Source organism: Chiloscyllium punctatum, chromosome 15, assembly GCF_047496795.1.
Source record: "Chiloscyllium punctatum isolate Juve2018m chromosome 15, sChiPun1.3, whole genome shotgun sequence".
Taxonomy (NCBI): domain Eukaryota; kingdom Metazoa; phylum Chordata; class Chondrichthyes; order Orectolobiformes; family Hemiscylliidae; genus Chiloscyllium; species Chiloscyllium punctatum.
In genome coordinates this window covers 69,096,829-69,168,917 of record NC_092753.1, presented here as the reverse complement: position 1 = coordinate 69,168,917, position 72,089 = coordinate 69,096,829, and the positions used below count along the sequence as shown (strand labels likewise).

The following is a 72,089-nucleotide window of genomic DNA, read 5'->3' as shown; positions in this document are numbered from 1 at the left end:
TCTGAGATATCTAATTGTGAAACAGGAACATGGGAGAACCTTTAGTGTGTCACGAAGCTTGTTTTTTCCCAAAAGTTGTTCCTTTTCTCAAAGTTACTATGTCCTTGGTTTTTTTTTCAGAAGGGTAATAAGCCAGGCCAGGCTCCAATTAGTCTGGTTTGGTACAGAGATTAAAGGGTATTGAGGGGCCTTTTGTTGATATGTAAACAGATGAGACTTCAGGCCAAAGTGATCATGTTTTAGAAGTGACCTGTATCATGAAAGGGACGTGGTCAGCTCTCTAGCTGAGCGGTTTAGTTCAGTCCTGAACTGGAGAGGAGTTCAACAGTGAGCTGTGTGGAAACTCTCACTCTCTCTCTCTCTTTCTGCCCTTCTAGCGTCAACCTATAAGCATCTGTTCCATTTTTAAAGTGTGTTAAAGGGGTTTTGCTTATTGGGAATTGTGTATATTCAGAACAGCAAAATTAAGTCTCATTTGGATAGATTGAGTTCTGTAGGGGATCTCTATTCTGTTCTTTGTGTTTCATTGTGTAACCTTGTGAATAAATTTTTATTTGTTTTAAACTTGGTAGTCAACCTTGCTAACTTACTCCAGGTAATTTTCACTGTACACTTACTGAAACAAATTGCAAAGTTATGGTCTGGGTTGCCTGCTTGAGAATGTTTTGAATGGTCTGGCCTAGTCCATAACAAGTGTCTGTGATCAAATAAGAATGTATTTTTTGTTTAAGAACATGGTGAGAATATTTTATTGGATAGTGACAGGAAAAAGACACAACAGTAAATGTGAATATCCCACATTTGGTATGGTTAAATGGGATATTTCAAGAGAACTGGATTAGTGGTGCTGGAAGAGCACAGCAGTTCAGGCAGCATCCAAGGAGCAGTGAAATCGATGTTTCGGGCAAAAGCCCTTCATCATTTCAAGAGAAAGGAATGTGTAAATGAAACAAATTAATTTGCAGCTATCTTTTGGAGATATGTGTGCTCTTGATCAAGAAGGCTTTAAGAGAACTGGACTGGACAATTTGACCACCGCCTGAAACATTGGGACTGAGTGGGGGTTGTGGGGGTGGGGGTCGGGGGGGGGGGGGGTACACTTGTCTTGCCAGCTTTTGATCAAGAACAAGAAAACATACTTTTCCATAGAGGAACTAATTTTTAAAACATCAAATTATACAGGGAAAATGGGAACCATAGAATCTTTTAAATTCATTTGATTTGATAATAAAGATATTTCTGTTTAAGTGCCAATAAAAATGGAACCTTGTATCAAATTACAACATTGGGTACTGATTACCACACATAATGTGTTATAGCATTCAAGTGATCATGAGGGCAATCAATGATCAACCGATGAAAAAACAATGTAAGGTGTAAGGAAAGAAGCATGAGATTGGCACAAGGTAATGATGCTTATTTGAAGAGCTGATCCAGGCATAATGGGCCAAATGGCCTTCTTCTGTGCTGTAAGGCCTCTGTGATTCAGTAGGTTGACATTTATACAAACATTAAACATGACTTTGAGATAATACCTGATTATATGGAAGCGTGAAGCTAAAGGGGATATACGCAACATTAGGCAACAATCAGGATTTAGTACAAGTTGCGACACTACTCTTAGAGGCAGCATTAATCCAGATCACAGTCCACAGTGGCAAACCCCATTGAATTGAGTAATCACTCAGCCAATAAGGAGGCTGCAGCTGCTTGTGCAGGGTATTAGTGTCCACAAGAGCAATCGAGTGAGGAGTGAGAAAAAGAGAGTGTGTGGAAGCTGTGCAAACACAGGAGATTAGAATCAGCAATTTCGGCATGATATAGAGGAACAGGTAGAAGCAGGACAGGCTGAGAGACTCAGTGTAGGGCAATGTATGGAATTGTGGAATAAAAGCACAAATTCAACCATGGATTAGTTGGTCTCCCATGCCTTGGTTGTCAGCCAATTGTAAAAAACTTCAGAGAAACATGCCTGATTTATGGCACTGGTAGATTGCATAGAAAATGGTGATGATTCAGAAACTAGGAACAATTAGGTCAGAGACCTCAATTAAAGTACCTAATGGCACAGATGGTTTAACCCTTTGCCTTTACAAACCTAATCTGGACACCTGGTGAGTATCGATGGGTGATGGAGCATAAAGGACAAGGATGACATCACAGTATTGGCTACCTTTGGCTAAGGGGCCAAAAGTGGGTATTATTTAAGGAAATTTAGATTTTAATACTCAAAATGTTAAATGTTACTTGCTTACTCTAATTAGAAGGGAGGTTTCAACTTTGTATAGATTGAGGCTCAAACCCCTTACAGACATGTGTTAGGAGGATCCCTGTAGGTACCTGTGTAAATAAGGGACAACATTAATGAAAACATTCGAAGAAGGCCTTGGGAGGAGACAGTGCAGGACAGAAACTTGTAAGGGAAGAGACAGCAACATCTACAGTGAGATTGATTGTTCACTCCCAGGCTAGGTGAAGGACACCACAGAACATAAAACAGAAAACAATACAGCGCAGGACAGGCCCTTTAGCCCTCGATGTTGCACCGACCTATGAATTAATCTAAGCCCATCACCCTACACTATCCCATCATCATCCATATGCTTATCTAAGGACTGTTTAAATGCCTCTAATGTGGCTAAGTGAACTACATTGGCAAGCAGGGCATTCCATGCCCTTACCACTCTCTGGGCGAAGAACCTGCCTCTAACATCTGTCGTAAGTGTATCACCCCTCAATTTGCAGCTATGCCCCTCGTACAAGCAGATATCATCATCCTCAGAAAGAGACTCTCACTGTCCACCCTATCTAATCTTCTGATATCTTGTACATCTCTATTAAATCGCCTCTTAGTCTTCTTTGCTCCAATGAGAACAGACCCCGGTCTCTCAGTCTTTCCTCGTAAGACTGTTGCATCATCTGGTAACATCTTAGTAAATCTCCTCTGCACCTGTTCCACATCCTTCCTGTATTGGGATGTCCAAAAGAGCATACAATATTCCAAGTGAGGCTGCACTAGCATTTTGTATAGTTGCAGCATGCCATCATGGCTAGAGAACTCAATCCCTCTACCAATAAAACCGAAGACACAGTATGCCTTCATAACAGCACTACCAACTGGGTGACAACTTTCAGTGAATTATGTACATGGACACCAAGATCTGGAACTTTGTGGATGCCTATAAAACACTCCCAGCAATGTGACCTCTCCTCTCCTGTTTCTAACATCAGCCCATACCACCTCAGTAGATGAGTCCTCATCAAATGTTCTTTCAGCCACCATTATACCATCCTTGACTAACAAAGCCACACCTCTCCCTCTTTTACCACCTTCCATGATCTTAATGAAAGATCTAAACCCTGGAACCTGCAACATCCATTCCTGACCTTGCTCTAACCATGTCTCAGTAATGGCCAAACATCAAAGTCCCAGGTACCAACCCATGTTGCAAGCTCACCCACCTTTTTCCGGATACTCCTGGCATTGAAGTAGACACACTGCAAACCAGCTTGCTGTCTGCCAGCACACTCCTGTGATCGTGAAATCCTGTCCATGTCCTCCCTACTCTCATCCACTTGTGTACTGGAACTACAACACAGGTTCCAACCCCACTTCTGAGTTAGTTTAAACCCAACCGAATAGCACTCACAACTTTCCCATCCAGGACATTAGTACCCCTCTGGTTAAAGTGAAGACCATCCTGTTTGCAGAGGTCTCACCTTCCCCAGAATGAACCCCAATTATCCATAAACCTGAAACCCTCCCTCCTGCATCATCCCTGCAATCATGTGTTTAGTTGATATCTCTTCCTGTTCTTCACCTTACTATCATGTGGCATGGGTAACAATCCAGAGATAACAACTCTGTTTGTTCTCACTCTCAGCTTCCACCTTAGCTCCCTGAAATCCTGCCTTACATCCCTATCCCTCTTTCTACCTATGTGGTTGGTACCTATGTGGGCTAAGACTTGGGGCTGGTCACCCTCTCCCTTCAGGACCCCAAAGACATGATCTGAGACATCATGGACCCTGAAACCTGGGAGGCATTACACCAACCATGGGTCACTTTCACTCCCAACAAACCTTCTATCTGACCCTCTCACGACTGAGTCCCCAATAACTAACCCCTCCCTCCCTTCTGTGTAACAGGGACAGACTCTGTGCCAGAGACCTGCACCCCAGTGCATGCCCCGGTGAGTCATCCCCAACTGTCTCCAAAATGGTCGTTCATTTGGATGAATGACCACAGGGTATCCCTGCACTGTTAACCCTGACCATATCACATGAACCTCTGGTACAGAGGGATATTAGTTTTATTTTTACGTATGGAGAAAGCGTTGAATGTGGATAAGAGAATGCAAATAACATAAGATACTCATCTTTTCTGGAAGCTTTAGAGCTTTATGTTGGTCTAATAACTGAGGCAGACCTCTCCTTGGGTTGCTCAAGTAAAATCATCATAAAATCCTACATTCTGTCTCCAGAAGTTGATTACTTAAAAATTAAGACAACTGTCATATTTGAAGTTTTCCTCTAAATGTCTCAAGTTCATGCTGATGTTCTCTATGTGTTATTTAAAAATGTATTGCCGACAGTTGGCTTCTTTCTATTTTGCAAATAGAGATGGTTTAAGCGTGCATTTTTGAGGAGGGTGTGAGAATGGAAAATTTTAAATGGTGTGGATTTCAACTTAAGGAGGTGGGAATGCTAACAATTTAAACAAACAGCGGTTAAGAAGAGAAGTTGGATGATCAGGTGATTGGTAGAAATAAAGGTTAAGCTCACATACAAAATCTTGCTTTTTGATAATGAAGGATTTTTTTTAGAATCTAAGCAAACAGCAGGAATCAGATCCTGAATTCACATAGATTATTGTCTGTGTTAAACAGTGGCACATCTTGCCCCAGGGAAACTTAATTGTTCGAGCTTTTAATAATGTTCTTCAGCATTTCAAAGATAAATAACAATCAATATAAATAAAGAACAGAGAATTATTGTTCAACTGTAATCCAATGTCCTTGGTTTCTGTAACATAATTAGGTACTGATAACCACACTCAAACAAAGTCCCTATTTCAGTATAAGACCCAAAATGATATGGGCTCAGGTGGGAAATCTGGGAGAACTGTGTTAAATGTCCAGCGAAGGCTTTCTTGACATCAGGAGCAACTCTAGGCATTTTTCATCAGAGTTCCAGGAGTTGAACTGAGATACTTGCCAGGAAGCAGTGAGATTCCTATTAAAAGGAGATTATTGTTTGTTGTCAGCCTCATTAACTGTATATCTCATCACATTGATACACAGTCTCCTATCCTACCCCCTGCACTGAGGTTACCAGATGTTGAGAATTCTCAACATGCTGATCTGGTGGTTACCTGGCAAATCTAGATTGCTATGTGCTCCTCTGACCCATCATCTCAGGTGTCCAGCAATAAAGGCTCAGGGAGTCCTCCTGATAGCAGTTACACACAACCCATGTCCATGAACACTGGCATCCAACACATGCCAGCCTGTCCATGTCATCATGGCACCTTTCTGATACAATCACACAACGCTGCAGAACTTCAGTGGTGCACTTTGGAAGGCCAATAACTATCATTAAAATCCTACTGCAAGGATATCTTGTGATCAGGGACAGGCACCCAGCTGAGGTATTGGACACGGCTATATCTCAGGGCTGCTCAGTTTCTTTTTGAGCTCTCACTCACATAGTGTTGGACTGGATGCTCACAGTATCTGTGTCATGCCTTCGTGTGCTCCTCCCCATCAGCCTGAGCTACTAGGGTCATTGTACAACTGTATTGCATTCCTGTTTAGTGCTGACATGAATCCAGGCAGCCAGTCATCAGTGTGAACAGTCAGGAGTAGTTGTGAAGAGCTCAGGAAGATCTGCCAGAAGCAGCAACAGGCATATTGTAGAATGAGGTATCACTCCGACAAAGGTGAGCTCAGGATGAAAGGGGAGCAGATGCAACCTCTGGTAGATGGATTGGGTGGATCTTGAGGAGATTGGATGCATGTGGGGGTGATGGAATGTCAACCAGGAAGGGGACGTTGATGATCAGGGGGTCACCTACAAGATGAGGGTGGAGGCTCGAACTCACTGTCCAAGGAACAACTACTGCTGTTCCATCATCTTGTAAACCACAGAAATGGAAATAGCTGTGACTTCACTGGGAGTGGGCAGGGTGAGTGCTGCTATCTGTAAGGAGAAATCTGCAACTTCAGATGACATGGGACCTATCAAAGGACAATACCAATAAACACACACACCTGGACAGTGAAGGTGAAACAGAGACTTACAAATGTGAGCATATATTTACAATGCAGGGTCACCAATGTGCCCTCAGAGGGTCTTCTTCCTTCTCTCCTACCTCCCCATCATGTCTCGGTGCAGTGCCTGGATCAGTCAGCAGTTGGAGTGGTGGGAGCCTGCCATACAACGGAACCCATTGGCCTCGGAGCTTTGGGGTTTGTGTCTAGAAGGACCAGACATGCTGAAGGTGTCCTCGCCAGGGACAAGAGCTCCCTTCTAGGATTGACCCAACACTGTCTGACATTGGCAGGCAGGGTGGGGGTGGAAGGCCTCTGGAGTGTTGAGAGGGAGGGGATCTCTGGGGGACCTGTCTGTGGTTCCTCCTTTGGATGGGTGCCTACTGGCACTGCCCTGTCTCCTTGTAAGGAAGGGGCACCTGGAATAAGTTCAGGGTATGTCATCCTCCTGGCACCTTAATGGGGAGTCATACAGTCATAGTGGTGTTATAAAACATAGAAACAGATCCTTTGGTCCAACTCGTCCATGCCAACTAGATATCCTGAAGTCACCCAGTTCAAGTTGCCAGCATTTAGCCCCTATACCTCTAAACCCTTCCCATTCATACACATCCAGATGTCTTTTTTAATGTTGTAATTGCAATGGTCTCCACCATTTCCTTTGGCAGCTCATTCCATACATGCACCACCCTCTGCGTGAAAAAAATTGCCCCCTAGGTCCCTTTTACGTCTTTCCTCTCACCTTAAACTTATGTCATCTAGTTTTGGACTCCCCTACCCTGAGGAGAAAGACCGTGGCCATTTGCTCTATCCATGCCCCTCATGATTTTATAAGCTCCCATAATGTCATCCCTGAGCCTTTGATGGTACAGGGAAAATGGCCACAGTCAATTCAGCCTCTCCCAAAACCTCAAACTCTCCAACCTCAGCAACATCTTTGTAAATCTTTTCTGAACCCTTTCAAGTTTCACAATATCCTTCCTATAGCAGGTGGAGCAGAATTGTATGCAGTAAACCAAAACTGGCCTAACCAATGTCCTGTGCAGCAACAACACGACCTTCCAACTCCTACAATCAATGCACTGAACAATAAAGGCAAGCATATCAAATGTCGTCTTCGTTATCATATGTACCTGCAACTTCACTTTCAAGGAATATGAACCTGCACTTCAAGGTCTCTTTGTTCAGCATTACTCCCCAGGATGTTACCATTAAGTAAATAATTCCTGCCCTGATTTGCATTTCCAAAAAGCAGCCCCTCATATTTATCTAAATTAATTTCCATCCAATGACTGGGGTGATGGCGTGGAGCTCTGTCTGCATATGGAGCCTGGGATTTTTTTGGCCAAGGTGTATGGATTTAGAAATTTACTGACACCCAAGCTGGAGTAAACGTTTTACCTTTTAGAGACTGGCCTTAACCATTCAGGCAATGTGTTGTCTACTGAGACACAGTGTTTGAAAATGGGAGAATCTTAAACTGACTCTGATCACTTGGGATCTAAAAAGAACCATTTAAAACCACTGAGCCTGGAGATTTTTAGTTCTGAAATTGGGATTGATGTATAATTTGCTAAAAGTTGCTGTTTCAAGTACTCAATGGGAAAATACGTGAAGTTGCTGATGCAGCACAATAATCTCATATATGAATGATCCTCTGAGCATCTTAGGAGCTGCTAAGGAATACACAGGGCTGTATTGCATATTCACGAGCTGTTGGAAGAGCATTCGTGCACCTACCAGCCTTGCCTTTCACCCTAACAGGAACATACTGTCTCTGGACTCTTGGTGTCTCACTTTTGAAGGCTTCCTATTTTCCAGGCTTTCCCTTTGTCTGTGAACATCTGCCCCCCAATTAACTTTTGAAAGTTCTTGTGTCATATTCTTTCCTTCTGCCAATTTAGAACTTTAACTTATGGATCCAATCTATCCTTTTCCATCACTATTTTAAAACAAATAGAATTATGAGCACTGACCCCAAAGTGCTCCCCCACTGACAGCTCAGTCACCTGCCCTGCCTTATTTCCCAAGAGTAAATCAAGGTTTGCTTCATCTCTAGGAGGCACATTTGCATACTGAATCGGAAAATTTTCTTGTACACACTGAACAAATTGCTCTCCATCCAAGCCCTTAACGCTATGGCAGTCCCAGTCCATGTTTGGAAAATTAAAATCCCCTACCAATACCACTGTATTTTTCTGACAGATAAATTAGATCACCCAACAAATTTGCTTCTCAATTTCCTGCTGATAAGTGAGGAGTCTATAGATGATAATACCATTCTTATGTTCCCAACCATTCCCTGAGTTCATCTGCCCTACCTGTTCGGCATGTTGCATTGAAATAAATGCAGATTAATTTATCAGTCCTACCTCATTCTCTGCTTTGTTCTTGCCTGCCCTTACTGTCTGACTAGCTCTTTTTCCCAACTGCACAAGTCTCAGACTGGTCTCTTTTCTCACTATCTCCCTGGGTTCTTGAGTTTATTTCCAAATCAATTTGTACACAAGTCAGAGCACAGTGAAGAACAATGTAAAATACTTACTTGTCAATCCAGGAAATGTTTGTATATTGGATTTAAAATTACATCCCTGTTTGGGATCCTATTTGTAAGTATGGAACATCCTTAGTCTGATATTTGTAAGTCAGGGACCCCCCGAATAGGGTGAGTACTTGCCTTCTCAGACTGTGGTGCTGTGGACAGTTGTGATTCATTATATGGGGTAGACCTGTCCTCTCCCTATTTTTCAGCTGTTTCTGCCCCTATACTCATTGATACATGCTGCAGCCACTGACGCACGGTTTCTACTTATTTTAGCACTAACTCATCAGCACAGCTGTCAATAGAAAGTAGTGAAGATCATTTTCCCTCTTCTCTTCTTTACCTTCTTCTGACCTATCAACTGACTTTTACTCCTCTGGGGTGCACTGTGGGTTCCTCCAGCATTCTCTTAATTATAATGTCACTGTTGTTTTGTTTTAAACTTGGTGATCCTTCCGAACGCCAATCAAAGTTAACAGCCCTTTTCCTTCCTCACCTCTCCTTACTGCATCTTTAAAAAGTTGTTTCATACTCAGCACAAATATTACCAACATGGACCTTCCTCAGCTCCTGTATGGATACTTCTGTACGGATCTGGCTCAATCACAACGCCTGTGTAGATACTACCAAAGCTTCTGTGTGAATTCTACAAACACAGAGCCTTTGTTCGAAATCTCTCTCTTTTCAGCATTTCCTATCCTCAGTCCTCTTCCACATCCTCAGATAGTACCTTCCAAACCCACTACCACTGAAGGACAAGGAAAGCAGATACACTGGAATACCCCTGCGCAAGTTTCACTCACTATCTTGATTTTTGAAATCTATCATCATTATTTCACTGTTACTGAGTCAAAATCCTGGAATTCCCTCCCTTAAGGGCATTGTGGGTCTACCTACAATGTGTGAACAGCAGCAGTTCAAGAAGGTACCTCACCACCACCTCCTCAACAGCAATTAAGGACAGACAATAAATGCTGGCCAGCCAGCAATGTCCATGTGCCATGAATGAATAAAGAAAAGTTGCTTTAATACCTGACTAAACCAGCTCAGGTCAGCTTCCTGCCCTAATTATGTATAGTAAATGAAATATACTCATCCATTTTGAGAAGCTGCTTTGATAGTTTGAGAGCCCATATACTTTCATGATTTTTAAAGAGCCAGCTGCTAGAGAGTGAGAATAGGTTTGTACAACTGTTTTATTCTCTGCTGTCTTGGAGGACGCAGAGGATGTATCTGCTCCTTAACTAGGAAGGTGAGCATGGAGATGAAGTGGGATCACAGCTTCTCTCAAGAATATTTACAGGTCTCCATCCAAAAGTAGAAGTTTATATGTAAACTGTAAACTGTAAAACGTAGCTGTTTAGGAAACTGACTTTCAGACATTCACCTGTCAGAATTACTTTACTTTCCCATGTATTTCTAAGATATTTTCTGTAGGTCATCTCCATAATTAGCAAGGGTTTACTTGTGCATGAAATTCTTCTGTATCTTTAAACACCAACTTTTGCTCTCTCTTTCTCAATGAAATTCCTTTCTCAACCTTCAGATCATCGCTCACCAGGTCTTGGAGCTCTGAATATTTCCATGAAATCCATCAATACAGGTCTTTTTGTGTCAATCATATGAAAACATTGCCTGTGCCTGGCAGGATTTTTGGAAATTTTCTGTTATCCTTACTTTTGCAGTCTCCAAGCTTAATAGAGCAAGTTGGATCTTTACATGAGTTTGACTTTAAGCTTTGCTCAGGAATTCTGTACCTCTAAAAGCTCCAGAATTGGGCATTACATTGTTGACTGAAAAAGACTTAAATATTTACATGGTTTGCTGATGAGACTCCATGGTAATTTCCAGTCATCATTATGTTGATTATAAATTTCTGAAAACTAATATTGGCAAAATCCAACTTGGACTTCAACCTATCCTTTTCTCTGCATGGCATTTTTACTGGCTGTTTGCAATTATTGGACCAACACTTGACGGACTATGTCAGAGAAATTTAGATTTTTAGACTCGATAGATTAAACAATGTTTCCATTATGAAAGCAGGTTTCAACTTTGCATGGAATGATACTTATACAGTTTAGAGACTAGTGTCTGTAGAATGCCTTTAGCCATCTCTGTAAATATGCAACAGTGCTAATGGAAGCATCCTAAGAAGGCTTGGAGAGGAGAGAGTGTAGGACAACTACTGATGAAGGAAGAGACGTCCAGGGTGAGATTGATTGTTTACTCCATGGCTTGATGAAGGGAGACCTTAACACATGGACTTCTGACACTGAAGGGACTTTTGTTTTATTTGCTGGTTATGAAGAACACTTGGAATTTGGATAAGAGGATGTGAATGATATAAGATACTCAGCTCTTCTGTGTGCTTTAGATTCTGCTTTGGTCTCATAGCTGACACAGATCTCTCCTTGTTTCGCTCAAATAAAACAATCTCCAGATCAGGGAGGAGTTACACCTTCTGCATCCTCCAAGAGAACAGAGAATACCTTTAGAGGTAACTGCCTCAAGTAAATGAAACTTGCGGATGGAGGGCTTAGATCAGTGGGAACAAAGAGTTAAATTCATGGCTAAATGCTAATTGTTAACTTGGTACAGAAAAATAACTTGTGGGTGAGGTGCAGAGTTGTACAGTACACGATACCCCAAAGCTTTATACTAAGTGTAGCTACCCAGCACATGCATTGTTTCCTCTAACATAGCAACATCAAATTACCTGGAACTGGGACCATAGTGTATGGGGTTCCACTTTTACCATTCCCTATATATAGTCATAATTAAAAAACACTTTGCAAATACACTTACAAAAGTCTAGACTTATTACTACCACTATAAGATAGTAGAAAATCTATATATGTATATAAATTAAATCTTTTAACTTGGAATCCACTGGAACATTCATAAATACATTCATTTATCAGAACTCAACTATCGCACTCAACTGTGACTGGTCTGTCACATTCTCCCCACTATAGCCATGAGGTTTTCAAACGGTCTTGTGAAGCATCTTCAAGGCACAATATAAATTTAAGATTAGATTAGATACAATGTGGAAACAGGCCCTTCAGCCCAACAAGTCCACACCGACCCGCAACCCACCCATACCCATTCCCCTACATTTACCCCTTCACCTAACACTTTGGGCAATTTAGCATGGCCAATTCACCTAACCTGCACATTTTTGGACTGTGGGAGGAAACCAGAGCACCCAGAGGAAACCCACACAGACACGGGGAGAATGTGCAAATTCCACACTGAGGCAGGAAATGAACCCAGGTCTCTGGTGCTGTGAGGCAGCAGTGCTAACCACTGTGCTGTCCATATTTAAGTTTCTGTATCCAATGTCATTTATTCAGATCTAAATATATGAACATGCAGAAATACTAAATAGGAACAGAAGAAGACCATTTGGCTGCTTGTGCCTGCTTCACCATTCAATAAGATCACAGATGATCTGTTTGTGTTATTATGGACCAGACCAAACCCTCTTCAAATATATCCCCAAGAAGATAGCCAGGATCCTAACTTTTATCTTCTTTATAGTCAAGTGTAAGGTGCTGTGTTCCAGATGTAATTCGATTGGTTACACAGATGTGGAGGTGCCAGTGTTGGACTGGGGTGGCTAAATTTAAAAATCACACCAGGTTATAAACCAACAGGTTTATCTGGAAGTACAAACCTTCCGTGCACTGCTCCTTCATCAGGCAGCTAGGCTTTAAGCAGTACACACCTTATTCTTACTCTATAGTTAAAATATAAATAAAAGAAAGAAGAATTGATATAACTTTAACTCTATAGGAAAACTTAATAGAATAATAGATTATTTTACTATGAAATAACAACAGTTCCAATATAGTAACATCCCATAAACGCAAAGGCAAAGTCAGTAAAACAGATTGTCTCACATGGATTCTGTCAGCAGAGAGAGAATACAAGCTTTGCACTGAAAAGGGAGCGAGAGAGTGCTTCCATGGCCATCTTCAAATCCCTAAAAAAAACTACTGAAAGCTATACTAAAACTCTGGTTCTCTGGGAGCCTGAGTCCACCCAGCCAGGCTGCTTGTACTGTTCCTACATTTTAAAAAAATACCCAAGACCTCACAAGCTGTTTACTTTATTGGCTTTGAAGAGAAAGCTCTACGACTAGCTTTAAATTAAGGGGTGGTAGATATAGGACTGATGTTAGGGGTAGGTTCTTCACTCAGCGAGTCGTAAGTTCATGGAATGCCCTGCCAGTAGCAGTGGTGGACTCTCCCTCTTTATGGGTATTTAAGCGGGCATTGGATAGGTATATGGAGGATAGTGGGTTAGTGTAGGTTAGGTGGGCTTTGATCGGCGCAACATCGAGGGCCGAAGGGCCTGTACTGCGCTGTATTCTTCTATGTTCTATGTTCTATGACTACAGCTCAAAATCTGTCTTCAAAGAAAAACCAGGACAAAATAAACCTCTGTAAGCCATAGTAACATTACAGTGTTTCGAATTCCACATTTCAATCTAGCCTTGATAAACTTTGAGTCCTTTGTCTAATGAGAATTTAAGTACTTCTATCTTAAAAATACTCAATGACTCTGCCTCCACTGCCTTCTGGGGCAGGAAATTCCAAAAACCTAATACTCTGAGAGAAAAACATTCTCATCTCTGTCCTGAAATTTTAAGATGTGCTCCCTTGTTTTAAGAAAGATCTTTTCAACATTCATCTTTTCAAGCTCTTTCAGGATGTCATAAATCTCCATCAAATCATCCTTCACTCACCCAAATACTTTCCCAGAGGAAACAAGTCTAGTCTGTCAAAATGTGTAAAAAAGAGAAACTGCTGGAAAACCTCAGCAGTTCTGGTAGCATCCCCAGAGAGAAATCAGAGTTAATATTTCAGGTACAGTGACCCTCTGAACTGTCTCTGAACACCAGAATGCATTTACATCTTATGTAAGAGACTAAAACTGCACAAAAATCATTGAGAAGATTCCAAGACAGGCAGTATATGGTACCTAGAGGGGAAGGCAAAGTCAGAACACTGGAATAGACAGTCAGAGACATTGAATAGTGAGAACTTTTACTTCCTTCTTTCTTACTACCAGTTTAACTGGTCGAAATGTAGGTTTATGACAATAAGAGCAACTCAGCTTTAGTAGATACATCCTGTACTATGGGGAGAGTTGTGGAAATTTCATGTGGCTTTCATAATCAATTACAGGAAGTGATTTGAGCACTAAAATTTGAATTCCAGATCTTGGAACATTAAAGGTTATTGCAAAAAAATAAAAACTCATAGCATGTGGGTAGATAAAAGATTGGCTGGCCAGCTAGCAGCCAACAAAGAGTGTGCAGAAATGGGTCTTTGATGCGATGTGATGAGTGGAGTCTCACAGGGCTCTTTTTTGGAGCTTGTACTTTTTAAATCAGCCCATCAAAAGAGGCATCAAAAGTCAATGTAATCTTTATCTTTAGAAACTGGTTCTGTTTGGCAAAGGTCAATCATCTCAATCCAAGACTATCACTGCATGCGTACCTCAGGGTAGTATGTTAGGCCGAACCAATATCAATGACTTTCTCTCCATCCAAGGTCAGAAGTGGGGATGTTAGTCCTGATTGCACCATTCATAGAACATAGAACATAGAACAGTAGAGCACAGAACAGGCCCTTCAGCCCATGATGTTGTGCCGACCACTGATCCTCGTGTTAGTCATTTCTGCCCTGGGAAATAGTCTCTGGCTATCGACTGGCTATCGACTCTATCTATGCCTCTCATTATCTTGTATACCTCAATTAGGTCCCCTCTCCTCCGCCTTTTCTCCAATGAAAAAAGTCCGAGCTCAGTCAACCTCTCCTCATAAGATAAGCCCTCCAGTCCAGGCAGCATCCTGGTAAACCTCATCTGAACCCTCTCCAAAGCATTCACATCTTTCCTATAATAGGGCGACCAGAACTGGATGCAGTATTCCAAGTGCGGTCTAACCAAAGTTTTATAGAGCTGCAACATGATCTCACGACTCTTAAACTCAATCCCCCTGTTAATGAAAGCCAAAACACCATATGCTTCCTTAACAACCCTGTCCACTTGGGTGGCCATTTTAAGGGATCTATGTACCTGCACTCCAAGATCCCTCTGTTCTTCCACACTGCCAAGAATCCTATCCTTAATCCTGTACTCAGCTTTCAAATTCGACCTTCATGACTCCTCAGCCATTGAAACAGCTCGTGTAAACATTCAATGAGAACTGGGCAACATCCAGGCTTGGGCTGAAAATTAGTAAATAACATTAATGAAAAACATTTGCCAGGCAATGACCATATCCAATGTAAGTTTCTCATGATCTTCATTTGGCTGGATCCTAAGCTATCGACAAAACCCAATAATCAGCCAGAATGAACCGTCCTCACACTCTCACTGGTAAGACCCACAGTTCTCCAATGTCTCTGCACCTCATTCCCTCCTCATTCTTCCTTTTGATCTTTGCACCTGTCACATTGTCTTTTCTCTCCATTTACTTCCCTGTAATCAGTGTTTACTGGCCCCGAGAGTTTGGGTTTCTCTGTGATTATGGTTTGATTTTTGGTGAAAGCTGAAATAATAGTGACTCATCTGTAATTATCTCCCTTGTCCCTGCCTCCGTTTTGGTGCCTCATTTCACAGTCTCCAGTTCTCCAGCATGGCTTTCCTTTCTGGGGCATTTTGTGAAATTAAACTCCCTCAGGATTCTTCAATGAAAAGCAGCAAATTTAGTCATAAAGTGACATTAAATTTATTTACTTTTTTGTTGCAGACTTACAAACATGAGTGCAGTGTGGTCTTTCAATATGGATGGACAAAGTACAAGAAAATCTATTCTTCCCTTCTCCATACGTCCCTCCTACTTCGCATTGCTGGTATTGACAGCTCTACTGCTCCTGATTCTGAATTTGTATAGCATAATGGTATGTAGAATGGTATCATCAATATGTCGAGAGGAAACTGATCACATTCACCAAGGTTCAAAGTAACAGCCTTTAAAAATGGAATAGTTTGTCATTCAGGCCCAGGCATTTCAATTGCCAAAACCCATTTTAATTATTTCACATTCTGCTTCTTGAATCAAGGACTGAGGTTTCTCCATGTTTCAGTCCTATGGGGGTACATTTTCTCCCTGCATAGTGAGAATGTTCCAGACCTCTGGCCATTCTCTCATGATGGCCTGCTGGGAAATGCCTGACATTGATCTGACAGGGACATTTTATGTTTTACTCTCCACCCCTCCCATTGCTTCCCCACCTCCCGCCCATATTTCAGGTTAATGTCATTAGCTATTTCGATACTCAAGGTACTCAGAGTCACAAGCTTCTAGTTTGGATCTTCACATGACTAATCTGGCTAATTCTTGACCACAGATCTATGGTCACATGGGGCAGGATATCTAATGAGATATTGGGATCCAGAGTTCAGGATTTGCTTCTTTTTCTTTCCTTCTCTGCTACCTTTCTATCTCACTGGATGTAGGTTTACTCGCTGAGTTGCAAGGTTCGTTTTCAGATGTTTCATCACCATTCTAGGTAAAATCATTAGTAAGCCTCCGAATGAAGCCTCACTGTTATGACCTTATGACTCAAGATGCAGTTTGATGAACTTGAACAATTTGTCCAAGCTCGTTCCAGTCCATTTAAGTGATGATTCTTCATTTCAAGCAGGCTTCAGGGAGTCTTAGAACCATTTTCTATGGTTTCCCCGGAACATCGGTCATGCATGAGTTTAGAAAACAGGACTTCAGAGGGAGATCATTTTTAACCTTCCAGGCAAACAGGCCAGTCCATCATAGTGTGCAGAAGCTTAGACTGAATATTGATGGAGCTGAAATTGAGAAGTGCACGAGTACTTGTTTAATCATCACCCTGTTGAATCTGAAAGAAACAATCGAGTAATTTAGGATAGAATTTCTCTGACAGTTTTTAAGTAACCCTGATACATAGGCTGCAGCATAGGGATCTGGTATTTTGCAAGTTTCAATTAGATGCTTCCTCATCCTTCTAAACTCCATTGAGTATAGTCCCAGTGTCCACAAACATTCCTCATACATTAAGTTTTTCATTCCTAGGAACATTCTCGTGAACCTCCACTGAACCTGCTCCAGGGCCAGAAAATCCTTTCTGAGATATGGGGCCCAAAACTGCACGTAATACAGAGGAATCTCGATTATCTGAATGAGATGGGCAGGCACTATTTTGTTTGGATAATTGGTTATTGGGATAATTAAATTTTATCTTAAACAAGGGAAGCCATACTGATCTAACGCTGTGCTCTACTAGAGAATTTATTCAAATCTATAATTTTAATGAGTCTGCTTTTAAACAAACTAATCTTTGCATTCTGCAAATTACAATTTAACTGAAAAGGACGAAACCCTCATCATCATATAAATACAGTTTATGTAATCCCAATATTAAACAAGGTCCAGAACAGCTTCGACGATTGCAAGAGCATTTGTCAGTTTCCGGGAACTCAGCATCATGATAGAAAGATAAAAGCACCACCTCGCGCATCTGTTTACTTTCTGGGCCTTTTTTTTTCATGAACAACCCGGTAAAGTGACGGGAATACTGTTAAACACTTACGAATTACCCCTACCTAAAAAATATCCAGTTGCTGATGCTTGAGATGCTTGTGTTTCTTTATTTTTGCCAGTGTTTTCATATGTTCTTTAGTATAGGTAAATTGAATACATTTACCTCTTTGATGTAATGTTTTTGCCACCTTAAGGATTACGATCAGTGCATATGATTGTCTCAGATACGTTACTGGTAACATGAACATTTAAATATTGTAACACCAACACCAAGCTCAACTGTCGAATATTTCTGCTGATCAATGTTCAATTCCCTGGAGGAATACCTGATAGGTCTTTCTATCTTCTCGTCATCTTCCTGTCAGAACACAGCACTGACACCCACATCATTTGCATCAACAGCCCACCTTGAATGGTTTTGCATAATTAGGTGTGGCTAATACTGGGGCAGTGGTTAACACAAGAAGTCAAATGCCTTCTGACAGTCTGCTGTCCACTGCAACTTCTTGCCTTTCTTTAACAACTTAGTGAGTGGAGCAGCCATACTGGTAAAATTTGGCATGAATTTTAAATAAAATCCGCTCAATTGCAGGAATCAAAGTACTGCTCTTTCTGTCAATGGTGTAGAAACCTCACCCCCTCCACACACACCCCCCCCCCCCCCCCCCCCCCCCCAGCCCCATCACTTTGTTTTCACGTTCTGTGGGGCTATTTGTCAGTGTCCAATAACAAGGCCCAGGAAGGTGACTTGCGCTTTAGCAAATTCACTTTTAGCTCAGTTTATCACCAAGTCTGCCTCCTGAAGTTGATCAAACAATTCTGATAAATGTTGTAAATATTCCTTCCACCTGTGAGCAAAAATCACCAGGTCATCAATATAAAGTACACAGTTGGGTAATCCAGAAATGACCTCATTGGTTAGGTTCTGAAATGTGGCTGGTGCATTTTTCATACCAAACGGCATGACTTTAAACTGATACAGTCCTTTCGGCGTCACAAAATCCAAAATTTTCTTCACTCTTTCGGACAAAGGTACCTGCCAGTACCCTCTGAGCAAGTCCAACATAGAAATATGTTGCTTGTCCCACCTTTTCAACACAGTCTTCCAAACTTGGAAGTGGGTGTGCATTAATCTTTGTAACTGCATTAACTTTGTGATAGACCACACATAACCATTGGGTACCATCTGGTTTTGGCGCCACTACTATGGATGAGCTCTAGTCACTGTAACTCACTTTGATTATGTCATCTTGGAGCATGCATTCAATCTCCTTCTGAACCTGTGCTAAATTCAGAGGGCCATGCCTATACGGATATTGCTTAATCAGAACAGTATCTCCTATATCTAGATCATGCATAATTAGGTTAGTACTTCCCAGCTTATTTCCACATATCTCCCCATGTGATAGTAATAACTCTTTCAGGTCATTTCGATTTTTTTCTGGAAGGTAACTCAATAAATTATCACAATTTTTGACAACTTCCTCATTGTCCAATTTCATTTGAGGAATGTCCAATTCAGAATCTTCTAAACTTTTTTCTTCCCTCTGTGTTGTAACCAATAACACAGTCTCCTCTGGCTTTCCTTCCCTAGCAAAATACTTTTTGAGCATATTCACATGACACACTCTGTGAGACATCTTTCTGTCTGGAATCCTGATCAAATTGTTCACCTCACTCAATTTCCTTTCAACTTGATAAGGTCCACTAAACCTTGCTTTTAAAAGGTTACCTATCTTTGGAAGTAACAATAACATGTTATCTCCGATAGCAAAATTGTGAGTTTTTGATTTCTTGTACGCTTTCTGGTTCATTGTATCCTGTGATACCTTTAAATGCTATCTAGCTATCTCCCTGATCTATTTAATTGTTCCTGAAAATGTCATACATATTGTGTCCTTGTAGTCTTACCAAACCATCTGGGCTGCTCTATTAGTTGACAGAAGTGACTGGTGGTGACGTAACATGAGGGCCATCTGTCCCCAGGCGAGAGAAGAGGTTGAGAAGGAGAGTCCTTTGTGGTAACCTCAAATCACTGATGGGAATTGAACCCACGCTGTTGGCCTCACACTGCTCTGTAAACCAACAATCCAGCCAACTGAGCTAAACCAATACCCATAGTCCAAATATGTGGTCTCTGAGTTCTGACTTACTAATTTCTACTTGATCACCTTTAATGGTCCTCTCATTTCATGCTCAAAACTCTAATTCAAATGGACTGAATTTGGTCACTTCATTTGGTGCATCACTGATGGCAATCAGTACAAATAGAATTCCGTTATCCGAGTCACCTGGATAGGCTTGACGATAAGCCCTCAACATGGTCTTTAATGTCTGATGCCACCTGTCTAGTGCTGCCTGTGACTCTGGATGGTATGCAATTGATTTGATGTAACATTTGACCCTTGATCTGATTGTATCTATGTGTGCAGTCTGTATCTAGTGAAAAATTTGAGTAAATCCTCTATAATCCCTTTAGCTATTGCATAATGGGACATCCTCTGGAAATCTAGTGGTCACATCCATTAAGGTTACCAAATACTGATTTCCACTTTTTGTTTTTGGTTAAGAATCCGATGCAATTAATTAAGACACTTGTAAAAGGTTCCGCAAATGCTGGAATAAACATTAAAGATGCAGATTTTATCACTGCCTGTGTGTTTCCAATTACCTGACATATACGACATGTATGGCAAAATTCAAATATATCCTTGAACAGTCCAGACAAATAAAAATGTTTTCATATTTTAGTTTTAGTCTTTCTTACCCCTAAATGACCCCATACTGGTAATTCATGCACCACTTGCAACATCACTATTCTATATTTCATTATTTCATTGGCAATACGACTTATGAACATCTGCCCATTTCTATTCTGCCTGAATATGTAATGGTCTCTATTTCCGCATTAAGACATCATCTTTAAGATAGTAGCATTTAGGTATATATTTGGATTCTTTTTCCATGCATGTCTTTTGAAAGAATCATTGTAACTTTTCATCTTTCTCCTGTAACTCAGTTAATTTATCTGAGCTAAAGATTTCTGCTTTGTCATCTATCTGCTCCTGGTTTATGTCAATCATTTGATAAAATAGGGTCTCTGCTAATTCCACATCAACTTTCTTATCTGTACTCTTTGATCTCTCCTGTTTCAACTGATGACTTCGTGACCTCGTTACCACACAGTCTGGAAGAATGCCGGGGTATGCATCTTTTAATAGTTCAGTTGCCTGAGTTTCCACTGGCTTATCAAACACAGTAGGCAGCACTCCTACCTGTGAACCAGCTATATCATTAGCAAGGACAAATTGTATTCCTGGAGCTGAGAGTTTGTCCAGTTTTGCTACCATGACTTCTCCACTCTTCTCTGGACATTCTAACCTCACTCTACATAATTGAGCACTTCTTGTCTCACTGTGAATGCTGTTACTAGTACCTTTTCTGGCAACAGTCATTCAGAGGTACATATCTCCTTGTTTTTCAACATCAAAGATTGAGAGGATCCTGTAGCTCTTAATGTTGTAACCTCTTTTCCTGCTGCTCCTGACCTATGTGAATAAACTTTACCTTTGCAGATCTGGCACTCCTTAACCAAGCTCCCACCAGATTGTACATTCTGGTGCAGCTTTCCTGCCTCTACTGTGCTTTCCATTACCACTTCAATAAAATTCACTGGCTTTTTGTCTTTTCCTAACCCACCAACACTACGATTTCATATGGCCTACTTTATTGCAGTGAAAACACTGGAGCTCTTTAACTTCTCTTTCCCCTTCAAGGGTTTCCTTTTTACCCTGTTGTAAATTATCCTTATGACCTTCACCAAGATCTACCTTTCCTTTTTCATGTGAGGATTTCTCTTTTCCCCAATTTCTCTCATAGATTAAAATTGATTTTGGAAGCCAAACTTTGACTTATGGACCAACTCATAATCATCACCCATTTCAGCTGCTAATCTTGCTGTTTTAACTCTCTGCTCTTCCACATGAGTTCTCAATACTTCAGAAACTAAATTTTGAACTCCTCCAAAATAATCGTCTCTCTAAGAGTGTCATAGATTTGCTCTATTTTTAATGCCCTTATCCTTATTTTTAATGTCCTTAAATGACTTTATTTGATCCTTTCAAAGTCAATGTAGGTTTGACCAGGATCCCTCCTTAGATTTCTGAAATGTCTGTAGGCTTCTGGCACAGGCTCATATGCACTTAAGATGGCTTTCTTCACCTCCTCATATGCCCTAGATACCTCCTTTGATAGTGATATGAATATCTCACTAGCTCCATCTACAAGTTATGTTTGGATCAATAAAACCCACATGGTCACTGGCCACTGCATTTGTTTAGCCACCTTTTCAAATGAGATGCATAAGGCTTCCACATTCTTCTCATCAAATTTAGGCAATGCTTGAATCTATTGAAACAGATCCCCACCAGGCCTTTGGCTACCATGGGTTTGTTCATCCTCACTCTCTTCCTCACTAAGCTTACCTTCAGCCTTCCTCTCCATCCTTTTAAGCTGACTTTCCTGTCTAAGTGCCAATTTCTGAAGTTCAAATTCCCTCTCTTTTTCCTTTTCTCTCTCTCTCTTTCCTCTGCTTTTAATCATAATTCAAACCCTTTCATTTCTCTTTCCTGGTCTCTGTTGCCTCTAACCCAAGCTGCTTCATTTTCAGTTGAACTTTATCCATCTCTGAAGATTCTGATGGTGTTTCCAGCAAATTTAAATGCTGAGCTATTGCTGTAATTATCTGTCCTTTCCTCACGGAAGGAGACAGCTCCGACTCCAGCTTGTCTGCTAATTCCAGCAGCTTGTCCTTAATCTCCTTTTGCAAAACCTCCAAAGTCATTCTTTCATCCCCAGAAAACTCCTGGTGACTGAAAGAGCCATTGCTATCCCAAGCACTATTTAAACCAACCAAAATCAACACCCAGAACAACAGACACTAACACCTATCACTTGCAGCTTTTGAGTCCAACAACCTTAATCCCAATTTGGAACAAAGAACAAATCCCGCAAAGACTCCCCAATCTGTATGGACCAGGCCAGACCCACTCAAACATTTCAAGAAAGTAGCCTGGACCCTAACTTTGCTCGTTGCTTTAAGCAGGTGTAATGCAGATATTCCAGGAGTGGTGCAGCTGGGCCAACCACTTAGTTTTAAACAAAACAGAATTTATTTGCAAGATTACCGAATGAAACACAAATAAAAGAGAACAGAATAGAGAATAACCTATCTGAAATCCATCAGATTATTCCAATTAATGATGCTGTTCCAAATACTTGTAACAATCCGCAGGAACACCCCTTAGCAAAAAGAGGAAAAATTCAATACAGATTCTTGCAAGAGAGATGTCAGAAAGAGGGAGGATCAGCAGGGACCTGCTTCTTTGGGTCCAGCAGCTTCACCACTGACTAGCAGCCCTAAACAGACAGACTACGAAAACCAGACCAAACCAAACCAGAGCAAAGGTGAGCTTGGAGAACTGGCCACTCCCTTTTCATTGCAAAAGCTTCTTCAAATAGATCAACCCAAGACATTTTGGAACCTGTATCTTTGCAAGCTCTTGAAAAGAAACCAAGGACAAGATAACCTTGTTAAAGGAGCAGCATAATCACAGAAGTACATCCCGGTATTTATATTCAAGTCCTCTCAAAATAAATCCCATCATTAAATTTGCCTTCCTAAATACTGACTTAATGAGCAAGTTTACCTTGAGGGAATCCTGGACAGAATTCCCAAGACTCTTTGTATTTTAGACTTCTGAATTTTCTCCCCATTTAGAAAATAGTCCATGTAAGCCCTGGGCCTCCTCCACCACCAAATCCGAGCCACCCAATGACTGGAGGAAGAACACCTCATCTTCTACTTTGGGACCCTCCAACCACATGGAATCAATGTTGATATCATCATTTCCTTATCTCCCCTCTCTCTACCTTATCCCAGATCCAAACCTCCAATTTGGCACTGCCCTCTTGAACTGTCCTACCTGTCCATGCTCCTTCCCACTTATCAACTCCACCCTCCACTCCGACCTATCACCATCACCCCCCACCCTCATCTACCTAACACATTCCTACTATTGTCCCCCCAGCCCCAACCCCCTCCCATTTATCTCTCAGCCCCCTTGGGCACCCGCCCCCACATTCATGATTAGATTAGATTAGATTACTTAGAGTGTGGAAACAGGCCCTTCGACCCAACAAGTCCACACCGACTCGCCGAAGCGCAATCCACTCAGACTCATTCCCCTACATTTACCCCTTCACCTAACACTACGGGCAATTTAGCATGATCAATTCACCTAACCTACACATTTTTGGACTGTGGGAGGAAACCGGAGCACCCGGAGGAAACCCACCCAGACACGGAGAGAATGTGCAAATTCCACACAGTCAGTCGCCTGAGGTGGGAATTGAACCCGGGTCTCTGGCGCTGTGAGGCAGCAGTGCTAACCACTGTGCGTGATGAAGGGCTTATGCTCGAAACATTGATTCTCCTGCTCCTCAAACGCTGCCTGATCTACTGTGCTTTTCCAGTGCCACACTTTCTGACATCATTACAATGTGCAAATATCCGATTATTTCCCATACATTTGAACACTATTTCTATCCAAATAACCATCCAATGACCACTTGAATGCATCAATTGAATCTGCCTTCACCACATTTCCAGATAGTGCATTCTATATCCTAACTACTCACTGTGTGAGAAAGTTTTTTCTCAGATCATACTTGCTTCTTTTACACATCCCTTCCAATATATGCCCCCACATAACTAAGGACAATTAAGGACAGGCAATAAATGCTGTCCCAGCCAGCAACATGGACGTCCTACAAAAGATAAATAAAAATTTGTTCTTGCCCATCCTTTCTATGAGTTGACTGGCTAAAGATTATATTGAGCAAAACAATTATACACTTTTTATTCCTTTCCTTGAGGCAATTTGATCTGTATGAGACATTCTCTTTCTCCCACACTGTAATGCACTCCTTAAACAACACTGCTCCGTCTCCTCTTTTCCTTCCTTCTCTACCTTTCCTTTTAAACCTATCATTGAGGTTGCTTCTGTTGTTTTCTTTCATACAATGTAAACAGTGAAGCAGACATGCATCAGTATCAAAAACTGATTTTATACCAACTGACTGGAGTTCACAAGTCAACAGTTTGCTTGTCTGTCTTTTGTTCATGACATGGACAAGCTGCTATTGTTCATTGGTGGATAAGCCCTTGGTGTTTATTGAAAATGACAGACTGACACATTGTTCAGGGTGCTCATCAATTGAAAACTGGATTTATGAAAAGTCTTTTGAGATTATGACATAATGTTATGAGATACAGTTCTACAGATAGACCTAGTACCTTCACTTACAAGTCACCTGACCTGAATCAGGGTCTTAAACTGAAGCGCAGGTCTGTTCCTATGCCTCATCCTATGCTCTTCCAACAGGTGGCATTGCACAGTGTGACGTTTGGGAACACAAACTGATTGTGCATTTTTACCTCAAAAATCAGTGCGGAAATCAACTCTGCACAGACTGGGAATTAAACTGGGAACTTTCTGGGCCTGGTCACTTTCAGGAGAAGATCACTGCGCTGTCAGGGAATTAAGGGTTAGACTGTCTGATGACCTGTTTCCTCTTGAGCTGAACATGCAGCATATTAATGAATTAATGCTCACTACCTCATTGAAGTATGTAACCCTTTGATTAACATGCTGCAATTCTGAAGAATTCTCTGTTATTCATGAAAAATGGTTTTCTTCTTCATAGTACGATAAAACTGCAATTCCTGGATCTGTGTTCGAATGGAGAAGATATCCAGTTCCAAAGTTTAACCACACCATGATGCAGAAAATGGAGACAAGGAATCTCCATTGGACAGACAGGCTGATACAATGTGGATACCAGATTCACAGCTTCACCCCTGAAGAAAGGTCAGAGGGAATGTCCCTTATGAAAATGATCGAATGGCCTAAACCCCCCAACTCTGCGGTGCCCTTTCAGAAAAGCAGTGACCCAGCACACGTTCACTTTGTAATTTTAAATTCTGCAAAGACTTTCTATGTGGGGGATCAGCTACAAGTGATGCTGCAGATGAGAGATTTTGAAGGTCACCCAAAGCGATATGGGGGTGACTATTTCCAAGCTCGGATCCACACCCCAGCTTTAAAAGCTGGTTCAGCAGGAACAGTTATAGATAACCAAAATGGATTTTACTATATCAATTTTACTTTATCTTGGCCAGGGAAAGTTCAAGTCTCTATTTCATTGGTTCATTCCAGTGAAGGGATCCAAATACTCAAAAGGCTACGTGAGGAACGAATCTCAAGAGTTTATTTTCAAAGTACCTTCAAGAAGGGGAATATCTTACAGACCACTCAATGTAATCTTTATTTGCCTCAATCTAAACCACTCTGTAACTTTACTGATCCCAAGACTGGGGAGCCCTGGTTCTGTTACAAACCAAAGAATTTTTCCTGCTCTGCTCGTATCAAACGTGGCTTAGCAGGATTTGAAAAGAATCTCTTAACGGGAGAAGAGAAGCGCTATTTCCAAAGGTATGTCACTTGAAGTATTTTTGTTTTCTCATTCTTCTTTCTGACTCAGATTCTAATAAAGAAGCACAGAACCAGACTTCTCAACATTTGAAAGTAACCTTCACTTTGGGATACAGTATTTATATCCTTTTAGGTGCAAAGTTTTGGAGCTGTTATCAAATTAAGAAAGTTCACCTGCATGCTCACTGTCAACAATTGAAAGTCAAGTTATCATACACTATCCTCAGACAAATCTAAGAGTTTCCAAAGTGTAGTTTGGCAGAGTTCATTGGACTGATCCACATCTTTACTTGATATGTTCATGGTATTTGGGCATTGCTGGCAAGTCTAATATTTATTGACCATCTCTAAATACCCTTGTGAGGGTTATGTTATTGAGTCATCCCTTTGATCCCATGCTGTCCATATGGTGTTGCTGCACACAATGGTCTGGATTTGCTGAGGAATTGAGAGTGTGGTACTAGAAAAGCGCAGCAGGTCAGGCAGCATCTGAGGAGCAGGTGAATCGACGTTTCGGCATAAGCCTTTCATCAAGAATGGCAGAGGAGATGACCTGGGGGAGGGGTGCAGTGAGAGAGGGCTTACTAAGATCCTTGGGAAAGAGGAGGATAACTTCTTCGAGGGTAGGCATCCTTGGAAGAGGCTTCACAGTGACATTAAAATCAACTAGGAGAAAGTGTGGATTGTAGATGCTGGAGATCAGAGTCGAAAGTGTGGTGTTGGAAAAGCACAGCAGGTCAGGCAGCATCTGAGGCGCAAGGGTATCGATGTTTTGGGCATAAGCCCTTCATCAGGAAGGGCATCAGGAAGGTTTGCCATTCCTCATTTGCCACTCAGTTCCTAATGTTCTTTTGCATTAAGGAATAGGTCTGCATGATCTCTGCAGCTCTTGGAACTATGTAAGATATGTGTGAGGAGCAGGTGCAAGGAGAATAGGGTGTCAAGGTGGGAAGAGTGCAATGGTGCGTGGTAAGTAGGGTGCCAGATGGGTAGGATGCCGGGTTGGAAAGGAGGTAGGGTCTTTGGAGTGTGTAATGTAGGGTGGCTGATGGATATTGGGTCTGGATGAGTGGGGCATGAGTTATCAGTCCTTTGGGTGTCGGGTATGGGTTCCAGGGAGGAGGGGGATCCAGTAATAAAAGGGTGCATTTGGATCTGTTTGCAGGGTTTTCCCAGGTCCTGAGTTGAGGGAGAGGTACAAGCTTGTGGTCAAACAGAACTTGATGTCAGGGACTGGATATTGTGGTGGATTGTGTCAGATCCCACGAAAAGAGAGGGGATGCCAAGCCCCAGGGGGTGGCAATGAAGAGGGTGGGTGTTGGGTCCAACAGCATCAGTGGTAAGGGAGTGTCAGTTTTAGGGAATGTTGATATTGCATTGACCTCCACCCAATCCGACGATGTCACAATCTTTGGATTGTGGCCATTGAAATCTGCATGTGTTCCCACGGGAAATGAATGTGGTTTGAGCAGTTCTGGGTAGTCCTTAGTAAGTATGTGTATGAACTTAATGGAAATTATCTTATTGCTATCATGCAATAAACTATCTTGTTATAGAATAAAATACCCCTTCTGTTAAGTCTCACCAGTGGTTTATCCTCCATCAATAATAACTAGACAGGCCTGAGACTCAGCTTTGATAAAGGAGGATTGGTGACAATGAACAACCCAGATTAGAATACAACATGGTGAGCAGCTGCATGGATTCAAATGGAAAAAAAATGTTTGAGGAAAAGGGATTTAGCAATTTAAGAGCATTATTGTGTTAAGAAAGCTCAGGGTGTCAACAAGGAGATAAAATGCAAATACTGTCAGTGAGCAACAGTCAGGGGACCAACAGCAGGGATAAAACATCATTCGAAAAGCCATCCTTCATGATGAAGCTCGTAGAGACACAGGAGGAAACATATAGATTAGGGAAAGAAAGACAAAAGATGCAAAAAAAAACTGAGCAAGGTACTGGGGGAAATGTATATTTCTGAATGTGGTACCAATCAAGCAGTTGCTTTGTCTTGGGTGGTGCAAATGTTTTGAGTGTTGGTGGAGCTACACTCATTAGGGCACATGAAGACTATTCAATCACACTCCTGACTCATGCCTTGTAGATGGTAGACTGACTTGAGAAAGTCAGGAAGTAAGTCCTTTGTTGCAGAATTCCTAGCTTCTGGCCTGCCCCTACAGCCAAAGTACTGTTCAGTTCATATCCTGGTAAGGAGTAACCCCCAAGTTACTGAAACTAGAGCATTCAGCAATGGCAATGCGATTGAATTGTCAGATTCTCTCTTGTTGGGGATGGCCATTGTCTGGTACTTACATAGTGTGAATGCTATTTGCCATTTGTCAGGCCAAGCCTGGATATGATCCAGTCGCACTGTGCATGGGTTCAGTATCTGAGGAGTTGTGAATGAACATTGTGCAATTATCAGCGAACATTCCCTACTTTTGACCTCATGATGGAGGGAAAGACATTGTTGAAAAAGCTAAGATAGCTATGCTGAAGAAACTGCCCAGAGGAACTCCTGAAGAGATGTACTGGAACTGAGATGATTGATCTTCAATGTTATCTTTTATCCTCGGTATGACCCCAACCTGCAGAGAGGTTTCCCTCCTGAGTGTCAGTCAGTAGGTTAGTACAAAGAAAGTGCTGCTTGTTTGGACTGTTGACAACACCTTCCTTCACATTACTGATGATCAAGGGCAGACTGATGCAGCAGTAATTTTCCAGCTTGGATTTGTCCTGTTTTGTATGTACAGGAATACACTAGATGCCAACGTTGTCACTGTACTGGAGCTTTACTAGGGCTGTGACAATTACTGGAGCACAAGGCTTAAGTACTATTGCCAGAATCTTTCCAGTTTCATCATCTTTATAGTATCCAGTGCCTTCAGCTGGTTCTTGATGTCACATGGAGTGAATCAAATTGGCTGAAAACTGGTATCTGTGATGCTGGGCACTTCGAGTTGAGGCCAAGGTGCATCCACTCAGTATTTCTGGGTTAAGATTGTATTAACCTTTCAGCCTTATCTGCTACATTGATGTACTGGATTCCTCCATCATTGATGAGCTGAGATCAGATCTGTTGATTGGGGAAACACTTATCTTTGTCTATCACTTTCTGTTTATTCTGGTTGACATGCACGTACTCCTGTGTTTTTGCTTCATTGCACCTCATTTTTTGAGATGCTTTTGCTGCTCCTGGCATGTCCTTTTTGGTCTTCAATGAACTAGGATTGACCCTCCAGCCTGATGATGATGGTGAAGTGGAGGAATACATAGACATATGGGTGCAGACTGTGATTGAGTCCAATTCTGCTGCTACCTCGCATTCACAGCTGCTCATGAATAGTCAATCTTGAATTGCTAGATCTGATCAACATCTATCCATTTAGCATGTGGTAGTGCCACACAACACCATGGAGAGTATCCTAAATGTGAAGATGGGATTTCATCTCCACAAGGACTGTGTCTTGGTCTCTCCTCCGAGTACTCACATGGACAGGGGCATCAGCAGCAGGCAGATTGGTGACAGCAAGGTCAAGTATATATTTCCATTGTGTAGATTCCCTCACCATTTGCCCAAAAGCAGACTGGCAGTTATGTCCTTCAGGACTTGACCAGTGACGTCATCAGTGCTTCTGCCAAGTCACTCTTGGTGCTGGACATTGAGATCTCACTATAAACCGAATCATCACAAACTTAGGTTGATAGTGGCAAGTAACATTCATAACAATCATGTACCAGGCAATTAGCATCTCCAACAAATGACAGTTATATTATCTGACCTTGACATTCAAAGGCATTACTATTGCCTTCACTTTCAACATTTTGGACATTACCATTGACCAGCAATTGTACTGCACTAACCAAAAAAATACTGTTCCTCCAATGCTTCAGTGAGTAACTCACCTCCTGACTCCTCAAAACCAGTTCATCAACTACAAGTTATGAGTCATGAATGTGGGGCAATTCTTCACACTCTCCATCTAACTCCAGAAACACTCACAAACCTCCACCTACCACAAAGCACCATGCTTGCTTTCCACCTTATGCAGCCCCTTCAACATTCCCTCTCTCCACCACTGGCCATGGTGCACTGCAGTAAATTACTAACACTTTTTGACACCCCTTTCTAACCAAACACCCCTCCCCCGTGGTAGAACAAGGGCAACAAAAGCATGGTAACACCACCAGCTGCACATTCCTCTCCAACTTCCACATGTACAATGATGACTTGGAGCTAAAATGTTGTTCCCTTAAAGTCACTGGGTCAAATGCCTGAAACTCCCTTCATAATAGCATCATGTGTGTACCAACATCAAATGGACTTGTGCAGTGCAAGCAGACAGCTCACTACCACCCACTTGAGGGCAAGTAGAAATGAGAAATAATTGTTGTCCCATTCAGCAATGCCCAAAAATCATGAATAAACAAAATCCTGCCCAGAATTCCCACAATATTCATGCTAACGTCCTTGTGTACAAACCTTTCTGCTGTCTCACCTCTTTCTGGCTCTGTCACTTCCTCCAGTCTGTAATCCTCGATGATCTCACATTTTTCCAAATCTGAGTCATTGTTCCCTGGACCTGCTGATTTGTTGATTCACTGTATTGTTTGTGCACTTACACAGGAGTCATGGATTGGGAAGAACCCATCACACAATGATACCTGCACCAATAAATAGTATAAATTAGTGTTTATTTTCATACAGATGTGACAATATACGGTATGACTCCATGACTTTATTATGGTCTTTTACATCTCCTCCATCCATTGGGCCTGTGCCTACAGCTGTCAGACCAGAAGCTTGAGAATTCCTTCCGATCTACCTTGCTACCTTTCCCTCCTGCTTTATAATGCTGCCTAATGCCAACCTGTTCAGCTAAACTTTTCTTCACTTCCCTGAATGTCTTTTGGTGACTTGGTACCATGTTCCTTCTGGTTATAGCTTGATGAAGAGCCTTGGGACATTTTACTACACAAGGGTCAATATGGGCGATCTATTAGTTACTGATTGTGATAAAATGAGAGACATGGAATAGCCTCAGTCAATTATTTGTTATTCATGCTGATGAGTCTGATTGAACCACATTTGTTCAGTGCTTTCCCTCATCTTATTGGAGAAGCACCATCAGAAACTCAGATTGAAGATATTTCACAACCTCTGTTGGATAAATCATCAGAATTGAGAATGGCATGCTTTCACCCTGGCTCAGTACATACTAAATAAAACTGAAAGAACTGTGAATGTTGTGGATCAGAAACAAAACCAGAAATTGCTGTAAAAACTCAGCAGGTGGCATGGTGGCTCAGTGGTTAGCACTACTGCCTCACAACACCAGGTACCTGGGTTCAATTCCACCCTCGGGCAACTGTCTGTATGGAGTTTGCACGTTCTCTCTGTGACTGTTTGGGTTTCCAGCAGGTGTTCCGGTTTCCTCCCACAGTCCAAAAATGTGCAGGTTAGCTGGATTGTTCATGTTAAATTGCCCATAGTGTACAGGGATGTGTAGCTTCCTGTGTACTAGCCATGGGAAATATCAGGCTACAGGGAAAGTATAGGTCTGGTTGAGAGAATCGATATGGACTTGTTGGGCTGAATGGCCTGTTTCCACACTGTCATGATTCCATGAAATCTGGCAGCATCTGTGGAGGGAAATCAGTTATTCAAAGTTTTCCAGTCTGGGACCCTTCCTCAATACTGATGCTGCCAGACCTGTTGAGCTCTTCCAGCAATTTCTGTCTTTGTTTCATTACATTCTAAGAGGGCTGACCAGTCTGATGTATGATCTGCAAACTCTATGATCTTGGTGTTTGAAGGATTGAATAGTTGAGTTACTCAAAGGGTGCTGTGGACTCTGTCCACCGCCTTGACTTTGGCCTCAACATTCTCTGACTGAAGTCTGTCCAATCACTCATTGCTTCCCTGAAAGCCTGTTCTCCATTCTGAGTGGTAGTGAGCTAGGCTCATTGAGAATCTCTTCACATCATGCTTCGATAATATCATTGAAGCAACTCCTCTACTCTCCTGGGAATCTCTTGCCATGATGTTCAGAGAAAAGCAGTTGCTCAGGAACTTGGTGTCAGGTTTGTGAATGAAATGACACACCCAGTTAAGCTGGTTCTGGGTGATGACTGCTGTTTACACTGGGAATGTTGGTTAGGGACAAGAGGCTGGCAACTCATTTACAGAATTTAGTGGAGTCAGTGGTAACTGTAAAATTCAAACTGTTACTTATGGTTTGAAAAATAACAGAGCAAAACATGTTCTTGGGCTACCTCCTGTCTACATTCACTTGTTACATTAATATATTTACATCTACAGTCGCATCAACCTCAAGCAACCCATATTACCCAGTGGCACAGAATACATAATGGTAGAGCCTTCACCTCGACCAAGTAAGTTAATTATACATTTATAAATGTGGAATTGTAGATTTGGTATATCAGAGGAAGTATGAATTGTCATATGAGGTAGTTGAACTGAAAGGGTTAACTCTGAACCTTTGGGATAGCTCCTTCCATTGATATATAAATGATTATCTCGGGGAGCAGCAAGCCAATTGCAAATCATTAGCTCAACATGGTGCATAAACACAGTTGTATTTAAAACAAGAAACCAAAATGGGAAGCTGGTGGGTTCTGTGTATTAATTCACAGTCATCTGTGATGATGGCCCACTGCTTGGCTTTGGAGACTGTTATTCCATATGGGCCAGGAGCAGGCACATGAAAGGCTATTTTGGTTTCTTGTTTCAGAAATAACAACGTCTTTTACATTGTGTAATAGAGTTCACCAGTTAGCTGTAGTTAACCTGAAGCTAATATAACCTGTTATTGTGAGTAATAAACCACCTCTTATTACACAAATTCAGGCCTTTTTGCAAAAAACTTATTATGGTTAACCTTTCATTACTTAATGTTGATAAGTATCACAGACTAACATTAAAAGAAAGATTGGTGCCAGAAGTTTTACTCTCATCACTTCCAAAGTAGTGGCAAGCTGCACAGAGAGTGCTGCCCCTTACAACCTGGTGTTTGGGGATACAGATACCTGTCTTCAAATCTGAATAAACTATTGGGAGAAAGGATCTAAATGATCTCTAAAGAAAAAAAAGGTTCTTCACTCAAAACGTGAGTTGTCACTATAAGAGTGTGTCAGTGTTAAAAAGACAGTCAGCTTCTGTTAACAGTTGCAGCTGAAGCTGCACTCAGTCAGTCTGGACTGGAAAAGTTGCAGTAAAATGCAGCCTTTAAGCTTGAAACAGCCAAAACCACAGGATAAAATGTGTGAAAAAGTTAGTGAGGACTAGAAAGCATTGTATTGACTCAAGGTTAGTTCACAATACACCATTAAGGAAAAAAGTGAAAGAACTTCAGATGCTGGAAATCTGAAACAAAAACAGAAATTGCTGGCAAATCTCAGCAGGTCTGGTAGCAGCTGTGGAGAGAAATCCGAGTTAACGTTTCAGATCCAGTGACCCTTCTTCAGAACTTATTGTAATCCTGAGTAAATATGAACTGGTACCAGAGGCAAATTGTTAAAATTGTGAAACCTTCCATTACTGGCCTCAACAAAATTATATTGAATTCCCAAGGGTTAATGAACTTTATTTCAAGTTGTTTCCAGGGATTTAAGTTAGATCACACCAATTAGAACCTCAGAGATGTGATTCTCCTTGTATTCAAAATCTTCCTTCTAGTTTCCATAAAATCTGAGAGTCATAGAGCCACAGCATGGAAACAGACACTTCACTCCAACAAGTCCATGCAACAAGTAATTCCAAATTAAACTATTGCCACCTGCCCCTTCCTGGGCAAAAGTGAGGTCTGCAGGTATTGGAAATCAGAGTCTACATTAGAGTGGTGATGGAAAAGCACAGCAAGTCAGGCAGCATCTGAGGAGCAGGAAAATCGATGTTTCGGGCAATAGCCCTTCACCTGCCTGCTCCTGGCCCATATGGAATAACAATCTCCAAAGCCAAGCAGTGGGCCATCATCACAGATGACTGTGAATTAATACACAGAACCCACCAGCTTCCCATTTTGGTTTTTTGTTTTAAATGTAGTGGATTTATCTGTCTTTCTCCTCCAGAACTTAGCTTTCCTTTGTAACACTGTCATTTTTCAGAAGGGCCAGAGCAGTTAACACCATCTCTGGTTTGGGAAGGGGTGCTGACCACGGTCTGTTGAGGGAGAGGGTGATTAGTATTGCTGCTGGTGCTGGCATGATCACCAATGGATTTATAACAGTTAAACACCTCAGCAAGCTTTACACCAGCTGTGAAAATCTCTAAAAAGTCTGTGTGTAAAGCTAGGGTAAGTATAGGACAAACTTCCCAGGTCTGTGTCTCTGGCCAATCGCACAGCAATCTTAGTAGGATAGAACCAACAATCAGAAGATTAAACTTGTTATAAGACTGTCAGGTGTCAGCCAGAAGTAGGCCATTCTGCCCATCAAGTCTGCTCTGCCATTCAATGAAATCATGACTGATCTCATAATCCTCAACTCCACTTTCCTGCCTTACTCCAGTAACCCTTGATGCCCGAACCAAATAAAATTTTGTCTATCACAGCATTTACTATAATTAATGATGCCTTCTGTGGGAAATAATTTGACAGATTCACTCTGTTACCACCTCTGTTCGAAGTGTGCAGTCTCTAACTCTGAGAATATGTCCTCTAGTTCTAGCTTTTTTCCATAACCTCTCTACATCTACTCTGGTGAAACCTCCAAAGAATCGAAATCTCCAAAGCATGTTTCAATAACGTCATTTCTTACTCTTGTAAACTCCAATGAGTATAGGCTCAACCTCCTCACTTTCTTCCCCAGACCCTGGATTGACCTAATGAACCTTCTCTGGACTGCCTCTCGTGCTAGTATTAAAACTGTGCACACTATTCCAGGTGTGGTCTAATGAATGTCTTGAATAGATTGAGCAAGAAGTTTTTATACTTTGATTTCTGTACGTCATTCCCTTTTGGTATAAATGTCAACTTTCCATTTGTCTTCCCAATTACCAGCTGAAATTATAAGCCATCTTATTCTTATTTATGCATGAAGACCCCCCAATGCATCTGTGCTGCAGCTTTCTGCAGTCTTTCTCCGTTTAAATAATAAATGCTGGACAGACAGTAATGCTCAGTTCCCACAAATGAGTAAAAAAAAATTCAGCTTCTCTATGCTTCCTGCCAAAGTTCCAAACCACATTTTTCATATTATATTCCAGCTGCCATATTTGTGTCCACTCCCTTAACTTGTCTATATCCCTCTGCAGACTCTTTTGTGTCATCCTCATCAGATGCCTTCATATGTTTGTCATTCACAAATCTGGCCATATTCACTTCCCTCAAAATCATTAATATAGACATGAAATAACTGTGGACACAGAAATTGCTGGAGAAACTCAGCAGGTCTGGCAGAATCTGTGGACAGAAAGCAGAGTGAACACTTTGGAGTCAGTTGCCCGTCTTCAGAATGATGGTAGCTAGGTAAAGGTTGATATTATGCAGAAGATGGGTGAGGATTAAAAGATAGAACCCAACTAAGCGGCTTACACTGCAAAATAGACAGAAATTTCAGTGAAGTACTTCATTTTATTTTTGGAATCCCTTGGTGTTTTTTCCTGTGCAAAAGTGCTTTTACACAGAATTACAGAACACAGCTTTGGCTGTAAAATATGCTTGGGTTACTCAAAATTAGTGCAGAAGTGTGTGCATTACAGGGTTATGGACTGAATACATAATCAGCACAGGTATGCCAGAAAGTGTTCATATTCTCGATATTCTATAGCAAGGATAACAAGGACAGTCAAAAAGTGTTGCGCTGGAAAAGCACAGCAGGTCAGGGAGCCTCTGAGGAGCAGAAGAATCAATGTTTCGGGCATCAGGAATGTGGTGGGGGTGTGGGAAGGGGGCTGAGAGATAAATAAGAGAGTGGAGTGGGGCTGGGGTAAGGTAGCTGGGGAAGTGATAGGTAGATGGAGGTGGGGGTGATGGTGATAGGTCAGGGGGGGGTGGAATGGATAGGTGGGAAGGAAGATGGCCTGGTAGGAGAGGTGCCAAGTTGCAGAGTTGGATCTGGGAAAAGCTAGGGAGAGGGCAATGTACAGTGTGTACTTGCTATTGCCAGTGAAAAGAACGTGGACTGGGGACTAACTCAAAGAAGCCAATGGTTAGGATGTGGGAATGAGCTGTTACTTTCACATTTTATTTACTCTTTTCTTTTATGGAGAAAGTTAAATAGTCTAATAGACAGCCATACACACAGCATGCTATATTAATGGAACATGATCACATTTTCCAAATTTATCCTGTGTAGTGGCCTCACCATCACCCAGATGAGCTGAGCTCTCCCAGTGCAGACCAAGTATTAACAGTGGGACTTCCTTCTCATGACAGCTCAGTGACAACAAGTGGTGTATTTACCCACTGACACAGCCTTGTTCAGAATATTACTCAGATTCGTTTTCTCACTGTGCATGTGTACTTCCTGTAGCACCAGCTAATGGTCCTCCTGGGATTGCCACTGCCATGGAATCTATGATTAAATGAATGAAAATATATTGATAATTGAAGGTGTAGTGCATCATAATTTTTCTGTCTTTTTCCCTTTACTTTCAGCTCCTGCTCTTGGAAACTGTGTCCGAGGACAGTCCATTGTATCACCATCTGGTTTTTATTATAAGGACCGATGGATGTCAATGACCTGCGATATTTACCACTTTGACACTCCTGCAAAAATGACAGACTGTCTTCATCAAAAAAGAGTTTATCTATTTGGAGATTCCACTATGCGTCAATGGTTTGAATACTTGATACAAATGGTTCCAGGTTAGGCGATTATTGTGTCTATCTGTTAGTTTCTATCATTTTGTACTAATTTGAAAACCTGTCTGTCTGACCTTATGTGCATCCATCCACCTGTCCATCTGTTAGCCTATTTCTGTCAGTTGGCTTGTCTATCTTTCTTTATTATCATGTCTGTAGCATAGATTATAAATTAAATGCATATATGACATCTGAAATTTGTCAATTCTACTTTTTAATTTGTTAAAAGTATTCACTGTCTTCTATGACCAAGTCAATTTTGTAACCAACTTATTGACTCACAGTAGATCCCATGTGACCTAATCTTCTGGACAAGTCTACAATGAGGGACCTTGTCAAATGCTTTAGTAAAGTCCATGCAGATAACCTCCACTACCCTCATCAATCGTCTTTCTCACTTCCTCAAAAACCTCAATGAAATTTGTGAGACAAGAATTTCCCCATACGAAGCCGTCCTGACTATTCCTAATAAGTCAATTGTCTTCCAAATGCGAGTAAATTGTCTCCCTAAGAATAATGTCCAAGAATTGTCGGGCCACTGATGTAAGACTCACCAGCCTATAATTTCCTGGATTATCCCTGTTGTCCTTCTTAAACAAAGGAACAACATTGGCTATTCTCCAGCCCCTGGGACCTCACCTGTGGCTGAAGAGGACACAAACATCTCTATCAGGCCCTAGCAATCGTCTCTCTTATCTCCCTCAGTATCCTGAGATAGATCCTATCTGCCCCTGGGGACATATTACTTGAATGTTTTTTTAGCACACAAAACACCTACTCCTTTTTAACATCGAAATGCCCTGGAATATTAATATACCCCTCCCTAACCTTACCATCATCTGCTTGGTGAATACTGATGTGAAACATATATCAAGGACCACCCCCACTGCCGCTGGATCCAAACATAATTTTCCTCCTTTGTCCTTGAGTGGACCTACCCTTTCCCTGGTTACCCTCTTGACTTGATTTGAGTAATTATTTTGTTAGAAAATGCGGTGAAAAGTGTTGTTCAGGGTCACTACTCTCCGGCACCATGTTAAAACGTGGAGAAATAAACTAAAACATTGAATAGAAATGTAGAAAAATAAAGAATTTTAAAAAGTGTTCAACTTAGCAGCCCTTCTTGTGAGGGTCTCCATCATGGGCCATGGGCCTAGTGTCGAGAGTGTGGTGCTGGCTGGAAAAGCACATCAGGTCAGCAGGTCAGGCACTATCGCCAAACTCTAACCACCCGAGGAGGAAGAATGCCTCGTATTCAGCCTTGGGACCCTGCAACCACACTGAATCAACATGGATTTCAACAGTTTCCTTATTTCCCCTCCCCCGACATTGTCCAAGTCCCAAGTCTCCAACTTGGCAACGGTCACCTGACCTGTCCATCACCTATCGATCAGTTCCATCCCCCTCTCCGACCTGTCACCATTTCCCTCACCTTCATCTACCTATTGGATTCTCAGCTACCCCATCCCCTCTCCCATTTATCTGTCAGCTCCCCAGCCCACAAGCCTCATTCCTGATGAAGGGCTTATGCTGGAAACGTTGATTCTCCTGCTCCTTGGATACTGCCTGACCTGCTGTGCCTTTCCAGCACTACACTCTCGACTCTGATCTGCAGCATCCGCAGTCCTCACTTTCTCCATGGGCCTAGTGGTCAGGCACAAGTCCTCTTCGCCATGCTGCCGCTGGAACAGAGGTTGCCACTCTTTGGCACCATCGTGCCTTCACTGATGTCGTTGTCCAATGAGTCCTCACTGGGCCTTGACAATGTAGATGCTACCGATGTTGCCGGGTACCGTACTGACCCAAACCCGACTCTGCTCTTGGTGCCATGAGTCTGCTTTGGGCATACCTTGCCAATGCAGCTGCAGCCGATTCTACAGGGTCTTGGACTAGGCTCAAACTCCCTCTACCTCAGCCTGTATGAGTCTGTGCTGAATGCAGAAGCTGCTGCCAATCCAAACTCACCTCTGACACCATCGCCATGAGTCCGTGCTTGGCCCACACTTGCCCTTATATAATGGTTTGGGATTCTGCTTCATGCTACATTCCAAGAATATTTCCTGGTTTCTTTTCACACCACCCCCTCCCAATTCCTTGTTTAAGCTGTTTCCTGCTTCCTTTACATTCATCAATGGCCTTGTTAGTTTCTTAATCCTTACAGATGCATAGGCTTTTAGGATCCTAAACGGCAGTTACATAACTGAAGAAGCTTGCTGAAATGTTCTAATTCTTCCACCTTAAATTTCTGCTGCTATCACAGACCCTCTCCTGTGTGGGAAGAATAGGAAGACTCTAAGAGAAATGCTTCTTTATAATGTCAGTTAATGGAAACTGTAATGTATCTTAGGATGTAGGAAGATGATAGAAGTCTGCCAGTTAATTGCAGAGGGAGGCAATTACATTGTGATATTGTTGCTGATCTAGTAATCCATACTGCCCTTCTTCCAACCAAATTTCTGTAATGGCTACAATGGTTCTAAACCAGGCTGTAAGCACACCTCCCTAACCTTTTTCTCCTTGTACAGTATTATAATAGATACATTTCAGACTGCCAGTCCGTTTGTGTTCATTTAGCTGCCCTGCCTGTTCTTTCTATTAGATGTACCTAACTCAAGCTCTACCTTCTCCCCAGTCACTTCACATGCTGACTTACCATTCTGCCCCTACCACATGTGGATAAATCATCCCAAGTGGCACTCCCAAACCTCCCCACAAGGATAATGGTGACCCTCCAATTTAGGTGCAGCCATCCTCCCTGGAAGAGATCCCATTGATCCAAATATCTGTAGCCCTCCTCCACCAGCTCCATAGCCACAGCTATATTATCTTCATATTTCTGGCTTCACTAGCACATCGCACAGGAAATAATCCTGAGATTACAACCCTAGAGGTCCTGCTTTTCAACTTCCTGCCTATCTCCCAAATTCCCTTTACAGATCTTCATCACTCTTCCTGTTTGTGTCATTAGTCCCAAAATGGACCCTGTTCTCTGGCTGCTCACCACCCCTTTTCAGAATGCTTTGTGCCTGCTCAGCCACTCCTACCATCCTTGAGTCTTGTTCATGGCCACAGAAACACCTATCTGTGCCCCTGACTGTAGAGTCCCCATTACTAACATTTGCCTTTACTAGACCCACCCTGCGGTACAACAGAGCTGGTCGAGGTGCCATTGATCTGGCTACTACTGTTCCTTTCCCCTGCCAGGCTATTCACCCCTCAACAGTATCCAAACAATTTACATGCATGAGAGCATAGTAGTCACAGGAGACTCGTGCACTGCCTGCGTGTCTCTCCTGGTGGTCACCCGTCTATCTAGCTGAACCTTTGGTGTGACCACATCCCTGAAGCTCCTATCTATCAAACGTTTTGCCTCCTGTCAGCTCTGCAGTGAGTCCAATTGCCACCCCAATCCATGTGGTCTGAGAGGAGCTGCAGACAGACACACTTCCTGCAGACATCATTGTCAGGAATATTTGTCTTCTCCCTGATTTCCCACATCTAACAGGAGAAGCATACTACTCCAATAATTGTCTTTACGACCCTTCCAGAAACTATTGTACTTCTAGTAACACTAAACACTTGTGTTATAGAAATAGCTGCACCTCTAGCTAAACTATCCCAGTACAGCTACAATTCTGGCATCTATCCAATAACGTGGAAGTGTGTCTATGAAGGTCATGTCCCCAAAAAGCAGGATAAATCCGATCCAGCCAATTACTGCCCCATAGGTCTAGTGTCTAATCAGCAACACGTGACTGAAAATATTATCAACAGCAGTATCAAGTAGCACTTAGTAAACAACAACTTACTAACTGACACTTAGTTTGGATTCTGCCTGGAACATCACAACATTGGGTCAAACATGGGCAAGAGTGATGAATTCAAAAGGTGAGGTGGCATCATTGCCTTTGACACCAAAATAGCACTTGACTTAGTATAACATCAATGGATCTTAAAGGAATTGATATTAAACCTACTACAACAGAAGATCATTGGGGTTTTTGGAGATAATCATCTTAGCCCCAGGATATCACTTCCCAGCATAATGCCTTGGCACCCCCTATATCTTTAGTTGCTTCATCAATGATATTTGTAAGAACCCATTCTCCACAAGTTCTGGCTGTTCCTACAAATGCCAACAGTTCACAGCAACTTGAATACTGATCAACAAAATGTAATACCCCTTGACTAGATTACATTCCCTACAGCATGGAAACAGGCCATTTGGCCCAAGTCCACACCAACCCTCCGAAGAGTAATCCACCCAGATCCATTCCCCAACCCAATATTTACTTCTGACTAATGCACCTAACACTGCAGACAGTCTAGCATGATCAATTCACCTAACCTGCACATCTTTGGATTGTGTGAAACTCACACAGATGCGTGGAGAATGCGCAAACTCCACAAAAACAGTTGCCCGAGGCAGGAATCAAACCTGGGTCCTTGGCACTGTGAGATAATAATGCTAACCACTGAGCCACCATGATGCCCTGAAGCACTAAGCCACATTAAAACTCACAATGACACTGTTTGCCACAAAGTAGTATGAGCTAGGATCTGTCTCAGATCATCAATCAGATGATAACGGATCTCCAAGTACATCTTCATAGCAACAGACTATCCACCCTGCTCATTGCTGCAACAAGTCCATCAAAGACTCTCTTTACATCTTTCTTGATATGGCTGTGTGTCATATAAAGTAAGATATTCCTTTTACCCAATCAGTCAGTCCTTAAGGACATCATTTTCTTGTTCAAAGCTACTGTCAGATGTACCTTTCCAGGGCCTTATCTCAGTCACATTTCAAAAAACATAGCAGTTGTCTGGGATCATATCTCTAACAGCCTTATTTACCTGCTGTGCTGAGTGGGGGACTTATATTTACTGCCTTTATAACACAAGCAAAGGTCCTTCCTATTTTCCTTATGGCATTAACACAATTTTGAATCACTTGCTAATCTGAACATGTCTATGTATTGAACAAATGTCTCATCTCGCCTTCCTGTTCACAAACAGACTATGCAGTTTTTCAGGGAAGTTACTGTTCCTCCTTTGATATTCCATTCCACCACCATGGGACAAACTCTGCCCACAGGACTCCACCACAGCCAGTTTATGTTTGTTATTGTTATGAAATATACCATCAACATGGTGATATGGAAAGCTTGATCATCTTCAGACAGATGCCATTTGCTTGATTGACTGTAAACTTCCTTGATCATTTTTTTCATTTGTACATGTTGTTAACACTTTCCTTCCTTCTGATATTGTACTGCCTTGTTGGTCACTTGCATTTGTCCTGAGGCCTGGCTTGGCTTTTGCGCCTAAGTCCATGCACATGACTGACCACATTCCTTTGGCACTACAAGCTTTTCAAATATGGCAAAAAGCTGCACAACCTTTGGTTAAATGTGACAAACTGCATCCATACCAGATTCTGATTGTTTGGTGCACTTTGCTACATCTAATGCATGCAGTTGATGCTGACCTACCACTCTGGCTTCACACTTGCATCTATCCTGAAGTAATGTGTTGATGGTCTGGATCAGTAACAAAGATTCTTTTGTCAAGCTTTAAACAGTGTGGGGGTGGTGACTAACACAATGAAGGCCTCAACAACTCCTCCTCAGAAAAGTCACATTTATTTCTCTTTGCATCATTTAATAAACTGGTCAGTGGACTCTCGAGTCTGTTCACTATATGATATGAGTTGGAGTTTGTTAATCCTAAAGTTAGTTCATAGCTTGTGCTGCTTCTCAAGAATATTTCAGACCTTTTCTGGAACTTTCAGATCATTTATAAGACTGGACGAGTTAATTCTACAAAGCCTTTTGTTACCAAGCAAGATGTTCAGACTTTTCTTTTTGGGATCATCTATCTCTTGATCTGTAAAATCGAACTGAATAGGTTGTTTAAATCGTAATTGCTGAGTAAAATGTTCAGTGTTTGCTTTTCACTTCTCTGTGGTTGTTTTTCATTTTTATTTTACTGAAGTTGAGTGCTGTTCAGTGTATCATTATTCCTTGTTACTAGGTTTTTGTTTTTCTCTGTATGTTTCCATCTGTTTCCCTTAATTTTTTTGTTGCTGTCCCATGACTAGCTGCGCCTCCTTTAGGCGCAGAAATTCCAGCTTTGTAGGTTTAAGATTGCAATTTGTACTTAAGGGGGTTTCTGTCTCTCTATGGCATTTGTACCAAATAAGGAGTAATTATGTCACATCAGCTTTCTTTTACATTTGACACTGATTTCAAGAAAGAAATTGGTCTGGACAGAAATAAACATTCTTACTGTAGAGAAGTGTTTTATAAGCAGTATTGATTTCAGAGAGCTTTGTATCAATTCTGTCAGGAACATTTGACTTCATTTTTTAACATTAGAACTGCAGGCATTTGGGTGTTTTTAAAATAAAACACAAAGATAGGACTTCTAGCTTGAAAGAATTTACCAGAGAAAAAATAATTCTGTCTTCTGTTTGGTCAGTACCAATAAACAGATCTTTAAAGCTGTGTAGAGTTAAAGAGCCTGATTCTGCTGACTTATTGTCCAAATCCTTTAATGTCCAAGGCTGTGTTCCAGTTGATCATCAATTAGATTTTCAAATATCTACCAGAGATCTTGGACTCCTTTTATTAATGGATAACCAGGATGTGAGCTTTACTTCCAGCAAAGTTTCCTTATCTGGTGTGACAATACTTGTTATCCCTTGTATTATAAGAAATTAAGCATAAATAATATGGTTCTGTAAGATCCAACAGATATTTATTATGGCTGGCTAATACATGGAATTATTACACTCACTGACACCTAATGGTTTGGAATAGTCTCAATCCATTTATTTGCAATGGACGAGCATTCTACTTGTACCATTTCATACTTCAAGTCATCTGTAAAAACAGCGATAATCTAGTTAATCTTTGATGAGATTTCCAAATAACGACAAAAACTATTGGGCTCTTCTGGATTGATGGCCACTGTTAAACAAGATGTAATTTTATTTCCACTGAGGGATTCTACCTGATGCAGCAATGCTGATGTAAACTTCTGTAATGTATGAAACTGAGTGTGGATATCATGGTATTGAAGAATCCAATATTATTACAGCTAGCAATTATTCAAAAATTCCTTTTTGAGGCATGGAAGTATCTGGACCAATGTCAAGCTTATTCAATTACAACTGAGGAACATGCTTCAATAACCTTCAAAGTTTCAAGCTAGCAGCTTAATTTTATGAGCTCCCTTGCCTCCAAACCATCTGGCTGGGTGAGTTCTAAAATTCAGACCCTGCAAAACTTCCCAAGCTCAGTGAATCAGAATTCCACCGGGGGTGCTGAATCTCATTGAAACATTGGGAACAATTGCAAATAATTCTCTTGTTTGAGACACAGAAACACAGTGAATCTCTGACTGATGTAAAATTAATTAAGAAAAATTGCAACTACATGTTCAGATAAAATAAGTTCTTGTTTTTTGTTGGTGGTAATGCAGTAAACAGCTTTACGGTTCAGTATCTTTGAGGCAGCTTTCTCACTGCTTCCTGTGTCACTTTGGTTCCAGTTTCTGCTCCAACCCCCCTCCCAATAACAGTCCCTGAGTTATTTCTCTTTTCATTTTGTGTTTTGTAGCATTTAGAGTCATAGAGATGTACAGCATGGAAACAGACCCTTCAGTCCAACCCGTCCATACTGACCAGATATCCCAACCCAATCTAGTCCCATCTGCCAGCGCCCGACCCATATCCCTCCAAACCCTTCCTATTCATATACCCATCCAAATGCCTCTTAAATGTTGCAATTGTACCAGCCTCCACCACATCCTCTGGCAGCTCATTCCATACACGTACTACCCTCTGCATGAAAATGTTGCCCTTGAGGTGTCTTTTATATCTTTCCCCTCTCACCCTAAACCTATGCCCACTAGCTCTGCACTCTCCAACCCCATGGAAAAGACTTTGTCTATTTATCCTATCCATGCCCCTCATAATTTTGTAAACCTCTATATACCCCTCAGCCTCTGACACTCCAGGGAAAACAGTCCCAGCTAGTTCAGCCTCTCGCTGTAGCTCAGATCCTCCAACCCTGGCAACATTCTTGTAAATCTTTTCTGAACCTTTTCAAGTTTCACAACATCTTTCCAATAGAAATGAGACCAGAATTGCACAATATTCCAACAGTGGCCTGACCAATGTCCTGTACAGCCGCAACATGACTTCCCAACTCCTGTACTCAATACTCTGACCAATAAAGGAAAGCATACCAAACGCCTTCTTCACTATTCTATCTACCTGCAATTCCACTTTCAAGGAGCTATGAACCTGCATTCCAAGATCTCTTTGTTCGGCAACACTCCCTAGGACCTTACCATTAAATGTATAAGTCCTGCTAAGATTTGCTTTCCCAAACTGCAGCACCTCGCATTTATCTGAATTAAACTCCATCTGCCACTTCTCAGCCCATTGGCCCATCTGGTCCAGATCCTGATCTGAGGTAACCCTCTTTGCTGTCTACTACACCTCCAATTTTGATGTCATCTGCAAACTTACTAATAGATTAAAGCAGTTCTAACAATTGGTCTGGAGTAATTCTGACAGTGACACAACCATAGCCCTGATTCCTGCTCTCTCTCGCTTTGTGAATTGCTTCCCCTCCTCGTTCAAGTTAATAATTTGTCTCATTCATGTGTTTTGCTGTAACTTTCAGGCCACTAACTCCATTCCTCGTCCATTACTGTCCTCTCTCTGACTGGATCATGTGTTAATATCTGATCCAGTCTCTGTTAATCATTTTGCTGCAAACACAGACTGTGCTGGAGAAAGCCAAGGTACAGCAGCATCTGTGGCGAGAAATACAGTTGATATTTTGATTCTGGTTAGACTCTACTTCTGAAGAAAGAAGTTATGTTGCTTTGGAACTGCAGATTGAGACTTGCAGAAATATAGATTTTTTTTGTTTGATATGTTCACCCAGTGTAGGTATAAATTTTCTTTGTGTGATCAGTAACTGATTCATTTAGTTGACTCTGAATAAATTCTGATTAATGTCACCTAATTAATAATGAAGGTCTCCCAGATGGTCTAACCTCTGTGAATCCACAAAGTTAGTTTCCAACTTCTGTTCACTCCCTCAGAACTATTCCTTTACAGGGAAGAGGAAAATATCTGACACTGTTAACTGTGAAGTCGTTACAACACTGGGAACAGGTCAGCAGTCTGGCTGTCTCTTCAATGCAGAATGGCACATGAGATTAAGGGGAAGAAATAGCGGCCGTGGGCGGCACGGTGGAACAGTGGTTAGCACTGTTGCCTCACAGCGCCAGAGACCCGGGTTCAATTCCCGCCTCAGGCGACTCTCTGTGTGGAGTTTGCACATTCTCCCCGTGTCTGCGTGGGTTTCCTCCGGGTGCTCCGGTTTCCTCCCACACTCCAAAGATGTGCAGGTCAGGTGAATTGGCCATGCTAAATTGCCCATAGTGTTAGGTAAGGGGTAGATGTAGGGAGTATGGGTGGGTTGTGCTTCGGCGGGGTGGTGTGGACTTGTTGGGCCGAAGGGCCTGTTTCCACACTGTAAGTAATCTAATCTAAAAAAAAATGTAAATTTTCATACAATAGCTGAAAGCAAATTAATAAGATACAGGAGGTATGTACTTATTTCTCAGCTTGTCTGCGTTTGCTGCATGATACTACGGTACATTTCATGTCTGTAACTCATGCATTAGAACAGCAGACTGGAAGACGTGCAGACAAATTTTGAGATCTGCTGTCTACAGTATAAAGCCGTCCACTTTCAAGTCCATTAACATCAGCAATGTTGTGGGTTAGAATATAATGCAATTCTACTTTGTGTTTTAGGTCTCAAAACATTGGATCTTGGTAATCCTATCAAGATTGGTCCTCATCTTGCAGTGAACGTGGAGAACAACACTGTGGTAGAATTTCTCCCTCATGGTCTTCCCATCCAATTCCGCACCTTTCCAAGACACCTGCGTTACATTTCAAATGTACTGGATGAAATTAGAGGAGGAGAAAACACAGTTATAGCCATTACCCTAACGGCCCATTTCACCCCTTTTCCTGTTGAAGTCTATATTCGAAGAATACAGAATATCAGAAGATCAATTCTCCGGTTACTCAACAGGAATCCAGATACACTGATTGTAATAAAGACGGCCAATGTCCGGGAAAACCCGCCAGAGCTGGTTACCTATTACAGTGACTGGTACGCTTATCAGATTGATTCAGTGATGAGGAAGATGTTCATAGGCATCAACGTGGTATTTGTAGATGCCTGGGAGATGACCATAGCACATTACCTTCCTCACAATATACATCCCAGCAGAATTATTATAAAGAATCAAATAGATACGTTTCTTTCATATGTGTGCCCGTCTGTAAAATGATGACATTGCTACAAAATCAACCAGCGTTTTTTGAATAATCATATGATTCAAAGTTTAAATAACATGTTCATACCTTTGGGCTCTGGGCACTGCTACTGGATATCACTGTCTGACACTTGTCTAACAAATCAGGCCTGAAATGAATACCTGTGCACTTCACTCAAACTGATCAACAAACACACACTCTCTCACAAACACACATAACTGTCACACACACATATCCTTTTGCACACAGACATACTGTCTCACATACACACACACATTCTCTTGCACACACAAATACATACGCTCACATATTTACACAAACACAGCTACATACTTACACATCCACTCTCTTACATAGCCTCTCTTTCACCCACACACACACACACACACACACACATCTTGTCTCACACATAAAAACACCACATATGCCTTCTCTCACACACATACAAACTCAAGCAGCTCTGTCATAGACACATACTCTCTCTCGTACACATAGACATACATCCTCTCACGCATACACAGACACTTACATACATTCTCTCATGCACATTTTTGCATACACACACATCCTATTCCACACACACTTTCTCTCTCTCACACACAAACAGAAACAAACAAATTATCTCACATACACATCCCTCACATTCACATACACATCTTGTTGCATACACTCTTACACACACATCCTCTCTCATGCATACATCTTCTTGCATGCACATGCGTAGACTCTTTCTCATACAAACACACACACACTCTCTGTCACAAACACTCTCACACAAACACATGCACTCTTGCATTGTTTCTCACACATACGCTCTCACACACAAAAACTCAAACATACATCCTCTCGTACAAACTCAAACAAACCACACACACACATAGTCTCTCTCTCATGTACACAAACATACATGCTCTCTCATACACTCACACATGCAGTCTCTCATAGACACACAAATACGCATCTTTTTGCATTCACACACACTCAATCTCTCACACAGACATTCTCACACACACATCCTCTTGCAAACCCCAGCAGATGCACATATGCATTGTCTCACATGCACACTAAAGTGATTTGAATGAGTTCAGCCCGATAGGAGGGAGCTGGACCAGTGTCAAGGACTCCACATGTAAATAAAGTGCAACTTGGTGACAAGGTACTGTCCTCTGTGGAGTTATTTCAGTGATGACGGGAGAAGAAAGTGCTGTCTTGAAGAAATTTGCCTGCGACAGTCGTTTTTGAGTTGGGATAAGAGTTTCAAGCATCATGCCGCTATTTGGGAAGCTTGATTCATTTCATTCTGTCATCAAAAACTGGGACTGGAATGTGAAAAGAATCTGCTATTTATTTCAGGCAAATGACATTGGGGCAGATGAAAAGAAATGACTAACTCTCCTGACAGCTTGTGAACCTGCAGCTTTTTCAATTATTAGGAGCCTGACTTTCCCTGAGGCATGAAATACTAAAACCTTTCAAGAGTTGATGGATTTAGCTAAGGAATATTACAACCCCAAGACTCCTGTAATTCTGAAATGCTATCAGTTTTATTTGACACTTTTAGAATTGGGGAATCTATTGGCAAGCCATTTTAGACAGCTAAAAAGTCCTACTATTCCTAAATGGAGTCAGATTACTCATGGGCCAGTATCCAGGAGAATGCCCACCATGGAAAACCCACCTACATCTAGCTTGAACAGTTAAATTGCTTCGCAACATTCAAATCATAACCAATCAAGATAAATGGTTAAACGGTGACCCGGTTCAAATGGAGGTTGATACCGCCGTGACTATATCAATGATTGCTGAACCAGTCTTTTTAAAAAAATCACTGTAGACTCCAACTCTTAAGTTTACATAAGACATTGGCTAGACTGAGACCCTGTACCGGGGAACCTTTACACATTTAGGGTACAGATTAGGGTCTGATCTGCCTATGTGAAGCAGCTGGTTCAGTTACCACTGATTGTAGTAAAAGGCTCAGGCTCAAGCCTGATGGGGTGAAATTGGTTGACAAACATTCTCCTTGATTGGCTCAACATTTTTCCATTAGAAAATGGCTGCCTGAAAGAAGTCCTAATTAAATACCCGGAAATTTTTCAGGAAGGTCGAGGAACTATCAAAAGAGACAAGGTCACCTTGCATGTTGACCAGGGAGCAATTTCCAATTCTGTAAGGCCCACCCAATGTCATTTACTGTAAATGCTAAAGTAGCAGCAGAAATCAGGAGGCTGGAAAGTGAAAGAGTGATCAAACCAGTCCGGTTTGCAAATGGGCAGCACAATCATACCGATTGTGAGGCCTGATGGGTTGGTTCGTCTTTGTGGGGATTTTAAACAAATGGTCAACCTCTTCTCACAGCTCGATAAATATCGAATCCCTTGTAATAGACTACTTGTGCACAAAGCTGGTGGGGGGGGGTCGAAACTGGACATGAGCCATGTGTACTTGCTATTGCGGTTAGATGAGGAATCCCAGAAGTATGCACTAATTAATACCCAGAAGGGTTTGTACCAATATATGAGACTGCCATTTGGGGTATCATCAGTCTATGTTATTTTTCAGCAAATGATGGAGAACATTTTACAAGGTCTACCCATGGTTGCCATTTATCTGAATGACGTGGTAATAACAGGATTGACCAATGAAGAGCACTTGGAGAACTTGGACATAGTGCTTCAACATTTCTCATAGACAGCGTACACCTTAGAAGGGAAAATGTGTGTTCCTGGGACCCCAAGGGATGTACTTAAGCTATGGAGTCAAGAAGACTGGTGCAAGATAAAGTGAGAGCGATTAAAGGTCCCCAGCTCCCGCGTCTGTAGTGGAACCTAGGTCTTTCCTTGGATTGGTGAATTATGATGGAAAGTTCATACGTAACCTGGCCTCCATCCTGGTACCCTTACATCAGCTAGTGAAAAAGGGTCAGACTTGGAAATGGTGTTGTAACCAAGACATAGCCTTCAGAGAAGTGAAGAAGCAGCTATTGTCATCTGAGCACATTATGATCCAAAGCACAATCTGGTGTTGACATGTGAATGCCTCCTTGTATGGTATCTAGGTAATATTGGCTCGTAAATGACCCAATGGAAAGGCATGCCCAATAGCATGTGCTTCCCCAACTTTGACTGATGCAGAAGGCAAATACACATAGTTAGAGAAGGAAGGTTTTGCGGTTATCTTTGGAGTAAGGAAGTTCTACCAATACCTTTATGGATGTAAATTTGTAATTGTAACAGACCACAAACCTCTGCTAAAGCTATTCATGGGGACCAAGGCCATGAAGCCTATTGCTTCAGTTCAAATTCAGCGGTGGGCTCTCATTGTAAGTGCGCATAATTAACATCATCTGGGAAACCAAGTAGTAAATGCCTTGAGCTGCCTCCTGCTGGCAGGTACACCACTGATGGTGCCACCATTAGAAGTGTCCATTGTGGTTTTTCAATGTCCTAGACACCCTTCAAGTTACCGTTAGCAATATCAGAATGCGGGCACAATAAGATTCGGTCCTGACAAAACTAAAACAGTTGGTGGTGATGGACAAAACAAAAGGCCATTACAACCAGAAGTGCAAACTTTCTAGACCCGACAAGAGCAGATCACCACAGAGGATGGCATTTTATTACAGGGAGCAATAGCTATTGTCCCAAGCAAAGGTCACCTCCAGATACTGGCTGAACTGCACTAGAATCATTTGGGAGTGTCCATAATGAAGATATTGGTGTGAAGCTATGCCTGGTGGCCATGACTGGATGAAGACATAGCCATGTTGCTGGGGCAGTGCCCAGAGTACCAACAAGAACAAAACTTACTGCCAGCAGCTCCGTGGGAATGGCAGGGTAAACAGGGCTTGGTTACTTGTCAACCATACGGCCCTTTCATGGGGTCACTCGATGCTCCTACTGCTTGGTCTGGCTGGAGCCCACTCCTGTCCAGCACCTCACCACGTACTGATTCCAATTCTATTGAACCTCTCAGTTGTGGTCAGTCCTAGCGTCTGAGCTGGTGGCTCTGATGTTCAGATCAAAGGGTGGTGCCTCCACATCCCTCGTGTGGTTTATTGTCTCTGTCTTTTTATTTACCTATGGGACATGAGTGTCATTGTGAAGAAGGGCTAATGCCCGAAACGTCAATTCTCCTGCTCCTTTGATGCTGCCTGACCTGCTGCGCTTTTCCAGCAACACATTTTTCAGCTCTGATCTCCAGCATCTGCAGTCCTCACTTTCTCCCCGTCATTGTGAAGCCCAACATTTATTGCCATCTCGATTTGCCCTTGAGATGGTGGTGGTGAGCTGCCTTCTCAAACTGCTGTAATCCATGTACTGTAAGTAGGCCCACAATGATGCTAGGGAGCGATTTCCAGGACTTTGCCAAAACAACTCTGAAGAAACAGTAATATATTTCCAAATCAGGAAAGTGAGTGCATTGGAGGGGGTCTTGTCATGTGTAGTGTTGCCATGTATCTGCTGCCCTTGTCCTTCTAAATGGTTGTGGTTATGGATTTGGGAAGGGCTGTCTAAGGATCCTTAAATGAACTTTATTTTTCAGTGAATTTCCACAGTGCGTCTTTTTGACAGTGCACACTGGTACTACTGAGCATCTCTGGTGGAGGGAATGAAAAGTTTTGGATGGGGTGCCAAGCAAGTGGGCTGCTGTGTCTTGAATGGTGCTGTTTCTTGAGTGTTGTCAGAGCTACACGCATCTAGGCAGATGGGAAGTATTCCATCACATGCCTAACTTGTACCTTGTAGATGGGTGAAAAGGCTTTGGGGATTCAGGAGGTGAGTTACTTGCTGCAGGATTTTGACCTGCTCAGGGTTGATGTTGGGGGATTCTAATGGTACTGCTATTTGAATGTCAAGGCATGTTTAGATTGTCTCTTCTTGGAGGTTACCTTGCATTTGTGTGTTACAAATGTTATTTACCACTTAATAAAAACTAAAAAAACTGCAGAACTGAGGAAGGATCACTGGACCCAAAACGTTAACTCTGATTTCTCTTCACAGATGCTGCCAGATGTACAGAGCTTTTCCAGCATCTTCTGTTTGTGCTGGTTATTTTCGACTTGTCAGTCCAAGCCTGGATATTGACCAGCTCTTGTTGCATTTGAACATGGACTGTTTCAGTATCCAAGGATATGAATGGTGCTGAGCGTTGTGCATGTTCCTACTTCCGACCTTATATTGGACAGAAGATCACTGATGAAGCAGCTAAAGATGTTTGGGCCTAGGACACTACCCTGAGGAATTCCTGCAGAGATGTCCTGAAGCTGAGTTGATTGACCTCCAACAACCATGACCATCTTTCTGTACAAAGTTAAAAATCACAAAACACCAGGTTATAGTCCAACAGGTTTATTTGGAAGCACTTGCTTTCAGAACGCTGCTCCTTGTTCAAGTGATTGTGGAGAATAGGATTGGAAGACACAGAATTTTTAGCAGAAGTTTACAGTGTGATGTAACTGAAATTATATATTGTAAAAGACCTGGATTGTTTGTTAAGTCTCTCATCTTTTAGACTGAACATGTTGGTTTCAGTTCTTTCATATGTAAATCACAAAACCTTTTTCAAACATTATATTCTCAAGTGCACTTTAACAATTGGTGTCATGTCGGCCCAGATAAGGTATTGAAGGTGTTATCTCCATGTAAGTCTGTCTATGCCACAATGGGGTCGGACTGATTCTAAACTAAAAAAAGGATCTACAGAATCTTACATGGATTCATGCAGTTTTTGAGCAAACTAAAATGTAATTCTGCAAGTACAAATTCACCCCACAAACCTATATGCGCATGTGTGTCTGTGGGTGTGTGTGGGGTGAGGGAGAAGTTATGAGTGTCGGTGAGAGGGTATGTGTATGTGTGTGAGTGTAAAGGGGTTTAAATCTGTGAGAAGGTGTGAGTGTGAGTGTGTAAGTGTGTGTGAGAGAGTGTGAGAGAGTGTGAGAGAGTGTGAGAGAGTGTGAGAGAGTGTGAGAGAGTGTGAGAGAGTGTGTGATAGTGTGAGAGAGTGTGAGAGAGTGTGAGAGAGTGTGAGAGAGTGTGAGAGAGTGTGAGAGAGTGTGAGAGAGTGTGAGAGAGAGTGGGAGAGAGTGGGAGAGAGTGAGAGAGAGTGTGTGAATAGTGCAATGGAGTCACCTGTAGTGTGACATGAACCCAAGGTCCCGGTTGAAGCCATCCCCATGGGTGCCGAACTTAGCTATCAGCCTCTGCTCGACTACGTTTTTTTGTTGCCTGTCCCAAAGTCCGCCCATGGAGAGGAGTCACTGAAAAAAACTACAGAGTGATGTCAACAAGTTTCATCCCACCATCAAACTCACCATGGGCTACTCTGTACTATCTGTCTCATTCTTGGACACATGCATCTCCATCAAGGATGCGCACCTCAGCACCTCACTCTACTGTAAACCCACAGATAACCTCACGATGCCACACTTCTCCAGCTTCCACCTGCAACATATTAAAACAGTCATCCCCTATACACAAACCCAATGCATACACAGGATCTGTTCAGATAAGGAGGATTGTGACAGGCACTTGGAAGTACTTAGGGATGCCCTCATACAAACGGGGTTTGATGCTCAACTCATCGATATGCCACAGCGAGGAACCGTAATGACCTCCTCAGGAGTCAGACACGAACTGCAACCGACAGGGTACTCTTCATTGTCCAGTACTTCCCGGGAGCTGAAAAACTATACCATGTTCTTTGCAGACTGCAACATATTATCAATGAGGATGAGCGCCTCACCAAGACCTTCCCCACAACTCCACTTCTAGCCTTTAAACAACCATCAAACCTCAAACAGATCATTGTTCATAGCAAACTGCCCAGCTTTCAGGACAATACCATACAACCTTGTCACGGTAGACGCTGCAAGACGTGTCAGAGTGTCGACACGGATACCACCATTAAGCATGGGGACACCTCCCAACATGTACGTGGCAGATACTCATGCGACTCAGTCAACATTGTCTATCTCATACGCTGCAGGCAAGGATATCTTGAGGCATGGTACATTGGCAAGACAAAACAGAGGCTAGAGCAACGGATGAATGGATACCACAGAACAATCAACAGACAGGAGTGTTCCCTCCCAGTCGGAGAAGGTTTCAGCAGTCCAGGACATTCGACCTCAGACCTTCGGGTGACCATCCTCCAAGGCTGATTTCAGGACAGGCAACAACAAAAACTGGCTGAGCAGAGGCTGATAGCCAAGTCCGGTACCGCAGGGGATGGCCTCAACTGAGACCTTGGGTTCATGTCACACTACAGGTGACTCCATTACACACAAACTCAGACCCTCTCTCATACACTCCCACATACACCCTCTCACAGACTTAAACCCCTTTAAACTCACACACATATACACACACCCTCACAGACATTCATAACCGCCTACCCTACGCACACAACCACATGCACACTTACACATATAGGTTTGTGGGGTGAATTTGTACTTGCAAAATTACATTTTACTTTGCTCAAAAACTGCATGAATCCATGTAAGATTCTATAAATCTGTTTTTTAGATTAGAATCAGTCTGACCATTGTGGCACAGACAGCCTCACAGGGAGTTCACACTTTCAATACCTTATCTGGCCGATATGACACCAATTATTAAAGTGCACTTGAGAATGTAATTTTTTAAAAACGCTTCACGATTTACATATGAAAGAACTGAAACCAACATGTTCATTCCAAAAGATGATAGACTTAACAAACAATCCAAGTCTTTTTCTATATATAATTTCAGTTACATCACACTGTAAACTTTTGCTATAAATTGTGTCTTACAATCTTTTCTCCACAATCACCTGATGAAGAAGCAGCGCTCTGAAAGCTAGTGCTTCCAAATAAACCTGCTGGACTATAACTTGGTGATTTTTAACTTTGTACACTCCAGTCCAACACCGGCATCTCCAAATCATGACTGCCATCTTTCTGTATGCCAGGCATGACTCCAATCATGAGAGTTTGCCTCCGATACCCTTTGCTTCCAGTTTTGCTCGGGCTTTTTGATACCTCACTTTGTTGAATATCGTCTTCATGTTAAGGGCTGTCACTTCCACCTCATCTCCACAATTCAGCTCTTTTGTCCATGCTTGACCCAAGGCTATAATGAGGTCAAGATTTGAATGGTCATGGTGAAACCCAGGCCAGGCTTCAGTGAAAAGATTATTGCTGAGTGAAGTGCTCACACTGCTGGTGATACCTTTTATCATTTTACTGATGATTATGGGTAGGCTGATTTTCCCATGTTTTTGTGCAAGGGACACATTCGGGCAATTTTCCACACTGTTGGCCAGTGACATAGCTGTATTGGAACAGTCTGGCTGTTCAGAACTGTTTCTCTTCCTCCTGTGCTGGGACTGGGTTGATGGTGTTATTTTTGTATCTGAAAGTGTAAATGAGAAGGGAGGGTTGAAGTGAGAAAGGGGGATGGTTGGGTGGAAAGTAGGAGGTGCAGAGTCACACCATCAACAGCTTGGACATTGTGCTAGAAACAGAATGAGGGTAAGGCAGCCGTGAGAAGGGCCATAAGGCAGTAACATTGCATCATCATGATTTGACCCGCTGACAGTGGATGCTACTGTCTCTGGGACAGCGTTCCTATGATGCTCAACACCATCTCCTTCATCGAACTGAGACAATGAAGTTATACCTAATTCCACTGCTTCTCTGCTGCTCCCTACTGTTTGTGAATGGTCCTACAGGAAAGGGAAGGATGTTAATGATTGTATTGCACTGTGTTCATGTGTTATACCTGCCACTGTTGCATTGCTGAAGGTATGTGGAGACATGGAGAGGTGGCAGTGAGGCTGGGATCTCTGGAATGTATCTGAATCAATGTTAAAACATGGAATTATTCCATGTGAGTCCTGGGTTTTAGGAAATGTTGCTGGATGAGTATTGGGGATGTGGCACATTGATCAACATGAGGAGTGAGTTGTTTATTTAGGTAAAGCCATACAGAGGCACTGACACTGACCAGCAATGTAAGGACATTAAACCGATTGTAATATTATTACCAAATCTTTGTGGTGTTGACCATCCTGGATACCTGCCCCCATTCACATCAGAGATGTGCCATGAGGGTGCCTGACCTCCTGGGAAATATGGTGACTTTCCATTGCCCACCTCCATGAACAAGGCCTCCAACACAGAACCTCTCTGTGCCCTGGTCCTTGATTTCCTCATTTGCAATGACCACACAGATATTCACCACAGAGTGGTGTGGTAACTGCTCTTCCCAAAATCAAAAGTAACTACAGAGAGTTGTGAACACCGCCCAGGCCAATCCAGAAACCAGCCTTTCATCCACTGACTCTATCCATACCTCCCACTGACTTAGGAAAGCAACCGACATAATCAAAGACCCCTCCCACTCTGATTATACTTGCTGCCACCCTCTTCCAGAAGGCAGAAGATATAAAAGTTTGTATATACACCTGAACAGATTCAAAAACAGCTTCTTCCCTGCTGTTATCAGACTTTTGAACGGATGTCATTAATTAGATTAGATTCCCTACATTAATGTTAATATCAATCTCTCTCTGACTTTCTCGTTAGCTGCATTATACCCTGCACTCTGTTCTGTAACCCTGGTGCACTTGTCTAGGACGAGTTGTCTCTAAAGCACATAAGGCAACACTTTTCACTGTACCTCAAACACCTGACAGTAATATATCAAATCAAATTGAACAAATTCAGCAGCATCCTCCTGTATTTACTTCCAGCTTCCTTTGAGAGAGAGAGGGATTGTCTTTCAGAGCTGAATGTTACCTGTAACATTAGCTGGTCTTAAGCTCCATGTTGTCTGTGTGTGTGTGTAGCCAGCCAGACGCTGGGCTGCGTCCAGAAATCATTCGAATGTGGATGCAGCCCATTGCTTACCCTGCACTGGAAAAACACACTCCTATAAATCTTTATACAATTTACTTTCGTAACTATGTAGAATAAACATGAATGTTAACACAGATACCAATTGTCTTTTTAATATCAGCACTGTTCAATTCAGGGAGGTTAATACAGGTAGTTTTCAGATAATAAGTGCTCCAGCAGCATGATTTGCTTATAACGTTGCTGAGGACTTAAGGACTGGGAGTTTCAAGAATGCTTACGTTTGTTTGCAACAGCACAATTCCAGTCGTGGTCATTTCATGTTTTTTGTTCTGCACATCCATCAGTACCAGCACCAATTTTTGTGTCATTCTGTGAGTGTGCTCTTTCTGTGAGAGGAACTGTACAGAAAGCAGCTTTCTGAGAGAGATACACTGAACAGCTTCCTGTGAAAGTACAGTCCTCCTAGATTACTGTTTTTTTTTTAAAAAATGGAGGGGCATAGTGACAAGAATGTTAGCAAAAAGTGTCCTAGTAAAGAATTGTGGGTGGTGAACACAAAACGAAGGCTATAACACTGGAAGAGAAGCTAGACATTATAAAGAGCTTTGAATGTAAGAAGAAAATACGTGATCTAGCTCGCTTAACGGGAACGAGGGTATCTACCTTACGCATGATGATGACCCTCTGTCATGTATTTACAACATTTTTTTTTAAATGTACAATATAAAATTTACTTTTGTTTCATTGATAAATGTGATTTAACAGGCTGTGTTATTTTTGAGTGATTGTGAGTGATTTTGTTTTGCCGGTCTGCCCTAACTCCACTTTTCCCTTCGGCCCCATTATTTCTATTTAGTGAGGTTTCGCTGGAACACAACTATGGTGTTAGAGAAGAACTAACTGTAGTAGATTGATTTGAATGTTCCAATATATGGTTGAAGGGCTCTTTCTTGTTCAGTAATTTCAGCACTTTCCAATGGACAGTTCCTCAACCTTGAGGAGTCCACAAACTCTTCATGTTGGGTGTGTGAGGCTGCAGCTCCTCGTTCAGGACTGTAAGAACTTTCTTCTCAAATTTAACTTGCATTTCAGCCCATGGTACAGTTCTGTGGTCACCTGACATGGAGAGGGATGAGCAATTTGGAGAACTTCCTGGTGGGTCTACTCTGAGCTCTGCCGAAGGGAGTCATTAACAGATTCAGGCAGCAGGCCATGGTGCAGGGCATTCCATGACGCTGTCAACCTCTATTCAATAGTTATGTCCATATCCAGCTATTTTGAAAATGGAGCACACAATGCCCACTGTTACATTTAAGGCCTTCCACAACTGCTGAGTATCACATGGGCCAGAGTGAAGAATTAATCTGCAAAACCAAACTTTAATTTGAATTAGTAAATTTCAGATTTTGTTGGATGGAGTTCAATGGGGTTGTAATTTGGATCAATTTATAATGTGGGGATATTGGTACTGAACTGGGTGGACAAATTCAGAAAGTCACATGACACCAGGTTACCTATGAAGCAGCAGCACCTCCGAAAGCTTGTGACTTCAAAGAAACCTGTTGGACTATAATCTGGTAGTGTGTGACTTCTGGTTTAATTTAATTAATTGATTTTAGTTTAAAGTTTGCGAATTTGATTTGTAATTTGACCTTAATTACGCATTTACCCAAGAGAAAGCCCCTGTTAAATTGATTTAATTTAGTTGATTTAGATCCTTCGTTGTTACATTGTTTCAGTTGGTTTCTATGTAAAGTGTCACAGCCACACGCACTGGAGTATGTAATTTATGCCCCCATTCCCTGCCTCACAACAAGGTCAAAATTTAATTTCAATTAGTAGCTTCCCTTAAGGGTTTTAAGTCTTTCATTATTGTGCTCCTTTAAGGACTGTCTATTGTCCAAATGATTTAATCTGCTATAATTTGGCTTAATTTGTTTCATGGATGTCCTATTATATTATAAAGAGGTTCTGCTGCAACACTAATTGGTTTTATGTGATACTGCAATCTGAAAATAATTGATTATCAAGAAAGCAATTTCCACAGAAGATTACCATTTGGAATCTACCTTTGTAACGGTAGTTACAGTTCAACCTGTATACACGGAAAGTGACTTAACCTCCTGTGCAATGCCAGTATGGATAGACAGGGTATTCTGCACTTGGATTATACCATATCAGAAGGTATTCAGACAATTTTCTAAGCAATATGTTGAGCAGCCAAATATAGAAAAGGCTATTTTGGACCTTATATTCTGCAACAAGATTTAGTTTACTAGTAACCTTATAGTAGAGATGTTAAATGTGTATTTTATGTTTTCCTTCACAGTAGGTAACACAAAGAATTTATTAGAATTGTGGATAATCAGAGATTTAGTATATCTGTGAAACTCGAAAGGTTAATATGAGGAAAGATGAAGCACTGGAGAGAAATCAACCGGATATAAAGCTTACAAATTCCTTAGGACAGATAGGACTATACCTGAGAATTTCAAAAGAAATAGCTGCATAACGAGTGGATGCACTAGTTTTGATCTTCCAGGATTTCCAGATGTTATGAAGGTTTCCAGGGATTTGAAGAAAGCCAAAGTATCCTGCTTTTCGTGAGTTGTTGGGCTCACTGCATCAAGAAATGATAATCCAGTTAACCTGTCATTCGAGAAACAGAAAACCCTGGGATCAATTATGTGTCAACAGGGTATTTCAAAACTCATAGTATGGGTCCAAATCTTCCAGTCTCCAGATTGTTGGAGATTGGATGTTGATCCAAGGTAGGCACCAGGTGCCCATGGAAATTCTGATGTGCAAACCTCCCTCAGAATTATCTAAGAAGAATATAAATTCCTGGTCCCTGGGACCATTTGCAAAAGCCTCTGGCTCTTATACAGAGTGAGAGATTTTGGACAGTTCCAATGAGCTTACCTGGGTAGTTATTTAGAAAAAGTTTAAAAAGTAGAAAATTCTTAGATAATGACAGAAATGCCTCAGTGCCATCACTCTCACTGACCCATTTAATCTTCCCTTGACCTTCCAATTATCCCCTACTAACACCTCTCCTGACAATCTGACTGTCCCCAACTGACTGACAGCTCCCCAACTATCTTGCTGGCCAATCCTTGCCTCTGAAACTTTTACCTTCATTCCCAGAACTGCCGTCTACCCTGACCTAAACAAACCCAACTATCCCACCAGGCTGGAAGATGGTATTCAAAAATGGAGGAAGACAGAAAACCACCTAGCTTATATTTATCATATGGCAAGTACTGGATGTTATTATGAAAGAATTTACAGCAGGAACTTAAATACATTCAAGGCAATCAACCAGTGTCAAGAGATTTGTGAAAGAGGGTTTTATTCTTGGAGTTCTTCAAGGAAGTAATATGTTGTGGATTAAGGGGAAACTAGTGAATGGACTAAGACAACATTGTCGGAAATAAAAGCTCAGTGTAGGGGCGAACATATTGATCTGGATAGAAGATTAGCTAGGGGACACAATGCAGGGAGTAAGCATAAATGGGTATTTTCTGGTATGCCACAGGTATCAGTGCCAGAATTCTAATTGTTTACATTTTATTTAATGGCTTGGATTAAGGAATGGAAGGTGTTATTGTCAAATGTGAAGATGTCACAAAGGTGGGTAAGAGACAATGGAAGTAGACACACAGAGAGTACAAAAGGTATATTTAGGTTAAGTGAGTGAGTAAAATTGTGTCAAATAAATAATGATATGGAAAGTTATGAAACAATTAATTTTGAGAGAATAAAGACAAAGCATGTTATCAAAATGGCAAGAGATTGCAGAGATTTGAGATGCAGAGGGATTTGGGTATTTCTATTCATAAATTGAAAGAAAACTAAATACTTTAGCAAGTAATTAGGAAAGTGAATAGAATGTTATCATTTATTACAAAGGAAATGAAATCAGGACTCTGATGGGGCTACGTCTACAGTATTAGCACATGATGAGTCATCTTAATTGAGGATGGATTTAAATGCTTTGGAAGCTGTTCAGAATGAAATGTGCAGGCTTTCTCATAAGGAAACATTAGCCAGACTATACCTGTATCCTTGGAGTTTAAAAGAATAAGTAGTGGCTCCGTTGAAATGTGAGTGATCACAAGGAACCTTGTCAGGGTAGATATGGAGATGATGTTCCTTTCCATGGGAGAATTTAAAAATAAACAGTGACTCATTTGAAACAGAGATGGGATGAAATACTTTGTCTCTGAGATTTTAGAGTTTTTGGAACTCTCTTCCTGAAAAGGTGATGAAAGCAGTGTTTCAATATTTTTAAGGCCATGGCGAATAGATTTTTGTGAAGCAAGGGAATAACATGTCATCAGTGATAGGCAAGAAAGTGGATTTGTGGTGTGATGATGCTGTCGCTTTAGGAGGTGTATTTTATTCTGGTTTCTTTTAAGAAAAATTGAACGAGAGGTACTGAGCAGTCTGTGGTAACATAAACAGCTTGTAAAGCCTTGAGTTTTTTTAAGCTGGACCAATAGAAGCAGCCTGGATAGGTGTGGCCAGTTCTCATAGACCAGGATTTCTAGCTTTTAGATTCAGCATAAGCTGCTGAAGTCTTGAAGTAGTGGAAGCTATTTTTCCTCTCTCTCAGTTACAGCTCGAAGCTGGGGTTTCTCTTTCTACTGCTGGCGTTGCTTGTGCGAAAATCTGATTTCTGAATATTCCTTTTTAGCTAGGTGTGTGTTTATAGGATGTTACTACATTGGTACAGTTAGTTATTAATAATCTCTTTATCTATTATTATGTTAAGGTTTTCAATAGAGTTGTTTTTCTAAGTTCTTCTCTTTTTGTTGTATTTTAACTAGAGTGTTTGAATCAACTGTATTTTGCTTAACATCGTGTGGTTTGACAAATTGAGTTGCATCTAAAATACAGCACTTTACATTTGCCTTTAAAACAAGTAAAAGTTAATTTCTAGACTAATTTCTTAAAATTTTTTGAGGAGATCTGGTAACAGTGGATACAATCAGATCAGCCATGATTTCATTGAATGAAGGTCTAGCCAACTCTTTGCCCCTTCTTTGTATGTTTGCATTTAGCTCCCAATCTCTGACCAACCAGCCACCTGCCCCCTGACTGCCTGCTGACCCCAAGAAAACCCACTTTTCACTGACCTAATCGGACACCGAACATCCAATCCTGGCTATCACAGAAATGTGCAGTACAGCCTCCCTCGAGATGCTCAATCTCAGTGGTGTAGGGGGACAGGAGTAGACTGGTATGCCCTTTCTTATAGAACTAGCTGCCACCTCTGGTGTGCTAAGTTTAAAGTGAGTTGAATCAGCATATGGGCTTGTTAATAAGCAGGTGAGTGATTGATGTGAGCAGGATGATATGTAGATGACTGGACTAGTTGGAACGTAAGCAGAGACGTGGATGTGTATGTCCAGGATATAGATGGATGGCTATGTGGGTGATTGCATAGTTGGCCAGGTAGGTGCCTTAGTAGCTGGATGAGTGGGTATGTAAATGGGGAGGTCAGACAGTGTGTGGCTGGTGTAAGTTTAAAATAATATTTCATTTCCATTTAGATTCAGCTTAATTTAGTTGCAAACATCTAATTAGTTATTTCCTAATAACCCTATAAATAATTTCAGATCAACAAAGACTCAACCCTCCTGACAAGAAATGGCAAATAATATCAAAGTTTATTTAAACATGGTAAAATCTGCTTCTTGAAATCATCATTTTTAACTCCTGAATTGACATTACCTCGTCATGATTCAAATCTGTTGTCTTTTGCCAATTTGGTCTCTTGCTACGAGGTTAACCTCATGAGATTTAATCATTTTCACGTATTGTCCTTTTGAATCAAATGTTGAAGTAGTTTATAATCTTCCTGTTATTTGGAGCCGTACAAATCCCTATTGTTGTTACCATGCACATATTCCAGATGGACTAGCCCAGAAATGGTGTTTTCTGCTCATAGACTATGCTTGCCTTTATTGGTCAGTGCATTGATTATAGAAGTTATGCTGCAGCCATACAGGACATTGGTTAAGCCCCTTTTAGAATACTGTGTGCTATTCTGGTTTCTCTACCAAAGGAAGAATGTTGTGAAACTTGAAAGTGTTCAGAAAAGATTTACAAGGATGTTGCCAGGGTTGAAGAGTTTGAGCTGCGTCAGCTGGGGCTACTTTCTCTGCACCATTGGAGGCTGAGGGGTGACCTTTATTGAGGTATATAAAATTATGAGGGACATGGATAGGGTAAATAGACAAGGCCTTTTCCCTGGGATGGGGGTGTCCAAGAATAGAGGGCACTGGTTTCAGGTGAAAGGGGAAAGATTTAAAAGGGGCAACCTTTTCATGCAATGGGTGGTGCATATTTAGAATGAGCTGCCAGTGGAAGTGGTGGAGGCTGGTACAATTACAACATTTAAAAGAATGGACAAACGAATAGGTAAGCTTTAGAGGGATATGGGCCAAGTGCTCTTGAATGGGACTAGATTTATTTGGGATATCTTTTTGGCATGGACAAGTTGGACTGAAGGGTCTGAGTTCATGCTGTATACCTCTATGACTGCTCCCTTCCACACAGCAAAGATTACAGCAGCAAATTGATACTAAATTTACAGACATTGGTGTACTCCTGACTTTAATAACTAATTACCTATCTTTATTACACATTATTGAAATGAGTTATTGATTCCTGTGTTTCTGGCTGCTTAGTGATTATTCCATATTTGTTTAATACATTTATGTTGTTTTTAGTCTATGCAATTGTATAATTAAGAAATTGCTTCTTCAGCACTGTGATTACAAAATTACACCTTGACTTTGTTTGTTCATGACAGTGAATATAATGTGAAAATGTCCTAAAAAAGGTCAGGACAAATTGAAATCGACTGTCCAGCCCTACTTATAGTGTAAAGGTGAGTAAGGGATAGATGGGTATGTGAAGATTTGGTTAGCTGTATAGGTGGGTGTGTGGATTAGTGGTGCTGGAAGAGCACAGCAGTTCAGGCAGCATCCAAATAGCTTCGAAATCGACGTTTCGGGCAAAAGCCCTTCATCAGGAATAAAGGCAGTGAGCCTGAAGCGTGGAGAGATAAGCTAGAGAAGGGTGGGGGTGGGGAGAAAGCAGCATAGAGTACAATGGGTGAGTGGGGGAGGGGATGAAGGTGATAGGTAAAGGAGGAGAGGGTGGAGTGGAGTGGAGAGGTGGAAAAGAAGATAGGCAGGTAGGACAAGTCCGGGCAAGTCAAGGGGACAGTTACTGAGCTGGAAGTTTAGAACTAGGGTGAGGTGGGGGAAGGGGAAATGGGGAAACTGTTGAAGTCTACATTGATGCCCTGGGGTTGAAATGTTCCGAGGCGGAAGATGAGGCATTCTTCCTCCAGGCGTCTGGTGGTGAGGGAGCGGCTGTGAAGGAGGCCCACGACCTCCATGTCCTCGGCAGAGTGGGAGGGGGAGTTGAAATGTTGGGCCACGGGGCGGTTTGGTTGATTGGTGCGGGTGTCCCGGAGATGTCCCCGAAAGCGCTCTGCTAGGAGGCGCCCAGTCTCCCCAATATAGAGGAGACCGCATCGGGAGCAACGGATACAATAAATGATATTAGTGGATGTGCAAGTAAAACTTTGATGGATGTGGAAGGCTCCTTTAGGGCCTTGGATGGAGGTGAGCGCGCAGGTTTTACAGTTCCTGTGGTGGCAGGGGAAAGTGCCAAGATTGGAGGGTGGGTTGTTTGGGGGCGTGGACCTGACCAGGTAGTCACGGAGGGAACGGTCTTTGCAGAAAGTGGAAAGGGGTGGGGAGGGAAATATATCCCTGGTAGTGGGGTCTGTTTGGAGGTGGCGGAAATGTCGGCGGATGATTTGGTTTATGCGAAGGTTTGTAGGGTGGAAGGTGAGCACCAGGGGCGTTCTGTCCTTGTTACGGTTGGAGGGGTGGGGTCTGAGGGCAGAGGCAAAGTTTTACTTGCACATCCACTAATATCATTTATTGTATCCGTTGCTCCCGATGCGGTCTCCTCTACACTGGGGACACTGGGCGCCTCCTAGCAGAGCGCGTTAGGGAACATCTCCGGGACACCCGCACCAATCAACCACAACGCCCCGTGGCCCAACATTTCAACTCCCCCTCCCACTCTGCCGAGGACATGGAGGTCCTGGGCCTCCTGCACCGCCGCTCCCTCACCACCAGACGCCTGGAGGAAGAACGCCTCATCTTCCGCCTCGGAACACTTTAACCCCAGGGCATCAATGTGGACTTCAACAGTTTCCTCATTTCCCCTTCCCCCCCCCTCACCCTTGTTCTAAACTTCCAGCTCAGTAACTGTCCCCTTGACTTGCCCGGACTTGTCCTACCTGCCTATCTTCTTTTCCACCTCTCCACTCCACCCTCTCCTCCTTGACCTATCACCTTCATCCCCTCCCCCACTCACCCATTGTACTCTATGCTGCTTTCTCCCCACCCCCACCCTCCTCTAGCTTATCTCTCCACGCTTCAGACTCACTGCCTTTATTCCTGATGAAGGGCTTTTGCCCGAAACGTCGATTTCGAAGCTATTTGGATGCTGCCTGAACTGCTGTGCTCTTCCAGCACAACTAATCCAGAATCTGGTTTCCAGCATCTGCAGTCATTGTTTTTACCTAGGTGGGTGTGTGGGCAGGTAATAAGAGGAGTGATACCCGGCTGGTTCTAGAGTTCATAGGATGATAGTTCTTCATATTAATAGGGAGATGGGGTGGAACATGCCGCCTCAGGCGACTAACTGTGTGGAGTTTGCACGTCCTCCCCGTGTCTGCGTGGGTTTCCTCCGGGTGCTCCGGTTTCCTCCCACAGTCCAAAGATGTGCAGGTCAGGTGAATTGGCTATGCTAAATTGCCCATAGTGTTAGGTAAGGGGTAAATGTAGGGGTATGGGTGGGTTGCGCTTCGGCGGGGCGGTGTGGACTTGTTGGGCCGAAGGGCCTGTTTCCACACTGTAAGTAATATAATTGGCAAAAATGTGAAGTGATGCACTTGGGCAGGATTAACAAGAAAACAGAATATACAACGAGTAGTCGAGCCTTGGGAAGCACAAAGGTTTAGTGCCATCAGGACAGGAGGATAGAGTGGTTAAGAAGGCATATAGTATACTTGCCTTTATTAACCAAGATGTACTGTTTAAGAGGAGGGACATTCTGCTGGAATTGTATAAAATGCTTGTTAGGCTACAGCAAGAGTATTGTGTGCAGTTCTGAAATCCCCATGATAGAAGGATGTGATAGTATTGGAATGAGTGCAGAGGAGATTATCAGGATATTGCCTGAGCTGGAGAGTTTCAGCTTTAAGGAGAGATTGGACAGACTCTGGCTGTTTTCAATGGAGCAGAGGAGTTTGAGCTGTAGATCTCTATCACTCTGAGTGGATCACTTGTTAGTACAGGGAAGTCCAGCAAGGCCAGGAGTCGGTATGTCCTGTTGACTTTTAACAATAATTTTATGATAATTTTTAATTCTATTTTCCGCCAGCAACTGACTTCCCACCCTATCTCTTGCAAAAATGCCATCCCGTATTCCCAATTTCTCCGCCTCCGCTGTATCTGCTCCTAGAAGGACCAGTTCCACCATAGGACACACCAGATGGCCTCCTTCTTTAGAGAGCGCAATTTCCCTTCCCACGTGGTTAAAGCTGCCCTCCAACGCATCTCGTCCACATCCCGCACCTCTGCCCTCAGACCCCACCCCTCCAACCGTAACAAGGACAGAACGCCCCTGGTGCTCACCTTCCACCCTACAAACCTTCGCATCAACCAAATCATCCACCGACATTTCCGCCACCTCCAAAAAGACCCCACCACCAGGGATATATTTCCCTCCTCACCCCTTTCCGCCCTCCGTGACTACCTGGTCAGGTCCACACCCCCCTACAACCCACCCTCCCATTCTGGCACTTTCCCCTGCCACCGCAGGAACTGTAAAACCTGTGCCCACACCTCCTCCCTCACCTCTATCCAAGGCCCTAAAGAAGCCTTCCACATCAATCAAAGTTTCACCTGCACATCCACCAATATCATTTATTGTATCCGTTGCTCCCGATGTGGTCTCCTCTACATTGGGGAGACTGGGCACCTCCGAGCAGGGCGCTTTAGGGAACATCTCCGAGACAACCGCACCAATCAACCAAACCGCCCCGTGGCCCAACATTTCAACTCCCCCTCCCACTCTGCCGAGGACATGGAGGTCCTGGGCCTCCTTCACCGCCGCTCCCTCACCACCAGACACCTGGAGGAAGAACGCCTCATCTTCCGCCTCGGAACACTTCAACCCAGGGCATCAATGTGGACTTCAACAGCTTCCTCATTTCCCCTTCCCCCACCTCACCCTAGTTTCAAACTTCCAGCTCAGTTACTGTCCCCATGATTTATCCGACCTGCCTATCTCCTTTTCCACCTATCCACTCCACCCTTTCCTCCTTGACCTATCACCTTCATCCCCTCCCCCACTCACCCATTGTACTCTATGCTACTCTCTCCCCACCCCCACCCTCCTCTAGCTTATCTCTCCACGCTTCAGGCTCACTGCCTTTATTCCTGATGAAGGGCTTTTGCCCGAAACGTTGATTTCGCTGCTCGTTGGATGCTGCCTGAACTGCTGTGCTTTTCCAGCACCACTAATCCAGAATCTGGTTTCCAGCATCTGCAGTCATTGTTTTTACCCTGGTAAATGGGACAAGTGACATCTACAAACCAACCTTTGAAAATAACCGCTGGAAGTTCAAAGACGAGAAGACGCGAAATAATCCGCTCGAGCCCCGATCCCATCGGCCGTCCCCGCTCCACTCGAGCCCCGATCCCATTGGCCGTCCCCGCTCCGCTCGAGCCCCGATCCCATTGGCCGCCCCCGCTCCGCTCCGCTCGAGCCCCAATCCCATTGGCCGTCCCCGCTCCGCTCGAGCCCCGATCCCATTGGCCGTCCCCGCTCCGCTCCGCTCGAGCCCCAATCCCATTGGCCGTCTCCGCTCCACTCGAGCCCCGATTCTATTGACGGTCCCCGCTCTGCTCGAGCCCCGATCCCATTGGCCGTCCCCGCTCCACTCCACTCAAGCCCCGATCCCATTGGCCGTCCCCGCTCCGCTCGAGCCGCGATCCCATTGGCCGTCCCCGCTCCGCTCGAGCCCCGATCCCATTGGCCGTCCCCGCTCCGCTCGAGCCCCGATCCCTTTGGCCGTTCCCACTCCGCTCGAGTGACTACCTGGTCAGGTCCACACCCCCCTACGACCCACCCTCCCATTCTGGCACTTTCCCCTGCCACCGCAGGAACTGTAAAACCTGCGCCCACACCTCCTCCCTCACCTCTATCTAAGGCCCTAAAGGAGCCTTCCACATCCATCAAAGTTTCACCTGCACATCCACTAATAACATTTATTGTATCCGTTGCTCCCGATGTGGTCTCCTCTACATTGGGGAGACTGGGCGCCTCCTAGCAGAGCGCTTTAGGGAACATCTCCGAGACAACCGCACCAATCAACCAAACCGCCCTGTGGCCCAACATTTCAACTCCCCCTCCCACTCTGCCGAGGACATGGAGGTCCTGGGCCTCCTTCACCGCCGCTCCCTCACCACCAGACGCCTGGAGGAAGAACGCCTCATCTTCCGCCTCGGAACACTTCAACCCCAGGGCATCAATGTGGACTTCAACAGTTCCCTCATTTCCCCTTCCCCCACCTCACCCTAGTTCCAAATTTCCAGCTCAGCACTGTCCCCTTGACTTGTCCGGACTTGTCCTATATGCCTATCTCCTTTTCCACCTATCCACTCCACCCTCTCCTCCCTGACCGATCACCTTCATCCCCTCCCCCACTCACCCATTGTACTCTATGCTACTTTCTCCCCACCCCCACCCTCCGCTAGTTTATCTCTCCACACTTCAGGCTCTCTGCCTTTATTCCTGATGAAGGGCTTTTGCCCGAAATGTCGATTTCGCTGCTCCTTGGATGCTGCCTGAACTGCTGTGCTCTTCCAGCACCACTAATCCAGAATCTGGTTTCCAGCATCTGCAGTCATTGTTTTCCTCCCAATCCCATTGGCCATTTCCTTGACTGGAATGAGCCTGCTGTTGAACGGGGGAAATCCAGAAGAGAGATTGGTCACGGAATTGTGTGGTAATTGCAGCAAAGGCTTAGCAAAGACCCCAATGGAACTGGTTACTTTTGCAAATAGCTGGAACACTGAAAAGCTATCACAATGAATTCTTAAAGTGGATGTTTTAAACTGTGGGAAAATGAATGAACATTAAAGATTTCTTAAGGGTATTGTAAGGTTCTGAACAATGTGGTCTATGGTGAGAAGTGTTAAGGAGTTGTGTGAGAATTTGACTGAGGCTTACTTTGGTGCTGAGAGCAACTAAAGGGAGTGAATGATTAATGTGGTGGATACAATGCTAATCATGCGAGCTGTTTAGTCTTGGGTGGCATCAAGCTTCTTAGATCGTGAACACATATAGGCAAGTGTAGAATATTCCACCACACTTCTGTTTTGTAGATAGATTTGTCAGGCTTTGGGGAATCAGATTGTGAGTTCCTTACCATAGAATTTCTAGCTCACTATTTGCACTTCCAGGCACAGTATTGAGATTAGATTAGATTACTTACAGTGTGGAAACAGGCCCTTCGGCCCAACAAGTCCACACCAACCCAACGAAGCGCAACCCACCCATACCCCTACATTTACCCCTTACCTAACACTACGGACAATTTAGCATGGCCAATTCACCTGGCCTGCACATCTTTGGACTGTGGGAGGAAACCGGAGCACCCGGAGGAAACCCACGCAGACACGGGGAGAACGTGCAAACTCCACACGGTCAGTCACCTGAGGCGGGAATTGAACCCAGGTCTCTGGCGCTGTGAGGCAGCAGTGATGATGGATCCAATTCAGTTTCACATCATTGGTAATTTTCAGAATGTTGATATTGGGAGAATCAATGATGGTGATGCCATTGAATGACAAAGAGAGATGGTTATATTTTCTCTTATTGGAAATAAACTTTGCCTGGCACTCGTATATTGCAAGTAATAAGTGCCATTTATTAACAACAGGTCAGGTGGCTTGGTTATCATGGTGAGAGTTAAGAGTTCATCACAGTAAAGTATAAAATACTCTCATATGCTGAGTGTGGATGGACTTTTTGTTTCTGAGATATTGGGCAGAAAATGTCATGTCACTGAGACAGACAAAGAGTGCAGTTGGCAGAAACAGAGTACAGCCATCCTGTGAGCTACCAAGCAGCAATGTGGGAAGATTGTCATGTTGAAGCATTCTGATAAATCCAATTGATTCATCCTGGATGGCCAGTTGGTGGAAGAATGATCGGAGTTGGTCTTACAGCTTGCATTCAGTTTGGGGCTTCTTGAGAAATGAGAAGTGCTGGATTTTAAAACCCACTTTAACCATAACACTCAGTGTAACTGACTAAGTGTGTGATCATTCCTTGTATAAGTATATTTTGACTAAATTCACTAATTTATTCATCTAACAAATGACAACGATCCAGGCAGTGGACTCAACTACTCCATACTGAAATACTGATCCTCAGTTGGTGGATTGCTCTCTCTTCTCCATCCTTCTTCCTGTACTCTCAACACTTGAAAAGAAAGTCTTAATCCTTTCCAAGCCATAGCACATAGTGAACAGAGATGCCTCTGAACTCTGATTTCTCCTGGTATGGCATGATCAAATCTTTACATGGCTACAGTACATGAAATCATAGTCAATCATGTTTGGCTGGGTAGTGCGCACTCAATTTCTGATTTGTGCGTTAAAAATAATGGTCGTCTACTAACCATTGACTCCCGGTTTTGGAGTTCACTTCTGTTTACAGACCTCAGAGAGAACTTAGCCTTGAAGATGAATACACTAGAATTTGTCAGAGTTTATACACAAAGATTTCACAGTTGCCTTTGCATTCATTAAAATGTTAACACACTTTTGTGATTGCTGTAACAGTGTTTGAAAGAGACAAGCTTTATGTAAGGGATTTGACAGTTAACAAAAGTCAATTTGAAGGTCATGGAGAAAAATAAGAAAATGGACTTAAAAAGGTATACATTGTTGAAGTATTGGATCAGAAGTTGAACTTTTGAGGAAGAAATATGAAATCCAGCTAGCACTTAGGTTAAGTTAGCTAGAATTATGCAATGAAGCAAATGGAACTTGAATCAGTAAGGCTGATAGTTGAAAAAGATAAAAAGAGAAAGAAAAATGTGTAAATATGGATTTTGATTTAGGAGATTAAGGAAGATCCAGAACAGAGAATGCTGGAGAATCTCAGCAGGTCAGGCTACATGTATTGAGACAGTAACAGAGTTAATGTTTCAAATCTAGTATGTCTCTTCTTCAGAACACTGTTAGACAGTTCCTATGTTAATCAGGTAAACATTTGTCACTGTGTTTTTTTTGATGCAGGGGAAGCAAAAGGCTGCCCATCAGTCCTAATGAATTTGACAGCTTTAATTCATTTTTCATTGAGTTGCTTTTTTGAGATTGAGCCATCTTCCATGCAACTACTATACAAAGGCAAGTTCAAATGCTAACCTCCTGTATGAAAATACAGTTTATTAAAGCTAACATTGAACAAAACAGTAATTTTATTACAACTAACAGCTACAGTATAATGTGATAAATAATGGATCTTTTGTACAAATGAAAATGTACTTAGTTGCAAGCAATACTCCCTTAATAAATGCATCCTATACCCAATAGTGAATTATAAAAGGAGGTGGGAATTATTTTCTTAATAATCAATTATTTTCAGATTGCAGCATCATGTGTAACCGAGTGATGTTACAGCAGAATCTCTTCATAATATTATGGAAAATCCATGAAACAAATTCAGCTAAATTAAAGCAGATTAAATCAATGTGCAATGGGCAGTTGTTAAAGGAGCTCTCTAATGAAAGACTTAAACCCCAAGAGAATTTACTTCTTTAAATGGAAGTGTGGTCTTGCAGACTGTTTCTCAACTCTAGCCTCTGGAAGGCCTCAAATATAACACAGGGTATTGAGTGCTCCATCTTCAAAACCATCTGTACATGGACATAACCATGGAATTGAGTCACATGGAATGCCCTGCTGCCTGAATCTGATAATGACTACCTTTGGTAGAGCTCAGAGCAGAC

At 42.4% G+C, this 72,089-nt stretch overlaps 1 protein-coding gene across 1 annotated transcript; it reads left to right on the top strand.

Annotated features, from left to right (window-relative positions):
• Window positions 1-15,593: 15,593 nt before the first annotated feature.
• LOC140486361 (NXPE family member 3-like) lies at window positions 15,594-47,353 on the top strand. The gene is made up of 5 exons (XM_072585393.1): window positions 15,594-15,734; window positions 25,121-25,908; window positions 32,231-32,304; window positions 36,528-36,737; window positions 46,582-47,353. Exons 1-5 carry the CDS (start codon window positions 15,594-15,596, stop codon window positions 47,127-47,129), a joined length of 1,761 nt encoding a protein of 586 aa, XP_072441494.1. The 3' UTR covers window positions 47,130-47,353.
• Window positions 47,354-72,089: the final 24,736 nt, after the last annotated feature.

What these genes read in the sequence shown, in the direction of transcription:
- LOC140486361 (XM_072585393.1), top strand. Translation starts at nt 15,594, where the DNA reads ATGAGTGCAGTGTGGTCTTTCAATATGGATGGACAAAGTACAAGAAAA. An exon ending in GAGAAGCGCTATTTCCAAAG is followed by an intron (nt 25,909 to 32,230) that starts GTATGTCACTTG and finishes TTACATCTACAG; the next exon opens with TCGCATCAACCTCAAGCAAC. An exon ending in AGAGCCTTCACCTCGACCAA is followed by an intron (nt 32,305 to 36,527) that starts GTAAGTTAATTA and finishes CTTTACTTTCAG; the next exon opens with CTCCTGCTCTTGGAAACTGT.